Source organism: Pinus tabuliformis, chromosome 4_1, assembly GCF_031772625.1.
Source record: "Pinus tabuliformis cultivar Carrire ecotype Pingquan chromosome 4_1, CPIR1, whole genome shotgun sequence".
Classification (NCBI taxonomy): domain Eukaryota; kingdom Viridiplantae; phylum Streptophyta; class Pinopsida; order Pinales; family Pinaceae; genus Pinus; species Pinus tabuliformis.
In genome coordinates this window covers 793016887-793088975 of record NC_142303.1, presented here as the reverse complement: position 1 = coordinate 793088975, position 72089 = coordinate 793016887, and the positions used below count along the sequence as shown (strand labels likewise).

Sequence of the window (72089 nt, the reverse complement as noted above, 5' to 3'; positions counted from 1 at the left end):
AATGGTTCTCCAAAGTCTTTTTTGTATTACATCACAAGGTGACAGTTATGAAAACTGTTAACTATCACAAAATTCTAAAACTACCTTAGAAACTACTTTAAACTCTATTCGGTCCTGTTGAGGACTTAATTTTTTTTTGGAAATAACAACAAAATTATGAGTCAAAATTACAACATACAATGTCTTGAATATTTCATGAAATAAAAAAAGTGGCCAATTTTCATTGGATCACTTGTGAATGTAGGGAAATATTGTTTGTATAAGGTACGGGTTCTGTTGTTGTTCTTAGAGACATCCATTCCTTGCACTTTTTCTATACTGTCAAGTTTAAACTCGGGCATTTGAAAAACCTTGCATGAGCCATCCTAAAATTGGTTATCCGAATGTAAGTTGGTTGCTTGGTAAAGAGATTTTTAATTAACCATCATAGTTGCAAATATTTGTGAAGGTAATTCACAATAATATACCCCTTAAGAACTATTGTTTTCTCATGGGAAGAATCTATAGTACTCTTTGCTTCTACTAGAAAAGTATCATAGGCTTCCCATGGAAGAAAATTTCCTTGTTGATCCCAACATGAGGGCAATCCTACCTTGGTCCTTTTATCGAAATTTGTATTGAATCTTTGAACAGATTCCTTGATTTTCCCTAATTTTTCCTCTGTAGTTTTTCTATACAATTTTTTCCTCACCATTTTGTTTATTTTTAACACCATCTTTGTCATGTCTTCAACTTGCATATTTCTTCATTCCTGAGGTTATATGGAATTAAGAAAATTAATCATTTTATTTTCTAGTTGGGCACTTCATTGGCATTTCTCTTTGCGAGCATCAATGATGCTTTCTAGGTCTATGACAATGACCTTCTCTTCTGCTATGATCAATATATAATCCAAAATAGCCTTCACTTTCTGGATAATATCATTCCAAATTATTTCTCTGGCCTGTATAAGTGACATATTTCCCTTTACCTTCTCTCTCAAGTCTTTGTTTTCATTATAGGTTGTTTGATCATTTTTTTGGTATTTTGATGCTCTGTCTTTTTCCATAGTCAACTACCTCTCTTTAAATTTAAATAGTTCCTTGGTGTCATCCATGTTCTTCTGCATTTTCTTCATTTCATCCTTTGATATTTTCAATTCAGTCAAAACCCTGGTCATTTTATCAGCCAGATCTTCTGAATCTAGTTATACTATAATTGTACAGGCATGGGTATCCATCCTCTGCTATAAATTAGCATTAAGTACCTTCAAGGTAGCCACTTCATTGTTCCTCTCCAGTAATTCTTTGGTTAGAAGCTCCTTTTCTTTTTCAACCTGGGCTACCTCTGGGGCCATAACATGTTCAACTGCAGGCAAATTTAACTTCTTTCTCAACACTTGAACTTATGCCATTTCTCCCTACAAAATCTTTTGCATAGCAAATATATCCTTGAGATTTACACCAAGCTTAACAATAAAGTTCTTCAATTCTTCATTTTGGGTGTACAAGGATCTAGAGTTTTCCTTTTCTAGCTTCAACTGATTAATTACCTTCCCTAATAAGGCCTTTGTTTTTCTTGTTGCCAGTGATGTTTTGCTCAAATCACTATAGATTAATTCTCCAGTTTTCCTATGCAGATTGATATTGTTAGGAAATGGAATATCCCTTGCATCCATAGTTAAATTCACAGTTTTGAAACCTACTGTTGAGGAGACAGAAAAGGCAAAAGGATGGGAAAAGGACAATTTAAGTTGATTCCTTTCCAAATCCACGGTTAATAATAGTCTGATTTGGTACTCTGATTCAGATTGGGCTTCAAGCTGGGACACAACATTTTCCCTAATCTTCTTTTTCTTTTCTTCAATTTGACCATATAACTCCATCAAAATAGAAATAGAGCTATGTTGACTATCTTCAGGAACAGGGGAAGAAGGTGTGCATATCATCTCTCCCAGTTGTAATTGAAAACCAACTGCAGTAGAAGAAATTCCTACTAGAGGCTCAAACTCCTTTTATTTCTCATGTATCTTTAATTTCTTGGAATTGTGAGTAGTTTCATCATCCAAATCAATGATCTCTTCAATTCATATTTTTAATCCTTTTTCTGCGGGATGAGTAGTTTCAACCTCCATTCCCTTTTGTGTTACAGATTTACCACCATTAGCCAACTTTTCAATTTCTAGTCTTGGTTACATATATATAAGGAGCACAAGAATTCTCTACCCTTCTCCTCGAAATAATTTGATGAGGATCATATAGTCATTTATCTACTTGCTGAAGATGCATATCTTCAACCTATTTCATAACTTGTCTATTATTAACAATAAATGGCCCAATAGTTTTGGGCAATTTGAATAAATGCCCCTTCTTTTCTGGTACAAAATTAAGTTGATCCACATTCAAAATTTGTCTAATAAACTCTAAAGTAAACAATCTCATTGGTTCAAAAGAAGGAAGCATGTAAGGGGCAACCTATACTCCATATAATCTAATCTCAACATAATCTTCAAACTGGAATCAATCCCCCACTTTGACATATTTGTTGAGTTGTAAAAAGGATTGGGCTTTTGGCAGGAGGCATGGTGGGACAGAGTTGTTTATAACTGAGTAGGAAATTAACATAAAAGAGGCAGTGAAATATGAAAAACCCTCATGGTCAGGGTGACTTCTAACAACGTTTGTCCAGTTTATCATTGAATTTCTTTTTATGCAAATCCATTATGTTGAGACCTAAATGCATGTATTTCTCTACATTGACAGAGAGGAACAAGTAAATAAACAAAGATGGAAAGTTGAAATAACCAGTAAGATTCAAATTTAAAAGTTGGGAATTCACTAAACCCTCCCAAAAAGATGGTATGTTAAGAATCACTATAGACTACATGACCAAATTAAACAATCCTATAACTGCACAGTCAATAGTAGAAGTACTTTCTATCCCCAAAAAAACTGGTTGAGCCTCATGAACAAAAATATATAGGGGAAACATATTTTGTTCTAGAGATAAAAAATGTCCAACTAGCATGAGATGGAAATAAAATTTAGCATAATTTCCTCCAAACAAGTTTTGGAACTTGGAAACCAGGGTTTCTTTGGAAAATGAAATATAATGTTATGAGGGTGGAAAATCAAGGGCCTGTTGAATTAATAAAGCATAAACTTGGAAAATGTTATTCCCTAATGAATTCATGACAAAACATTTTTGAGGATATAAGGAGGAGACAAGGGCAAAGATGTCTCTTTTTGTTTCCATTAAGGGAATGTGGGTTGTAGAATCTACCATAGAAACTTTCTTTGACATTTTGAATAACTAAGTGGGGAAGACACAGTGGATAAATACCTAGAAGTTTTAGACAACGTCGGATTGCAAATTGATGAGCTGGCAGATGCAGGTATACTCGAGGATGCTCCACCACAAACAAAAATTAAGTGAATTTTAACATAAAAAGGGGTTTTATGGGTAAACAGGAATAAGCGGGGAAAAATTAAATTAAATGAAGAGGTAACGAGTGTACGAGGTGATGACGTGGATGATGTGGCAGTAATGACATGATGGAACGGGGTGAGGTTTTAGGTGAAATGGATATACCACGCTTGTTTTTCATAGGCCTCTAATGGCACCCCCTTACTACTCACAGGAGAACCCATGGTGGTAAGCGGTCCCATCAGAGGGTGATGCCCCAGAAGATCACAATCGTCAATAATGAAAAAGAGGTTTACTCGCTGATGTCTTTACGGATGCACTCCTGTTGACAACGTCCATGCTTGTTGTGATTTCGAGTTTCTCCTATGGGGAAGGCCCAACACCACAATCGATATCGTGTAATAAATTTTCCTGACATTTAACATTTAGAATTTTGACTCCTATCAAGCCCCACCTAAGCACATGCATTATATTGATCCTGCACTATCTCATTCGAAAATAAATTTCCCTTTAATTTAAAAACAAAGCGCCCTCCTATACAATCTTGATTTTATTCCATGAGATTTTTTATTTTTTTGGAATGTATAATTTTTCTTTTCACATTTTAGACATAGTGAAAACGAGCTACAACATCTAGCTCCACTTGGGGATAGTGTTTTTGAAAAAAACACTAAGAAATACATATTAGTGCCTTCACCTCGAGCATGGAGTCATATTATAGCTTAGAAAATTACAAGGAAAAGCTCACCGGGTACTTTTAGTGGTCAAATCAATATTTACAATGGAGGAAATAAAAAATGCTCATTGTTAAAAGTAGTGTTTCAAATACTGCCCATTGATAGACAACTACAGTTGTTCTCCATACAAATTTTCCATAATGAAAGTATTGTTGGCTTCATCTTCTTCTATTTTGAAAGGTCCAAACCACAGAGGATCAAATTTTTCATGCTTTCCTTTATCTTCCCTTCTTACATCCCATATCAAGATAAGGTCCCAATTTGAAAAATTATTTCTTTAGCTTTTCTGCCAAAAATGATTTTCATTTTTTATTGATATCTAATCAACTTGTCAATCACCTGCTCTCTATTCTCATTCAGGTCTACTAACTGGTTAATCTTTCAAGTCAATGCATTGGGTTCCTCCTCATCATCTTGACTGAGTGCAACTATTGGTTTACCTAGCTGACTAGGGAAAAGAGCTGCTACTCCATATGCTAATTCAAAAGGTGACTTACCAAATGATCCTTTGGTAGTCACTTTGTTTTCCCATAAGGCAAACTTTAGCTAAGAATCCCAATTCTTTTTATTTTCTACAATTGTTTTCTTGAGTATCCTTTTTTTTTTTTACGCTTCGGTAGGACCTTCTCATTTTCAAGTTTTTACATGTCTGTTATTCACCCCATTTCCGGGGAGGGTAGCACAAGAATCAAACCCAAGATCTCCGGTTCGGTGAGACTTCATTTCCATGGCCATTGCCACTTGAGCTACCCCATGCAGACATTTTCTTGAGTATCCTTACTAGAGTTTTATCAAAGGATTTTTCCAACCTATTTCCTTGAGGGTAAAAGGTGGTAGAATGAGAAAGAATGACATTGTAATTATGGTAGAAATTAATTAGTTTTGCAGATTTGAATACTTGGGCATTTTCTTTAACCAATTTCTTAGGGTAGCCAAACCTTGTAAAAATATTTTCTTCTGGGAACTTGATCACCACTGTATCAATTGCCTTCCTTGTTGGAATTGCTTCCACCAATTTTGTGAAGTAATTAGTGGCTATTAAAATCCACTTGTGTTGTCCACTGGAAGTTGGATTTATCTCCCCTATGAAATCTAAACCCCGCTGCCTGAAAGGATCTTCGACAAACACATGAATTAATGGTATTGGTGCTAACTTTTTATTTTCAGCAAAAAGTTGGCACTTTTCACAACATCTAACCAATTTGTAAACATCTGAGAATAAAATTGGCCAATAAAAACCAGCCTTTAATAGTTTATGTGTTGTTACTTTCCAATTATAATGTCCTCCACAAGTACATCCATGATATTCATTAAATATCTTGATTGTTTTCCCTTCTGTCAAACAAATTAGCAAAACACCAACATGATCTTTCTAATATAACTAACCGTTTGTTATCACATACTTTTGTGCTTTCAATCTTAGTGCTTTATATTTTGTTCTGTCTAGGGAAGTTGGGCAGCTAAGAAATGATAAGTAATGAACAATATTTTTATAGCAATAAGAGCAAATATATTTATATTGAATTATGTTATCTAGTTCCTTCTCTTTACTTTTTTCATCATTTGATTTTGATTCTGAAATTTCTACAAGCAAATTAATCGCCTGGTAATTTTCTTTTGTTAGAATCTTTGCTAATCCATGTCCCTTTATTAATTTTTTTGGCTTAATGTCCATGTCATACTCCTGAATCTTAGCTATCCACTTTCCCCTTCTTCCTTCACTGTCACTTTGTGTCAACACATCTTTAACAACTGAGTTTGGTACATATGCAATGATTTGAGACTGCAAAACATATGTTTTGAATTCCTTCAAGGCTTTAACAAAAGATTAGGCTTGTTTCTCCAAAATGTTATACTTCAAATCAACATCTCTTAATACTTTGCTGAAAAATGCTATTTACTCCTTATTGTCCTGATTTATCTGTAAAAGAACAACTGCAACATTAGAAGGTGAAACAAAAGAAAAATTTTGGAATGGTTTCTGGTAACCAAGACTTACCAAAACAGGGGCTTCACCAAAATCCTTTTTAATTCTAGGAAAAGGTTCCCTGGATGTTCAGGTCCATTTAACTATTGCATCCTTCTTTAGCATATCAGTGATTTCTTTAACAATGTCTGCATCATTAGGAATAAATCTCCCGAGAAAATTAATTCTCCCCAAGAAAACCTGAATTTCTTTTTTATTTCTAGGCAAAGATATATTATTGATTGCTTCTACTCCCTTTGGATCAATTATAACTCCCTCCTTTGACACAATATGCCCCAATAATTTACCTTCTCTTAAACCAAAGTGAGACTTCTTTGGATTTAATGGCAGTCCATATTTTCTGCACTTTTCAAATGTCTACTGAAGGTGTTTTAAATGATGTTCATCTGATATTGAAAACACTGTGATGTCATCTAATTATATGACCACAAATTTATTCTTTTCTCCCACAAAGGGTATATCCATATCCCTTTGAAAGGTTGCACCAACATTCATCAGTCCAAATGGATTTTTTGCATACATAAAGGTTCCCCGTGGAGTTGTGAAGGTTGTTTTCTTCTAATCATCTAGGTGCACCACAATTTGATTATAACTCGAGAACTTGTCAATCATGGATAGCCTTAAATACCCTGTGACTCTCTGCAAAATATGATCCATTTTTGGAAGAGGGTAATTATCCTTCAGTGAGGCTTTGTTCAAATTTTGAAAGTCTATACGTAATCTAATTTCTCCATTTTTCTTACTCGTTGGTACTAAATTAGCAACCCAGTATGAGTACCTCAAAGGAACAATTATTTTTGCCTGCAATAATTTCTTCACTTCCAATTCTATTGAAGCAAAAAGAAAAGGGTTGATTTATCTTAAATTTTGTTTATATGGTTTGACCCCTTGCTTCAAAGGAATCTTATGTTGTATGACATCTGTGTCATAAGTTTTGAGGTCTTCATAAGACCATGTAAAAACATCAATATATTTTGTGAACAGATCCACACACTTGCGATTATAATCTTTAGAAATACCCTTTGCCAGCTTCACAAGTTTGGGCTACTGTTTAGTTCCAAGGTTACAATCTTTAGCATCATCCTCCCAAATATGCTTATTGACAGTTACTTGAACATCATTTGTATCGAACAAATTTTCCAGGGGTACCAGACCTTTAGGAATCACATTATCCTTCAATTGAACAAATTTTGGACCAGCCATGGAATTCTTCTAATGTGGTTCATCATTAACTCCTTGCTCTGCATTATCTTCAGCTTCTGCTTCTTGATCAATTTCTGAATTAGAAAATTCACCTACCACTTCCAAGAACCTTTTGATTTGTTCATCATCTTCAAATACCTACCAATATTTAACATTTTCTGGTATTGAAGGTTTGTTTCAAACCTCAACTTAGGATTTTTTGGAGGTTTACAGGTGTTAATTTCCACTACAAGTGAATCATCCAATATGTTTCCTTCCGTTGGCAGAAATTGAATATTGAAAGTTGAAAAGAAAATATCCACTAGGTCCCAAACTTCATTTTGGTAGGCTCTAAACCTTGGTTGCTTTGTCTGGTACTTCTCTTTGATTTGTTTCACAACTAAATTAGAATCTCCAAAGACAAAATTACCTTCTATCTTAATATTCTTAGTATCTTTCAGACCAAAAATTAGAGCATCATACTCTGTTATATTATTGGTAGAATTAAATTCCTATTTGTAAGAAAGAAGAATGATATCACCTTTTGGGGAAAGCAGAAGAACACCTACACCATTCCATTCTTTTGAATATGCTCCATCAAAATATAACTTCCAAACTCCACTTACTACTGCTTCTTTGTTTTGGATTGTTGAAGAAACCTGCACCTTTGTATCTTCAACAATTTCTTCAGATACTTGCAACATAAAACAAGAAAAATCATCTTTCTCCTGGATATAAATAAGAGGATTAGTAGAACCTTCCTTTGTGATAGTATTTACAAACCTAGACTTCTTGTATAATCTTCATTCTTCTCTATCGAAGACTCGAATGATTGCATAAGTATATTCCAACTTCTATACTCCTCCCAGTTTAATTCCCCAAGATCTTGAAAGTAGCATTCCAAATCGAGCTGGAATATCTGCCACTACCATGTCCATCACAATACTCCTGGTTGGAATTTGAGCCAGAGATACCAAAAGGTATTTAATAAGCCCAACACACTTGAACTTTTTAGAATCAAAGGAATATAAATCTTTGTATGGTTTTGTGATCTAGAGGTTTAGCTACTTCATCACTGAGAGAGGCATTAAATTGTGAGAAGCCCCTGAATCCAACATACAATTATGAAGAATAAAAGTATGTATTAGAAGAGAAATATAAAAAGGAGGAGTTGAAGAATCATGTTCCTCCACATGAGGGCCAAACATCACCATTGGCCTCTCCTCCTGTAAATTGACTATATCTGCTACATCATTGGTTTGAGATAAATTGATAAAATCTGAAATTTACTTTTTGTAAGCAAACTATTTCACCAACTCAGTCAATGTAATAGGTATTTTGATTTTCTCTAATTCTTTTTTAAATACTAAAAGAGTGAACATCCTTTGTTTCTTTGGACTGCTCCTCCTCTACTAACTTCTCTTTTTGCACATTTTGCTGACTTATTACAAGTTGTTGGACTTGTTTTTCCTGTGGCACCTTAACTTGTTGGCTCCTAAAAGTTTATGCCCACTGACCAAGAATTTTTCTCAAAGGCTGCTTCCCCTTTTCATCCATGTTTGGCACATAATACAAAGATGGCTATTTTGATTGCTCTTATACATGATCCTAGGTCCTCTACCTCTTCCTTGATCTGATATCATACTTCTTATGCAATTTTGCCTGCATTAAATCTATAAACTTCCTACAATATTCGTCAATCTATTCATCATAATTATGGGAATTTTGAGGTCTAAAATGGGTCTCCTGAGGAAATTATAAAATAATAATGGAAATAATAAAATAAGATTAGATTACATCATCAAATTTTAGAGGAAAAAAAAAACTATTTTTTCAACTAATCTCCCTATGGGTTTACTCAAATTTTGAGTGGCAACACTTGTTGGATGCAGAATTTGATTCCTCATCCAAGAAGTCCCCATGTTGCATACTTTCAATGGACCCTACTACACAAAAAAATGAGAAATACATGAAAAAAGTGATTGCAATCATGTGTTTTCATGCATTTCTCATTTTTTGTGTAGCAGGTTCTATCAAAAGTATGAAACATGGGTACTCCTTGGACGAGGAATTAAATTTTGCATCCAACGAGTACTCCTGCTTGAAATTTGAGTAAAACCTTAGGGAGTTAAGTTGAAAATACGAGTTGAAAAAGTAGTTTTATTATTTTATTATCTTTTAATCCTTTTACCTTTTTACTCCAAAAATGGTGAATCATCCCCCATGGTTGACATCATCATCTTGAATCCTATTGGTTCTTATAAATTTTATTTTGGTTGTACATTTTTCTTAGGAGGCCCATTTTAGACCTCAAAATTCCCCTAATGCTAATGAAATTTGGGGCTCAATATTTGAATCCTCATCATATATTCCTTCTCCTTCCTCCTCTGACAAAGTAGAATATTGATTCTCCTATAATCTTAGAGTCTCTTCCACTGCTTCTTCTGGTTCATCTTCAATGTACAAAGGAGGCTAAACCTGATCCTAGTCTTTCTTCTCTGACTGCATAATTTGAAATGGTGCTCTTCCAAACTGAGGATTAAGATTTCTATTATGTCCTTTTTGAATTTGTCTAGGAGGATTCTTATTGCCTAGTTCGAGTTTGACCAACTTATTAGATAAATTTCTGATAACCCTCGTTATCTCATCCAACTTTTTCTCATGTGAATCTTTAGGCTAATTAGAAGATCATGCTTCTTCTTTTCCTTTATTTTTATCTATTGTTTCTGATTTTTGTTTTATTTTTCCTGCTGCTGAAAAATTCGCTTATGTCTCCAATGCACCAGTCTGAATTTGATCTAAGGTGGGAGACGGTCTTTCCCTTAAAGTAAAGCCAAAATCTGACTTGAATGCCCATGCAAAAACTACTTTAGCACTAGCAGGAGGTGGTTTTATCTCTAAAGGGAGACTATTATATAATTTGTTAAATCTTTTGATAAACTCAACTACTTCTTCATCTGGTTTCCTCTTTATTGCATTAAATTTAGTTAAGAAATATCCCTGATCTTTCTTTTCTCCCCACCTATGTATAAAAGAATTCTCCAATTCCTCCAAGGTATTGATTGATTTAGCTGGAAGGGTCTTGAACCATTTTCTTGCTTCCTCGTCCAATTATTGTACAAATAATATCATAACCACATCAAGATACTCCACGTTTAAGTTTTCTGCAAAAGCACAGAAGGTTGCTACATTTTTTTCTGTTGTTATGTCATCTTCTCCAATGAATCTTGGTAGCAACTTCAAATAATCCTAAGGCATAACATTCATGAGTTGGGGCAGTTTGAGAGGAGCATAATGGTTTAAAAGAAATCATGGAATCGTCATATTCTGATTTTGGAATGGAAGAGGAGAGTTTCTTGCTTGAAACACAAAATGAGGAGGTGGAACCACATATATAGGAACTGGTTGAGATATTGCATGGATAGTCTGGTATGATGCAGAAAAATCAACTATTTTTATTTCTTCAACTTCTGAAATAGTTGGAAAAGAAAAATAAACAAACTCGAAAGACCTTTCTTCAAGAGTAGGCTCGGGAAAAACAAATTGAGGAGAAATCGAACTGCCTTCAGAAAAATCTAATTTTTTTATTACTTCTTTCGAATGATGAACTCTGGGGTATTGAGGCAGAGAACTAGTGCCAGGGGATGACAAAGTGGGACTTCGAGTCTTTGGAGACTTTTCCCTCCAAACCCTTCGAGAACTTGATTTCTCAAGATCAGATAGGATTGGAGCCTTTTGTTGTGAGGTGTCTAACCTCGTGTGAGGCTTTCTTGGAGCCAAGACTGCCGCTTGGCAATAAAACTCAACCAACCCACTTTCTTTGCTCACCAAACAAAGAAATGCTTCCCAAAACAAACCCAGGGAAAAATAACTTCGTTCTCCATTCCTCAACAATGATGCCAAAAGATGTTGTAACCCTAGAGACAACCTCTGGTTGAGAAGAGGTCAGTGCCTAGGACATCCATATAAAAAGATAATAAATATTATTTGTTGTCCCATTATGATAGTTCAGAAGTATACTTCACAGGTAATGTTACAAGAATCTTCTTGGGATGAAAATACCTTTCAAGGTGGCCTCATTGACAATGAAAATGATTTAAAGTTGTAGTAGGGTGATAGAAAGAAATGATATAAGGTTTAGAATAGAAGGTTGTTACTTCAGAATATCTTGCCTTAAACCTTAGCAGAATATATGAAAGACAAAAAATGAACTGATAAAAAAGAGGAGTGCATTTTAAGGTTATTTAATTTAAAGATTATAGGTACTGTGAGTTCATTAAATCTACATTATATAAAACAACCAACAACTTTATTACTCTTTTCAAAAGAAGAAAGAACAGTACATGACTCACAATGAGAAGGAACACATATCAAATTCAAAGAATTGGTCAGAATCACCTTGAAAATTTTATTTCATCTCCAAGAAAAGGTAGAAAAATTACACATAAAATTTTCCCTTCTGAAGTCAAAATTTTGGAACCCCAAAAGGTTCTCCAAAGTCTTTTTTGTAGTACATTACAAAGGTGACAATTATAAAAACTATTCAATGTCACAAACTTCTAAAACTAACTTAGAAGCTGCTTTAAACTTTATTCGGTCCTTATGAGGACTTAATTTTTTTTGGAAATAACAACAAAATTATGAGTCAAAATTACAAAATACAATGTCTTGAATATTTCATGAAATAAAACAAGTGGCCAATTTTAATTGGATCTCTTGTGACTGTGGGGAAGGCTCGCTTGTAGAAGGTATGGGTTATGTTGTTATTGTTGGAGACATCCATTCCCTCCACTTTTTCCATACTATCAAGTTTAAACACGGGCATTTTAAAAACCTTGCATGAGCCATCCTAAAATTAGTTATCTGACTATAAGTTGGTTTCTCTGTTAAGAGATTTTTAATTAACCACAACAATTGGAAATCTCTGTGAAGGTAATTCACAATAGTAGACCCCTTAAGAACTTTTGTTTTCTCATGGGAAGAATCAATCTTACTCTTTGCTTCTACGAACAAAGCCTCATAGGTTTCCCATGGAAGTGAATTTCCTTGTTAATCCCAACATGAGGGCAATCCTGCCCTGATCCTTTTATCAAAAATTTTATTAAATCTTTGAATAGATTCCTTGATTTCCCCTAATTTTTCTTCTGTAGTTTTTTTTGTACAATTTTTTCTACACCATTTTGTTTATTTCTAACACCAACTCTGTCCTATCTTCAACTTGCATACTTCTTAATTCCTGAGGTGATTTGGAATTAAGAAGATCAATCATTTTCTTTGCTAGCTGGTTACTTCTTTGGGATTTCTTTTTGCTAGCATAAATGATGCTTTCTAGGTCTTTGGCAATGGCCTTCTCTTCTTCTATTATCAACATATAATCCCAAATAGCCTTCACTTGCCGGATAATTTCATTCCATGTTATCTCTGTGGCCCGTATAAGTGACATATTTCCCTTTACCTTCTCTCTCAATTCTTGATTTCATTACAGGTTGTTTGATAATATTTTTGGTATTGTGATGCACTATGTTTTTCCATAGTCAATTGCATCTCTTTAAATTTTAATAGTTCCTTGGTGTCATCCAGGTTCTTCTGCATTTTCTTCATTTCATGCTCTGAGATTTTCAATTCAGTCATAACCTTGGCCAATTTATCAGTTTGATCTTCTGAATCTAGTTATACCATAATTGTACAGACATGGGTATCCATACTCTGCTGTAGATTAGCATTGATTTCCTTCAAGGTAACCACTTCATTGTTCCTCTCCAATAATTCTTTGGTTAGAAGCTCTTTTTCTTTTTCAATTTGGGCTACCTCTGGGGCCATATCATGTTCAACTGCATGCAACTTTAACTTCATTCTCAACACTTGAATTTTTGTCTCTGCTCCCTACAAAAGCTTCTACACAACAAATCTATCCTTAGGATTTATACCAAGCTTAACATTAAATTTCTTGAATTCTTCATTTTGGGTGTACAACGCTCTGGAGTTTTCCTTTTCTAGCTTCAATTGATTAATTACCTTCCCCAATAAGGCCTCTGTTTTGCTTGCTTCTAGTGATGTTTTGATCAAATCACTATAAATTAGTTCTCCAGTTTGCCTGTGCAAATTGATCTTGTCAAGTAATGGAATATCCCTTTCATCCACAGTTAAATTATCAGTTTTGAAACCTATTGTTGTGGAGACAAACAAAGCAAAAAGATGAGAAAAGGACAATTTATGTTGATTCCTTTCCAAATCCATGATTGATAACAACTTGGTGTGGTACTCTAATTCAGATTGGTCTTCAAGCCGGTACGCAACATTTTCCCTAATCTTCTTATTCATTTTTTCAATTTGACCATATAACTCCCTCAAAACACAAACATAGCTTTTTTGCGTATTTTTAGGAACGAGGGAAGAAGGTGTGCATATCGTCTCTCCTAAATGTAATTTAAAACTAGTTGTAGTAGAGGAACTTCCTACTAGAGGCTCAGAATCCTTTTCTTTCTCATGTATCTTTAATTTCTTGGAACTGTGAGTAGTTTCATCATTCAGTTCAATGATCTCTTCAATTCCTTTTTTTAATCATTTTTCTGTAGGATGAGAAGTTTCAACCTCCATTCCCTTCTGTGCTACAAGTCTACCACCAATAGCCAACTTTTCAATTTCTAGTCTTGGTTCATATGTATAAGAAGCATAATAATTCCCTACCCTTCTCCTCGAAATAATTCTATGAGGATCATATAGCCACTTATCTCCTTATTGAAGATGCATATCTTGAAGCATATCTTCAACCTCTTTCATAACATGTCTATTATTAACAATAAATGCCCCAACATTTATGGGAAATTTGAATAAATGTCCCTTCTTTGCTAGTACAAAATGAACTTGATCCACCTTCAAACTTTGCCTAATAAAATCTAAAGCAAACAATCTCATTGGTACAAAAGAAGGAAGCATGTAAGGGGAAACCTCTGCTCCATATAATCTGATCTCAACATAATCTTCAAACTGGAACCAATCCCCCACTTTCACATCTTTGCTGAGTTGTAAAAGGGATTGGGATTTTGGTAGGAGGCATGGTGGGACAAATTTGTTTATAACTGAGTAGGAAAATGACATAAAAGACGCAGTAAAATATGAAAAACCCTCATGGTCAGGGTGACTTCTACCAATTTTTGTCCAGTTTATCACTGACTATTTATTTTTATGCAAATCCATTATGTTGAGGCCTAAATGCATGAATTTCTCTACATGGACATAGAGGAACAAGCAAACCAACAAATATGGAAATCTGAAACAACCAGTAAGATTCAAATTTTACAGGTGGGAATTCACTTACCTTTCCCATAAAGTTGGTATGTTAAGAGTCACTCCAGGTTGCATGACCAAATTAAACAATCCTATAACTGCACGGTCAATAGTAGAAGTATTTTCTCTCCCCAAAACCCTAGAAATTACTTAAACTTGTTGAGCCTCTTCAACAAAACTATCTAGGGGAAACACAGTGGGTTTTAGAGATAAAACATGTCCAACTGGCATGAGATGGAAAGACAATTTAACATAACTTTCTCCATACAAGTTTTGGTCTCCAAAACCAGGGTTTCTTTGGAAAAAAAATATAATGCTCTGAGGGTGGAAAATCAAGGGCCTACTAAATTAACAAGGAAGAAACTTGGAAAATGTTCTCCCCCAGTGAATTCATGAAAACACATTTCTAAGGATACAGGCAGGAGACCAACGAAGTGATAAATTCTAGGTAAACATATGTTTGAGGAATAATGGTAGAAAATAGCCTTGATTTTACAACGACAGAGTATACATGGGAGTCTAATTGACCAACCAATATACTTTGACGAAGCTCCATCAAGTTCAACAAGAAAACATGGTTAAATATGTCTATCTATGTGTCCATTAAGGGAATGTGGGTGGCAGAACCTGCCATAGAATATTTCTTTGACATTTTGAACAACTTAGTGGGGTAGACACGATGGATAAATACCTGGAAGTTTTAGACGACGTCAAATTCCAAATTGATGAGTTGGCAGACACAGGTGTACTCAGCGATGCTCTAGCACGAACAACAAATAAGTGAAATTTAGTGTAAAAATGGGGTTTTATGGGTAAACGGGAATAAGTGGGGAAAAACATAATTAAATGAAGAGGTGACGGGTGTACGGGATGATGATGTGGATGATGTGGCAGTGATGTGGATGACATGGTGATGATGACATGATGGAACAGGGTGAGGTGTCAGGTGACATGTATATACTACGCTTGCTTGTTGTAGGCTTCTAATGGCACCCCCTTACCGCTCACGGGAACACCCATGGTGGTAAGTGGGCCCATCAGAGGGTGATGTCGTAGGAGATCGCGACTGATGATCACAAAAAAGCAGTTTACCCACTGACGTCGTTACGGAGGGAGTCTTTTTGATAATGTTCGCGATTGTTGTGATGACGAGTTTCTCCTATGGGGAAGGCCCAACACCACTGTTGATATCGCGTAATGAATTTTCTCGACATTTAACCCTCAAAGATTTGACTCCCGCTGGGCCCCACCAAAGCGCATGCATTATATTGATCCTACATTATCTCAGTCGAAAATCAATTCCCCTTTAACTTAAAAACAAAAAGCCCTCTTATACAATATTGATTTTATTCCATGAGATTTTTTTTTTTTTTTTTGGAATATATAATTTTTCTTTTCACATTTTAGACATAGTGAAAACGAGCTACAACAAAGCCAATGAGTTGAAATTGGACTATAAGAATCTAAAAAGAGGTAAACATGTTTAGTATGAGAACTTCTTGAGCATTCCATATTATGGAAAGGTTGCTTGGTTTTCTCTGAGAATCAATAACAATCTCTATACAGTCTCTTCCCAATTTACTGGTTATTTTGGTAATTACATCACTTGAAGTTTTGGTTCCTTGAATCATCATAAATTTGGGGTTTTTAGATTACTTGTTTTCCTTGAGGAGCCTTTTTTTTCCTTTACAATTGAGGCCTATAATATTCCAAGAGATGATTTTCATGTCATGGGTGTGTGGGAAGTCAGGAAAACCTCTGAAATCACTTTGCTTCATCTTGAATTGATTAACATATGTCCTAATTCTTATAGGATCTACTAGATTCTTTTCTTGCCTTTTTTCTTTTCTTCGTTGTGGGGTTTAGCGAGCTCCTTCATTGGCTAAGATTTAACTCCTAATTATCTTGCGTTAGATTTCCATGATGTCAATTTTAAGGCAGAGTAGCGAGATTTGTGATATGCTCGGTTCAATGCCTTGACTTGATGTTTGGGGAGAGTGTTGGAGTCTTTGCCTTTCTAGGCTTTCTCGATTTTCGAAAGGTCAAGAACCTAAGTCCATATCCTCATTAAGGTCCAAGGATTGATTTGGGCCACTTTCGAGGGTAGCTTGATGTAGGGGTGGGGGAGGTGGGGCATGGAGGAGGAAGGAGGTGTCTGGGAAGAGGATAGTGGAGGCATATTAGAGTCTTGCATGGTGATTTTAGGGGATGTTGTGGTTAGGGGGGTCAAGAAATTCCACGGAGGAGAGTGGGTCAAAGCGATTGTCCCTAGAAGGTTGCTTCCCATAGAATTGGGTTACGAGGAGGTTTTTTTTTTGCCTTTAAGTTTACCTCTATATTTTGTGAAACCATCATCATCAGGGGAAGGGACAGGATCATGATTATCATTTACAACGAAAATAGGGTAATTTCTGTAAAGATGGTCGTATTTGTGGCACATTTGACAACGTGAGGGGATATGTTTGTAATCCAAAGTTGGCTTCCATATCTCATCATGGTAATAAATGTTTATGGACTCTCGGAGTGACTATGAGATATTCATGTAAACACAAATACATGCAGACGAAATATACCCAACTGGTTTCATTGCTTCTAAAGCTTTGACAAAATGGTCAAGGGCATTGCCAAAGCTAACTAGAGTTTCCTCATCCCAAAATTCTTGTGGCAATGAATAAATCCTGATCCAGACTAGAGTTGTTGTGAAGTCTTGTTATCAAGCACAAATCTTTCCATCTAGAAGCGAAGATATAACCCTACGAAGTTAATAAAGTACAGGCCATTTTCAAAGACCCAAGTTCTATCTTCAATATTGACGAATATTATGGTGAAAAATCCTTTGGCTCCCAATTCCAGTTTAATTTCTCCCTTAAGTTTCAATTTTAGCTAAATCCAATAGGAGGGTGCTTCTTTTTAAGGCCAAATACTAGAACATTTTCTAATTAAAACATGAACTCACATGTATTGAATATATTCCTCAATACAGCTGAATTAAACTTCAAATTTTAGATTTACTATTATTTTAGAAAAATAATCTCCAAACATTATTTTCCCTAAACTGTAAAATATTTTACTACCCTTTTTATAATAAATTTTAAATAAAAAATATTATTATTTTATTTTATTTTCACTCTCATTTATAATACCAATTTGAAATTAAAATATATATCATAATTGCACACTACCACTTTGAAATTAACCCTATATCATAATTGCACACAAAAATGATCTCTTTTAATCTCATTTATAATACCACTTTAAAATTAAAATATATATCATAATTGCTCACTACCACTTTGAAATTAACCCTATATCATAATTATATCATAATTGCACACAAAAATGATATCTTGTAATGTCATTTATAATACGACTCTGAAATTAAAATATATATCATAATTGCACACTACCTCTTTGAAATTAACCCCATATCATAATTGCACACAAAAATGATCTCTTTTAATCTCATTTATAATACCACTTTAAAATTAAAATATATATCATAATTGCTCACTACCACTTTGAAATTAACCATATATCATAATTGCACACAAAAATGATATCTTTTAATGTCATTTATAATACGACTCTGAAATTAAAATATATATCATAATTGCACACTACCACTTTGAAATTAACGCTATATCATAATTGCACACAAAAATGATCTCTTTTAATCTCATTTATAATACCACTTTAAAATTAAAATATATATCATAATTGCTCACTGCCACTTTGAAATTAACCCTATATCATAATTATATCATAATTGCACACAAAAATGATATCTTTTAATGTCATTTATAATACGACTCTGAAATTAAAATATATATCATAATTGCACACTACCACTTTGAAATTAACCCTATATCATAATTGCACACAAAAATGATCTCTTTTAATCTCATTTATAATACCACTTTAAAATTAAAATATATATCATAATTGCTCACTACTACTTTGAAATTAACCCTATATCATAATTATATCATAATTGCACACAAAAATGATATCTTTTAATGTCATTTATAATACGACTCTGAAATTAAAATATATATCATAATTGCACACTACCACTATGAAATTAACCCTATATCATAATTGCACACAAAAATAATCTCTTTTAATCTCATTTATAATACCACTTTAAAATTAAAATATATATCATAATTGCTAACTACCACTTTGAAATTAACCCTATATCATAATTGCACACAAAAATGATATCTTTTAATGTCATTTATAATACAACTTTGAAATTAAAATATGTATCATTATTGCTCACTACTACTTTGAAATTAATCCTATATCATAATTGCACAACAAAATGATCTCTTTTTCTTAAAAGGAAAAAATAATAATTTCCAAATAGAACTCTCACAAATCATAATTGCCCGCTAAGAAAGTCTTTATTTTCTAACCAGTGATAATTACGAACCAGAACTCTGTTTCTTAAAATAACTTTAGACCACCAGTCTTCCTTTCATAGGTGAAGAGGTGTTTCCATTTGTACATTTAAATTAATCGTACTTTTTTGATAAATTTGAATTTGTGGTTTTCTTTTAATTAAAACTTAAGAGAAATTTAGTTTTGTGATTCAAGATTGATTTAACAACCAGAGTTTAATATCTTATTGTGAGGATTGTTTTTAGGTAGGGTGATAATACATTTTCTTCGGATAGATTAATCGAAAGGTAATAAAGGTATTTTTTTTAAAATTGAATTATTATATATATATAAAATGAGTTTATTATGAGTTTGAAAATAATTGGAAGTCAATTGATTTTTATATTTGGAGTAAAAAAATGTTTTTTTTTAGATTCTCATCATTCTTGTTATCTTATATGGATGTGAAGTTTGGGGTGCAGTGTATTTAGGGAGTCGTGGAAAAAGATTGAGATGATCCAAAAGCAATTCATAACCTATAACCTTAAGGTCAAGGGAAATACTCCCTATCCTATCCTCTTGATCGAAGTTGGTTTGTCCCCCATTGAAAGTACAACTATGTTTAGATATCTAATGTATAAGAAGAAGCTTAAAAATATGGAATCCAAGATGCTACCAAAAATTGCTTCTAACTTTAGTCAAAACCCCCACCTGCGTCTCAAGTGTGGGTGGCATCAGGATGCTCAATCTTGGCTCAACCTTTGGGGGATGAAGGAGGAGATCATCATGGGAAGCAAGGACAATATCAAAGATACTATTACCTCCAGTTTTAGGGAAAAGATGTGAGATGCTAATGAGCTGGAGGGTAAAAGGAAGCTAAGGTACTATAAAGAGGTGATCAACCCCAGCCTCGATCACCAGAATTATCTCTCTATGTTGACTAGCACTAAGAAGAAAATGAACATCGCTAGGATTAGAACTAACTCTCATGAGCTTCGGAGTGAGACCAGACGGTGGTCTACTCCCAAGGCTCCCGGGACAATAAAATTTGTTAGATTTGTGATACTAAGAAGGTGGAAGATGAAAATCACTTCCTTTTAGATGGCCTAACTCTTGCCCACATCTGCTCTCAATTCCCTATCATTAGCCACACCTCCAATCTTCTTGACTTATTAAGCCAACCCAACTATAGCGATCTTGGAATGCTTCTTTCCCTGCTCTTTAATCACAGAAACGAGATTTTGAAGAATGACAATTAGATTCTCTTTTCTTAAGGTCTGATAGACCACATTGGTCTTAGTGGACGTTAATCATCATCATCATATTTTTTTTATATTAAATTTAGATAAAAATTTGATAATTATTTCTTACATTGATTTTTTCTTTTTTAATAATATATTTTAAAAATAAAAATATAACAGTTCACGGGGTTTTGGATAGATAGGGATTGGGTGGTCTGTTAAGGCACTCTTTGAGTAACATCACTAGTTCAATTCCCTACCCTCATTTGGGTGATATATTGAACATGATGAAGATATAGCCCCACCAAGCTTAATATATATATATTTCAGATTTTTTAAAATTAATTAACACTTTTAATTTAACATTTATAATACATTTTTTATTATTAAATTACTATTTTTAATTTCATTATTATAGTTTATTAATATTATATATTTTTAAAAATTTGGTAGGCCTACATCATCATCATGTCCAATATATCACCCTTATCCTAATCACTTTACATCAAAAAATACCTTAACAAAACACATAAACACCCTGTATCCAAAACGCTATAAACAATTTATTAATATTATATCATTTCACATATATTCGTATTAAATTATAAAATATATTTTTGTTTTCCCTCAAAACAATTAATTAATAAATAATCAACATCACATACCCTAAAACTCTATTGTAATAAAAGCTATAATTCTAATATTATTTATTATAATAAAAACTATAATTCTAACCTTATTTACTATATATAAAATTAATTAACCTCACATACCCTAGAACTCTAGTGTAATAAAAGCTATAACTCGAATATTATTTATTATAATAAAAATTATATCTCTAACCTTATTTACTATATATAAAAAAATTATAATCTAAAAGTTATAAGATTCGATTCTTTTAAAACTTATCAAATTATCCAAAAGGGATAAGGGATTTTGCACCTTTCACCTAAAATCTAATTAGAAATCTTTTAATTAATGAAATTGCAGATTTTACATATTATTATTACACAATTTAATAACTATAAAATTATTAAAATAAGTGCATGCATTCATTAATTAGAATATTGAATATAATAATTTTAATAAATTTTAATTAAATTTTAATAATAATAAATTAAAAAAAATTAATATTATAAATATATATATAATGAATTTTTAAAGTGTACTTTAAATGTGAAAGGAATTTTGGATCATAAAGGTACAAAAATAATTTTCCTTTCAAATAAAAAGCTAAAGTTACCTATATAAAAGTTAAAAGGAGGAATTAAATATGAACTCTGAAATGATGTTCATCCCCTTTTACAAAAAGCATATACCACTAAATCTATGGCCTTTACCCAACATTTTTAACCACATTGTTCCCCATGCATGTTGAGATTTGGAGCACCAACCTCATTGGCCACACTCCATTTATGCACCCTAGGGCTCCTCCTTTCTCTTAATGAGCAAGAGTGGGACCCAATTTTCCCTGTTACTTTTCAAAAGCTGCATATTCCTTTTTGTCTTTTACTCTACAAAATCCCATAAAAGCTATAAGATATCATGAGCCTATCCCTTGGTGGTGGGCAAAACCATAAATGCAAATTGCGTGTATCCTCCTACCATTTTAAAACCAATAGGATGGGAGACTCTCCACATCAAGTTCACCAAACAATAGTCCCACCACGGCCAAATTTATTTTAAATAATGCAAAGATTCCTTCATAGTCGTGTAAACTTTAACTCCAAACTTTCTAGATGATGCAATGCCAAATTTATTTTAAATGAAGCAAAGTTTTTCTTCAAAATCTAATGTATACATTTTGGTTATTTTAGATGACGCAATGCTAAATTTAATTTAAATGATATAAATACTATATTTTTAAATTAATCACATCATTAAAATTTAGTCAATATTTTAAATCTTTATTAAAAAATTAAATCAATGACAAAGTCATATAGTCATATTCAAAACATGAGACAACCCAACAATTCAAAACCTTCTAGACAACCCGAGAAATTGAATGCCACCCATACCTTTTTAGAAGTTGACCAAAGAGTTCCAACAAAAGATCTAAGTGCCAATGTTGGTCATGGATGTTACGGTCCATCCATTAACACGTTAATGGATTATTATTTTTCATATATACGTGTGGATGGTTTGACTGACCATTTCTTTTTCAGGTTGTGTACACGTTACTTTAATGGGCGAGGCTTGTTTAAAAAATGAAAGTTACTATTAAAGGAAAATAACATTTCATAATAATAATAATAGCTATAATTTTTTTAATAATATATTATTATTATTATTAAATTAATTTATAAAATTTAGTTTTTAAATTAATTGAATTATATTATTTATTTATTTTTAAATAAATGTGAGTTTGAAAATATAATTAATTATTATAATTTTTTTTTTATAAAAAGGTATTTGTAAATATTTTAATGTGAATTTAAGAGTGGTTTTTAATTATTTTTTTAAAGTAAATTAATAAGTAATTAAATTTCTGTATCTAGGTTTCTATCATTTATAATGAATTAAGTAAAGTAATTAAACTTAATTTTTGTGATGTGTTTATTTTTTTGGCCAAGTAAATTTTTGTTTTAATCATTGTTTTTTTATTTATATATTTATTTTAATTTCAATATTTTGATAATTTGATTTATTTTAAAATAAGTTAATAATTTGAAGAGGAATTTCTTGGGTCAAAGTTTCTATTAATTTTGTGGAATTATAATTTTTGACAAAATTCATATCAAGATCTGGGAAATCTTTTCACTGAAGTTTAGTTTATCCACTTATTATAAATAAAAATTCAAGTAAACAATTTTATTATAAAAATGGGCTTATTTCATACCTTTTATGTGAGGTATATATATGATATTAGGTGCCATCCAACCCATAATAGAAGAGATGTTAAACAAAATAAAACCAGCTTAGATCCATCTTAATTTCAGATCTACTTAGTGCCAAGAGAGATCAAATCTCTTTTTACTTTAAAAGAAGTTTGCACCTCAAGAGATTTGATCATTCTGTGTGCTTAATAGATCCAAAATTATCATGGATTTAGGTTCCTTTAATTATTAATAATTTTTATTTTTATTTTTATGTAACTCAAAATGTTCTAATTAATATACTTTTTTGTAAGTTTGGCAAGAATACATCTTCATCATGTCCCATATATCACCCCGATCAGGCGGGGAATTGAAGGTGACTTTACATCAAGGAGTGCCTTAACATAGCACCTGATCATGGTCTATCCAAGGCCCAGTGGACAAAATCTTTAAAAATTAATAATTATAATACTTATTTATTTATTTATGTTATTTGAGTGAGTCAAAATGTTTACATACCATAATGGAACATGCCACATCTCTTCTATATTGTGTTGGAGAACGTCTATAGGTACAATTAAAATTTGATCCCTCTTGAACCTTGGTAGATCTTAAGATAGATCTAGGTTGATTTAATTCCCCTTTTAAATGAAATTGAAGAATTGAAAGAAAACATAAATATGACTTAAAGAGATATGAAAATTTATAAGATGTTCCCAATAATAAATTACAAAATGTAATAAACCATTTTAGAATGATTTTCCAATAAATATAGAATTTCTAGGATTGTAAAGAGAAGTTTTAAATCTAAAAAAAGGAAGAAGAATAAACATTTTATGTTTTTGACATTTTTCTATTTCTCATTATAAGATTTTGGTTATATAATCTTTGCGAAATTTACAATAATGGAGTGATAAAATTATTTTTATGATAAAATATGTTATTTATGCAGTATTAGCATTAAGTAAATCTATTTCGTTGTGATTATGATTTTCTTCATATTGTTTAAAATAATGATTATAAAAAAAAAGAAAAAAGATGTTCTTTAAAAGTATATATACTAACATAGATCCATCTTAATTCCGGATCTATCAAGGGGAGAGTGATCAAATCTATTTCCACTCTAAAAGAGCTTTGCATATCAAGATATTTGATCTTTCTAGGCGCTTGGTAAATCCAAACTTAAAATGGATCTATGTTGGTTTAATTCCCCCTTTAAATATCCTACATTCCAGATGAATACCATGGCTCAATACCATGGACCATTTTTATTCTTACGGAGTTATTTTTATTTTATTTTGACTGAGTTAAAATGTTTACATTACGTTAATCTTTTTATTTTCCTTATCCTAGGAAAGTTGATTGAGTACCATTTTTCATTTTGAGGATGATACTTTTGAATAAACACTTCCTAAACTTCCTATAACAATATACTCATTAAAAACTCAACATATTACTTTTCAAATTAATCTTGGATGAAAAAGCACTTCCTTTAAATCTTTGAACTATACCTAATTAACTGTACACATATTAATATTAAAAATAAAAAATATAATAATAAAATAAATAAATAAATTCAAATTTTGTATGCAATTTTATTATTAAAATTTAATAAAAAAATGATTGAAAATAAAATTCTATTTAATTAAATAATAAATTTTTTTGTTTAAAAGTTTTAACACATTTTAAAACAATTAAATCATTTAAATTAAAAATAAATAAATAAATAAATGATTAAAAAACAAACGATAATAAATTTTTGCTTTAATGTTAAAATTATAAACTTATAACTAAAATTTAATCTTTATAAACTAAAAAATAATAGCCCTTAAAATTAGATTTACTTACTTATTAGCATAAATTAAAATAAATCTTTTAGATATTTAAATAAAAAAAATTATTAATTTAAAATTTAATTCTTTATTTTTATACTTTAATTATTTTTTTTCAAATTAATTTTGATAATTTTTTTGAATGAAGATATAATTAAATTTTTGTATATTTTTTATTTTTATTTTTTGATAATTAAATAATGTAATTTTTGATAAAATTATAATTTTTTTATTTAAATTATATTTATATAAATTCAACCTTTTGAAAAATTCCTCATACATTTCTATAATTACAATTCCAAAATCTCTATCAAACTTCAAACAAAATTACCTTTAAAAAAAAACCAAAAACAAAACAAAAGTAAATAAAAAAATCTATACTGAAATCTATACTATTTATTATTGATATTACATAACAACTCCACAAAATTAATAAAGTTAAAGATTGTCTAGATAAAAAAATTACATTATTTAATTATCAAACAATTACATTATTTAATTATCAAAAAAAAATATTTTTTTGTTATTTAAATTATATTTATATAAATTCAAGCTTTTGAAAAATTCCTCATACATTTCTATAATTACAATTCCAAAATCTCTATCAAACTCAAACAAAGTTACCTTTAAAAAACCTAAAATCAAAACAAAGGTAAATAAAAAAATCTATACTGAAATCTATACTATTTATTATTGATATTACATAACAACTCCACATAATTAATAAAGTTAAAGATTGTCTAGATAAAAAAATCTATATTATTTACCATTCCTATTACATGACAACTCCATATACTTGACAAATGGACTTTCAAGATCGTTGTTTGACCCTAACTGCAGGCACTGTAACAGCTAGCATGTTAGACTCGCTAACCGGACTTCAAAACCATTAGACGAATGGTAAGAATCCGGCAACAAGTACGAGATCTAAGTGGTGCCCACTTTCCGAGAACGTCGACTCCCGATCATCGAAAACGGTCCACGTGAGCCAAGGCGGCGATGATTGGGCCTGAACTGAGCCATAGACCCCCACATTCTGCAGGTTCTTGCGGTTTACTTCTCCTCCGGGCCGTGAAATTGAAAGGCTGGTGTACTTACTGACGTGGGTATATTAATAAAGTCCAAGAATGGGACCGAACCTACAACCTCTGCGCACATACCAGCTTTAAATGTAGCCCATCTGAATTGCAGGTGTTCGGTTATAAATTAATAGAATATGCACCCAATTATTAGCGTAGTGTCTAGTTCTACTGCGGCAGTAGCGGTATCAGTAGTAGCAGTCGCTGTTGCATGTGTGGTTAGGCTCAGCAGAAGAAGGGTCAGAGGCAGGGCCATGGAGGGCTTAGACGAGGAGAAGTACACCATTTCTCAGATGAATCTGGATCAGGCTCCTGCACGGAGGCGAGTCAGGGAAGCCTTCATCCAAATTCAGCAAAATTTGGACCACTGTCTCTTCAAGGTGAGATTTAGCAGTGTTCTTTTTTGTTTGGTACCATTCTCTTAGGTGGGAAATCCCCAATTGGTGAAGGCGGACCTCATAAGTCATGGTGAGAATCCTGGGTGCTTAATAAGGACGGAATTACCCCTAAATTGGATGTAGTTATTGTTTATATATTGGATTATTAGGATACAACTTTAAATTATATGCATCAAAGAGTGTATATCTCTTCCACATTTCTTGTGCTTTGAAAGTATGTGTGTTGTTTTGATGAGACCAAGTTGCTTACAGCATCTGGAAGATACCATTTGAAGGCTCAACTGGGAGTCTGCTTGCTCTGGTCACAATCAAACTATGAGCTTATTGTTGTTTCAGTGAACCCAAGTTGCTGACACTATCAGAAAGGTGCAATTTGAAGTCTTGGATTAGAGACTACCTCCTCAGGCCACTATTAAATGTCATCCTAATGGTTTTTGGATGGGCATAATTTTCTAATGGAAAGAGTAAATTGCAGCCAGAAAAACATTGCCCCCTCCATGCACTATTGGAAGATTATCTGATCCTAAAATATTGTAGAAGAGCCCACTCTGACTCTTTGTGGCTTTGTTGGGTCCCTTCTAGGAAGGATGGTGATTTGGAGAGTGCTCTGGGTTCTTAGGAGCAAAATGATAGGTAGATCATGATGATTGGACATAAGGGTGATTTGGAATTTGGAGAGAACCCTGGGTTGCTAGGACCATTGTGAGTGAAATCATAAGCATATGGGCCATGATGATTGAAACTTCACAGGTGGTCGGTGCGGACTTCCCAAGCCACTGTGAGAACATGGGTGCCTAAGAAGCACCGATTACGTTTAAGCGTTGGGCTTTGGTAGCTCAAAATAACATTTTTAATATAAAAGATGCCACTTGAAGTCCTAAATCGGATCCTACTTCCTTAGGCTACCATTGAAACACCAGCCTAGAGTTTTTGGAGAATGATCATGATTTTTTGATGGATTAGAGCAGTCTGCACCAAAAAAACATTATTACCTCTGCCATGGAACCAGAAGATAATATGACACTAAAACACCATAAGAAGACCACACTTACACAGCATACAGCCAGATTGGTGTCGAGTAAGGAGAGTAAATCCTTCTAGGATATCCAGTTAATAATCAATTGAACTCCAACTTTAGGGATTTCATAATGAAAACTTTATATCTTATAGCTCATTTGATGTGAAGGTTTCAAGTTTGAACAGACATTAAATGACAAGCTAACGGATGTTGATCAGGTTGACTTACTTTAATGAAAGACTAAAGTTTAGATCTTTGATGCTGCACACAGAGCATGTGGGGTTACTGAGTTATCTCATAATGAGACGAAGTTATCAGGGATGCTAAGATAGAATTGAAGCGAAATTTCATTATTACTGGGGCAAGGTTTGACTGGATGTGAACTCAGTTTAGGTCATCTTAAGATTTATGGAAAGTTATTCATTTAGAATAAGTTAACGAAAAAATTGGATCAATAGATCAAAATTTTAAATAATACTTCCTTAGGTTACCATTGAAACATCTGGCTAATGTTTTTGGAGAATGTTCATGATCTTCTGATGGGTGGGGCAGCCTGCATCAGAAAAACATCATGGTCTATGCATGGAATCAGAAGACGAACTGACATTAAAGCACCATAGCAATAATGCACTTACAAAGCATACATCCAGAATCATAAAAGAGGAAGAGTAAATCCGTCCAGGATATTCAGTTAATAGCCAATTGATCCCCAACCTCCTAGGGGATTTAATAATGGAAGCTCTAGATCACATATCTTCCTTCTCAGTAGAAATAGGTTCCAAATCAAATCACATATCTTCCTTCTCAGTAGAAATAGGTTCCAAATCAAATCTTACTCTGGCTATTGGTTGAAAATATACTTTGAGGGTTTTCTTCCTTGATGCAAATTAAGTGTTGATAAAGTAGCGTCTAAAAATAACTTATTTGATTACCCTAGCATTACATGGAGCTTTTAAGCGATAAATCAATTCAATTTATGGGTGATAACATGGTGGTCACGTGCAGCAGAAGTTTGAAGTTACTATGACCCAGATACTTATAGGTAACAAAGTGCCTTAGCAGTAAGAGCTTTTTCAATTGTGGTTCACAGTCACTAAGTGGCCGCTACATCCACGGGTAATAATCTGGGCAGATCCACCCAAAGGGATCTATCCGCCGGCTTATCTGGTCGGGCCCAACCCCAAGGGTGTCTTGGAGATTTGACCCCGTGACCTTCCAATTGGCAAGGTACTTAGCAATGGGAACTCGACCAATTGAGCTATCCCTTGGGGCTACCTTAGCAGTAAGAGTTATGCTTATGTCGATAAACAATATCTTTTGAGTCTTTGACTCGACAAAGTGTTTTTGGATAACCCTTGAGCATTATGATAACACTTTTGATGATTCCTGAATGCTACAAAAAATAAATATGTTAATCTGTTTGTATTCTTAGTGACTCTTCAATTTGAAGTATTTTGGAGCCTAGAACACATTTGCATTCTAACATTTTATAGAAAGTTTATAGCATTTGAATAAACAAATAAGTGCAATGTAACTTGAATGGCAAAGCACTTGGGATTAATCAAAACTAATCACAGATTCACAAGTTGAAAGTTTGAAACCCATGGAGATTTGTGCTGTGTTGGTGATAAAACCTGATCCCCTACAGTGGCAATCCCTGGTTGAAATCAGGACATGGAGATTCCTATGAGTATATGCTTAGGTTACCATTTTTCATGTCAAATGGTTGACTGCAGAAAGAAATTGTAACTCCACTTAGATCAAAGCACTAATAGTTACCATGATGTATAATATAGTAGTTAGAAGCACTGTTAAAGTTTTTACTTTTTCAGGCACTCTTAAATTCTGATTTTGTTATTGCTTTAGAATAAATCAATCTTTCGGAGTGGATTGCAATAATAGCGACACTCTGTTCACATTGCACCTTAAATTGTTGTTTAGATAGAAAATTAGGAACTTGGAAGCCTTGGAAATTTGTAATACTTAATTTTTCTAAATGAACGGATAAAATTACCTAGACACAAATAAATGGCAAATTTATCAAAGGAGATTTTGGATGAAGTCCTGTTGCTGAAAAACATGTTGTCAATGAGTCTGAGTGACACTGCAGTTTGCATTATCTGAATGAAAACTTTTTTTTTCTTTGCAGATGGCACCTTCTGGAGTAAAGACTGAAGAGGTATGCTAGTTTTAATCCTTTAATTTTTTTATTTGCATTTTTATGGTAACAACTCAGTAACAACCATTTGCTAGGTTTTCAAGAGAATTATTGCATTTTGTACTGTTGGTCTTGATATTCTGGTTTGTCTTAGGATATCATTTATTCCTTAGTAAAAAATTCTGGTCTGTTACTCAACTATGGTAGGAGAAAGATGAACTTATAACCATAATTAACAAGATGGTATACCCATGAAAATGTTTTAATCTAATTACATTTATTTTCTGTCACTCCGAATGCTGCTCTTAGATCTTATTTATATGCTACTCCGAATGGCAACAATCTCCCCGTAAACTGTAAATTTTTTGATGAAGTTATGGATGTTCCAAAGTTTTCCTCATGTGAAATTTTTTTAAAGCTGACAAATTGACTTCTGGGAAATGAACAGAGGTATGAAATAAATTCAAGAGGGTTAGAAATTTTTTCTAAAAGCTGGCTTCCAGAGTCTGGTACGGTCAAGGCGATTGTCTGTTTTTGTCATGGATATGGAGATACTTGCACCTTTTTCTTTGAAGGTGATATTCATATTCTTGGAAGTTATGCGGAAATTTGATTTTTCTTTTTAATGTGTTAGAGAAGTTGGTTATTATAGTAATTATTTAATCCAGGGAATTTATGGTGTTAATACTTGAGATATTGCAAAACTTGCAGGAATTGCTAAGAAAATTGCAGCCTCTGGATACGGTGTGTTTGCAATGGATTATCCAGGATTGGGCCTTTCAGAAGGCCTTCATTGCTATATTCCATGTTTTGATAGACTTGTTGATGATGTCATTGAACATTACTCCAAAATTAAAGGTGTGTAGTCTATGCTTTCGGATATTCCTGCAAACTTACACTTTTTTCATCCTCCTCTTCTTCGAACTACTTTCGTGGCATTATCAAAAGAGGCATGGTCCCTTTTCTATGTACCACACTTAAGCACATGAGGTTTACTTTTCAGTTTTCAGTTCGAGTTAAATTTTTATCTAAGAAACATAACCAAATTTACTTTAGAATAAGTATCTTTATCTCGTCCTCCTCATTTCGTCCACTATTTTCAACACAGTTTGATAATACACTGATTAGATTTTGACCTTGCAACCTGCATGTACCATGAGAAACATAAATCAATTGACACTTCATAGTGATTACAGAATATTTTCCAATTGTATCTTCTGATGTATGATAGGGTATGTGAGAATTACAGCATATTTTCCATAGGCAAGGTTATGCTGGCAACAAAAATCTTAGTTGGAGAAAACAAATACCAAAGAGTTAATGTACAAATGATCTTTATAAATTATCCTTTAATTAAAGACTTTAATCTTAAATAACTTTTTCTCATTAAATTATACGTGAAGCATACCAAGCAGGGCCATTTCCTGGTTCAAAACTCACTATAGAGAAAGTTCTGGTATATTTCTCTTAGCATCTTGCCCATCTTGAACTGTATAATAGCCATAAAATTTCTGCCAAAATCTTTAGCCCACAGTTCTAATCCTATGGGCCCATATTTCTCTAAAGTGCTTGCCAATCACTGGCACCATGTTCAATCCTGACATCCAAAACCATCAAAACTTAACAAAGATTGCATCCTTTGTTTCTTTATTAATAATCTTCTATCTTATGGTCCATGGAAATGTATTTATTGGCATTTGGATTCAAGTAAATTTTCAGATCTTCTCTAGATGTGTACTTTAAGACCTAATTTATTGGCTTCCCAAATCCCCTTTGTGAAAATATCAAAGGTGCAACTCTTCTTTTCATTCATTTCCATTCTTTTTGCAGAGTATTTTATATAAATGTAGATGCAACAATTGGTTGTTGCAAGATAAAGAAACAGTGTTCTGAGTGATAAATTTTAACAAACGGTAACTTCATCCTAGAAGTTGGTTCAATTGGTTTTGCTCTGTCCTCTGGCCCAGCTTTACTCCACTCTCTTGGCATCATGCTCTATCATCTTGTCATCAGTTACATTGCACGCCCCAGCTTTCATATATGTGATATTTCTCTTGCCCATCCTTGTTTTCTCATTCATCCCGTTATTGTCCCATCTGTTAAATTTCAGAGCATGGTAAGTGTTACAACTTATATATTATGAGGTTCCATCTTGTAATTTTCGTCACATTGATGGAGATTTGCTCCTAGTACTCTTGAAGTATTGGACTGACTTGAGGCATTCATCTTCATGGAGTCTGTTCTCTTCATTGCATTTGATCACTTGATGGGGATCTCTGGCTGGGGAATCTCACTTCTCTTGGGTTGGATGGTGATTTATGCTTGCTTCTTGGTGGTCTTTTCACATATGCTTGCCTTGTTGATCACCCCTTGGTTGCACTTCTGATGGATGTAATGCATACCATCTCATTATCATGGTTTGGTATATATGCTTATTTGGGATATGGATGATGTTTCTAGTCCCCCAATTGGTTAGATGATGATGGTTACGAGATATATATTTCATGATTGTTGGAATTTGTGGTATTATTTGATGTCACTTGGAGGAGGTGTTCTACATGGTCTTTATATGTTGGATGTGTGATGGGGGACACACTTGATGGTTGGATGGGTTAGCCTTTTTGTAGTGTTCCACAAGATCCTAGGGTTGGGGGCGTGCCCCCTTTCTTCCCATGCACCTAGGGAAATGTTTCCTCCTTCCCCCTTTTTGGGAAATGCAGAGAAATGCATGGAGAAATCTGTCCCCAGTGTGGGGAGCATGATTCCCAGAAAGGGGGGTATCCCTAGAGAGGGGAGGTGTTTGGACACCTCATCCTGAAAGGAGGACACTTGGGTGTCCCCCCTTTGGTTTTTTTGTCCATAAGGCCTAAAATAACAAATAAAGATAGATCTGAAGAGGATATAGAGGAGGATCTGAAGACGTATAGGGGAAGATCTGAAGATAGATTTAGAGGAGGATCTAAAGAGTTAGAAAGACAGAAAGACTTATTTAGATTCCCTGTTTCTCACATTTTTTCCACTTCTTGGCTTTCTTCTCTGATAATCTTTGTCTCTAGTTCTTCTTGTTTGTTTACTTTCTTTCTTCTTGCTCATATTTTAGCTTGACTGCACCACTATGTTTTTCTTATTTAATTGCAGCACAATAACAAGTATCTTTTGTGTTATTGAAAAAAATCTCTAAAGAGCCTAGTAAATTCCTAGCAGCAAAGCTCCTGCTAACATATTTTTCCCAACAATATATAATGGACAATGATGAATTTGAATGGGATGAATTGTTTACTGTTTACTATTTAATATATCATATTTAGACTCCAACATGATGACTTTACATGGGATGAATTGTTATTGTTGGAATTTTATCATTATTATTTTTATCTTCATAATTTTGGAGTGGGGACCACTATGCTAGTGACCCTGATGTCCCCTCATTCCCCATGAATTTCCCTAAATTTGGGGGGGTTTCCCACACATCCCCCATGTGCATTTATGCACTTCTGCATCCCAAAAAATTGGTGGAACATAGCTTTTTTGTTATGTTCTTTTATCTTATGGTTGATGTTGCCTTTTTGGATTTTCCTAGGTGATATAATTTTATAATGTCACTTTTGGTCAACATCATCTAGGGGCGAATGTGTTTCGTGATGTTTCATCATACAGGCATGTATGATGCATGATTGAAGGCATTTTGTCATGAGTGACTGGCTGTTCTATGAAATTTGTGTAGTGAGCATTTTGCTTGCTGGAAGAAAAATGGTTAGACAATTGCTTATCCACATGTACCATTTCAAAATCATTTTCAGCTAAGGAGCGAAGGTTTTTGCAACAGAAACCAACAATTTGTTGATTTTACGACTGCACACATTGTTAGTAAATTCTGGTGCTCGGTCTCTCAATAGCTTCTTGTTGACATATCAATGGGTAGATTAATACCTTGATCATTATTCCCAACATTGCCTTTAGCATGCCATATGATAATCCTTTTTAATTTAACAAATTCCTCGTCACCATTTTTTAACAACAAAAGAGTTTCTATTGACTCGCATACAACATTTCAACTTCCAAAACAACATTTTTTAATTGAAATACTTCTGTTATAATTGTTCTTAACTGTTGGTAGTAGTTCCACATGGTAATTCTAGTGCTAACAATTAATAACAGATTTTGATATGAAATTCTGTGGTTAAATGCAGCTGCAATGTTGCTGTTATGTTCCAAAAGGGACTGACGGATACTAATACTTTATAACAACATGAACTTAGCAGGTAAACTTATTGTAATAACAGAGTTAGTTATGGCAGGTATTTAGTGATATAAATGAATGTAGGTACACAATAATTTCAGCAATTTATTGTAGTTCAGCATCAGATCTGGTTTTAGCAATTTGTTCTACTCTAGCATGGTGAAACTTAGTAGCTCATGTAAATTATGCAGTAGGAAAAAAATGCTTGAAAACTAAAACAGAAAATCTATTGACACTCAATAACACTTGATAGTAATAAGACAAGATAATACTGTACAGGCACCAATTTAGAACTAGTATGGGCACTGCACTTGGCCATGTTGCCATCTCTCACAAACTATCCATGCAAAACATTCATCCAAACATATCCTACTCCAAGGCCTAAAAGCCTAATTATAGCTAATATTCCCACTTGTGCTTATTTATCTTTTAAAAGTGGAAAAGTGGTTTGACATCATAAATGCATTCAAGTAAATTTTATTCTAATATCTTCAAGTTCTATTTCAAAATTATTTATATACAACCTTTAATGCTTCTTTTTGTCGTACAAAGTGTCTATGCACCGCGATAACGCTCAGAGTAAGGGTTGTCACTCTTAATCCTTACTCTGTTTAGACTCTCTTAGAATGTCTAGGCACCACGACAACGGCTCAGATTGGGGGCTGTGACCCTAATCCCCTATCTCTCCATTTAAGTTGTCCCCCTACAGCAAGCAAAGGGGGGTGGACCCTACGGGAACAGAATGAAGGAAGACTAGTTGGGAACCAACCAGTCCGGGAGACACAGTTGAGTGACCAAATACTTGTTTAGATCTAGCAAGACTTAAATGATTCGATTTATACAACTGATACCTGCTATTACATTCAAAATTTAAATTATCACTTAAAAAGTTAAACCCCAGCGACTGAGCAAGATAACTGTACTCAAATTACTCTTCAGAGGCTATTATCAATGGCTAAAAAAATTTACACATGAAAAATGACACATCTTACAGTTTTTCCACGAAGAGTAACACTAGCGAAGATTAACCCCAAAGTCTTTCTTTATTATCCAAATAAAAATTACACGAGAGCTTGTCACTTAGCACACGACTCAAAGGTCGGATGAATTCACTGACAAATGACTTCCTATTTAAAGATAAATCCTCCAATGGCTAGTTCGAGTGATCATTGTCAAAGCAATATCGACTGTTGATGAGGATCAACATTTCTTTTAATCTCATCCGTCGAAATTTTAAATTATTGAGGAAATTCGAATTTTTCAATAAAATGCATTTTAATTAATTCAAAAATTAAAATTTTGAATTAATTTCCTCAAAATATTGACTTTGACTTAACCCTAGGGACCAAAGGCTTAAAATTTTGCAAAATAATTAATTTACCTTAGTCCCGGGACCTTCAAAAATTTGATTTTTTAGGACCGACGAGTTTTGCTTTTGGAAAATTTAAATTTACCTAGGATTAATTAAATTTCTGGCTTAGGATTTTAATTAATTTTTTAGCCAGAAATTTTAAAATTAACCTATGAGGGGATAAATTATGTTTTCCAACCCTCAAGACACTTTACATCATAATTTTCATATTTTTACATCATAAGGGGGAAAACCCATCTGTAATAGACACTCACAAACTACCCATTTTTGCGACACAAATATAATCCAGCAGACCAAGCAATTTGTAATAAAATAACCTAACCAAATAGTTATGATTATTCCCAAATCGCTTTTACATAGACTCGATCTAAAACACTAGGACTCGCCTAAGATCCCAGTGACAAAATCCATTCCGGCTTTGGGGTAATGCTAAAGGAAAACTCTGCCGACCATCCGAGAATGAATTGCTGAGACAAAAAACCTCCCGGAATGTAGATTGTTACCAGAAAAGTAGGTTTACCTAGGTAATTACGTACACGACATGGATCTGTTGAGACTATTTATATCATATACACTAAGACTCGCCTAAGATCCTAGTGACAAAATCCATTCCGACTTTGGGGTAAGGCTGAAGGAAAACTCTGCCAACCATCCGAGAATGGATCGGTGAGACAAAAAAACCTCTCAGAATGTAGATTGTTACTAGAAAAGTAGGTTTACCTAGGTAATTACGTACACGACATGGATTTGCTGAGACTATTTATATCATATACATGCAGAATAGGTTTACAATATAACATGATGATCAGGCTGATGATGATAGTTGAACGGCACAGACACGTCGATAAGGACACGTCGGTCAGGTGCTATTCCTTTTGCGAAAAAAGGGGGTGTACTGCTATGGGTTGTTGACACGTAGTGGTCAACACTTCTAAATCCCTGTGCTAACCGACTAATACAAAATTGGGTTTCCCTACTCCTTTTTAATTCATTGTTGGGCATTTCTTGTCAACCCTAGATAATACATAGTCTTTAGTCTTTGTGATCGTAGAAAAGACTTGCAAATTTTCACACAGAGAATCACTACATGTTTGGTTGAGGACTCTAACTGCAAACTTTTGCAATTGAGAACATTAGCTGCCAAATGGCTCCTACCAATGTGCTGCAAAGACAAAGACTAAAGTTACTTCGCTATTCAACAATATAGATTGAGTTTGGCTAAAAGGGTAACAGGGGGGATATCTACATCATACCACCTTTTGGCAATGTATTCAAAAGTAGGTTCATTGCATTGCTTCTTCCAATGGGCATCTAATGTGGGTTGAGTTAGACTTGGTTGAGAGGAATTAACGGAGGCAAAGCTAGGGGGAAGATGGGAAGTAGCTCTTAATGTTCTTCTTCTTTTTAGGTTGACTGTGAGACTCGGGAGGGGGAGTAACATAATGAAAGGGGTCATGTAGATTGGTGGAAGGGACGGGGGAAGAGTTTTCAAGTTCAAAATGATCACTAGCACTTGTTCTCATAAGTAAGAGTTGCCACTTCCCTGCAAATTCTTATTTTATTGTCTTCTCCCTAGCCTTATCCTCTTCAAAATTTTCAAACTGTCTAAGCATTTCTGCTCTAATATGCCCTTTTACTTCCTTTGGTGCACCACATGGGTTATTTGGTCTCTTACACTAGCCAAGTGTTGTTTCAACCCATGAATACCCCCCGATTGAGTGTTGGCAATATTTGCAAACGATTTGGTTATTAATAAAATCACAGCGTCTTTGATTCTTGGGGCCATGGATAATGGAATTTAAATGGAAAGAAATTTGCAAATTGAAGAAAAACATACAAACAGTTATAATGCAAACCCTATCTTAAATTTAAGAAGAAAGCTGGGCATATTTAGGAAAAAAGAGGGGCTGATTTTAATCTGGAAAAAGAAAATAGAGACAACATTCCTATCTGCAATTTCAGAAGAGGGAAAGCATACTTGAGATTGAAAAGATGGGCTTCAGCCTCCTCCCAAAGATGCCAACTCCGCTAGACAGCTCCAAATTATCTCCAAGATGTGGAACGAACTCCAAGCTTGCTGCTGCTAGACTACTGTTGAAAAACCATCATTGTTGTAGAACTTAGGAAGCTCACATATGATCACAAAAGGTTACAATGAGAGGTGTGAGGCAAATAAGAGGGGGAGGGTTCTCTTTATAGCAAAGTGATAGAGTCAACAGAAGGATTTTACCAATGTTGCAAACGTTGGCATTGGGATAAAATCGGCAAGCGTCTAGAAAACAAAAAATTCATAAAAATCGGGAAAATATCGGTAAAAATTGGCAAACATCGGCAAAATCAAGATACCATCAAAATATTAGTAAAAATCGACAAACATCGGCTAGGCCAAAAAATCGTGATTTCGAGATAAAATCGGTATGTTATCGAGATGTTCGCAACACTGGATTTTACTGTTATTTATAAAAAACAGCCTAAAAATCCTCTCAAATCTGCACGTGTGGGGTTGGTGACCTGCTCAGCTGGTTCATGACGGGACTGATTGGTTTGTACCAGTTTGTTACGGGTACCAAACTGGTACAAACCAGTCCACCGATCTGGGTTGATCCCAAGCCCTATTGAATTGGCCTCTTTGATAGGTTCCGGTTTGGATTGGGCCAGTTTTTTGGGTGAAATAGAATAGATCCCTAGACCTTGGACTCATATGTGGGTTGGTGATTGCATTGAAGTGATGTAATTTGGTAGAAATATCCTGAAATGAATCTGGAAGTACAGTTGCTCATGCATACAAAAGGATCCATAACTTTTTTTGAACTTAGGTGATAAGGCCTGTTGGAAACAAAACCTTGTATCCGTGAATTATACTCCCAAGTATGTATAAGAGGTGGTCACTTCAATCTCACTACCTATCAAGAAGTGGTAGTATGCTAAGGAGATCCTAGAAACATTAAAGACCATAAACTTAACTTTTTCTAAGTTTCACTATGAAGTGTACAAGGTCACAAAAACTAGCTAGGGCATCAATTTGTCTCTCTAGTCCCTTGGGTGGGAGGCCAAAAGGATCACACCATCAACAAAAAGGAGAATGATTATTAAGACATGGTGTAGAAGACACTGTTCTTCACCCCTGTATCTGCTCTTATGGGGAAGGAATCAAGCTTATCAATATAGATTCCAAACAAGGTTGGGGAAAGGGAACACCCCTGCTTGACTCCAATGGTGCAGTGAATGCAGTCAGAGAGAAATAGATATAAGGAGAATTTATTTTTCTAATGAAGTCATCAAATACATCCACATAGATTTTTTTTATAGACCATGTAATAAATCATTTAACTACTTCTATACCTAACCTACAGTTAACGTGGTTCATTAACTTCAGTTATCACCCTTTCCTACACCAGGATTCCTAACATCACTTTATTCATGGTTACCAATGTGCATGATATTGTCACGAACAGTTTTGGACCTGAACTTGGTTCCCTTAAAATCAAAGTTATTTAAATTTGGTTAATAATGATTGAAGCTAATTTTTTTTTTAATTTTTGCTTGTTATTGTTAATGGCCTGTAGGCACAGGATAGAATTGGATGAAGAAATTATATAGGATTTCATCAAGATCTATGGGTTTATCATCAACTATACTTTTCCGCATTTTACCAGATGATCTTCCACGGTTGGTCTCTGGATCACGTTATTCTCCAAGGCCGTTTTTCTGATCTGCTAGTGATCATAACTCATGAAGCTTTTCTTTTGTTGCCAAACTGATATGCAGTTACTTTTATAGAATTCCTTGACAATGGTGTCTGCATGTGCCTCTCAATAATTTCTGCTACTTTATGTAACGTATCAAAAGAGCAATGTTGTAAGTGAATCTTGAAAACTGATTTTCGTAGCAGTTCTGCTTCCTAGTTTAGTGATTGAAAAAACAGAAGGGACCGGCCTGCTCTATCTAAACTATAGAATAACTCTGATGGAACTTTTATTAGTTTTACAAATATGCTTGCAAATTTCTTTCTTTTAACTCTCTAAAATTGCAGGTCAGCCAGAGTACAAGGATCTTCCCTGTTTTCTTTTTGGACAGTCCTTGGGAGGAGCAGTGGCTCTGAAGATTCATTTAAAGCAGCCCAATGTATGGGATGGAGCTGTTCTCGTTGCTCCAATGTGTAAAGTAAATTTTCCAACTTAATACTCCTAAAATCAAACTTCTTGAGCACTATGAGCAAATATGCTCTGAGTTAATAAATGTTTTCTAACATTTTAGAATTTTTCTTCTCAAAAGTATCAGTTTGGGTTCTATCTTGTGACTTCTAAAATACATGTAACTGTTAGATTGCAGATGATGTCACTCCATCTTGGCCTCTGAAGCAGATTTTAATAGGCATAGCCCACATCTTTCCAAAACAGAAATTGGTTCCTCAGAAAGACTTAGCCGAGTTAGCATTTAGAGATATCAAGAAGAGAAAGATGGTTAGTTCTTCATATTTCTTGTAACCTTCTATAATTAATGTGCTTTCTGTATCTGACTCTAATTAAGTAACATTCGTACATTCTTTTGCAATTATGATTTATTGTCTTTTCTTATGGAAAATGTGACGCTTGTGGGAAAGAGGACCAAATGAATCTATGGTGTTAGATACTTTTATTTATTTTCCTTGTCTGTCTTAGGCTGCTTATAACGTAATTGCCTACAAAGATTGGCCACGCCTCAGGACTGCACTAGAGATGCTAAGAACTACGTCGGAGATAGAACAACGATTGCAAGAGGTGAGCCTTAAATTCATACGAATTCTTTCTTATATACAATTCTGTGGAAATTATGGACACTTGAATTCTTGACGCAGGTTTCTTTACCATTATTAATTCTGCACGGGGCTGCTGATAAGATGACTGATCCCTCTGTGAGCAAGGTTCTATATGAGAAGTCAAAAAGTGTTGACAAACAACTGAAAATATATGAAGATGCCTATCATGCTATTCTGGAAGGCGAGCCAGATGAAACAATTTTTCAAGTCCTTGACAATATTATTTCCTGGCTTGATGCACACTGTAATTCAAAACAATAGAATTTCTGTGCCTTTATATGGTGAACATGTGATCTCTATCAATTAAATATTCTTTTATGGCAGTGTTCAAATATTAGAATCCATATAGATTTTAGCCTGTTTGAACTAATGCTTTATTATCATTCAACCGAAATAAGTAATATGACTGTCGGTTATCTACAAAAGAAATTAAGGAAATCAATAAATCATAAGATGAGGCATGCAACCATTCCTACAAAAAATACAAAGCAAAACTGATTGCCAGAAAAGGTTTCATTGTCGACAATGTAAATGTGCATGAAACCTTTGAAATCCATTCGAACTTTGACTAAAATGCCAAGCATTTTGTGCACCATGGGATCAAGTTACACATCATAACATGCGTTTTTTCAACATTTTGTGGCTTTTATATATTTCCGTGAATAAATCAATCTGCTTCCATTAAATTTATCGAACTGCTGGGAAACAGAACAATTAGTACAACCTGCATGCATCATACACAAGTTCCAACTCTGACCAACTGTCTCAAAAAAAGCACATGTATAACTATGACAAGGACCATTATTTTTTGGACAATTTAATGTTATATAGATTGTAGATTTTGTTATTTTTTGGCTTGGAAAATGGGAACTTAATTATTAATACAGGACTCTGAAACATTGCTTACCATGTTTAAGGCTTCCAGGCCACTTTAGGATCACAATCTAGACATCATGGTGGAAACAGATTGACACAACAAACTTCAAGGGAAGCTTATAGCTTCCACTGTGTATAGCAGCAGAGTTGGAATTTTAGGGTCAAATTGTACTTTTTTGTCCAATTTAAATGTTTTTAAAGGTTGATTTTAGAGAGGAGATAATCAACAATGACGTTAGAAAATTTCCAAACTTGTAGATTTTATGGGTTGGAGAACAACCTATGTATTTAACTTATAGGCCCACTCCTGTGATCTTTCTTTTATATATATATAAATAAAGTACATATATATTATTTTATATAGATATATATATTTCCCTTATTACGAGGATGGTACGTAGGGTAAACCAGATTTCACAAAAGCACAAGGCTTTGTCGATACAAGGCTCAAGGCCTTTACAAGAATATACTTATTAAGAGCTCAACATGTCACTTGTTGGGATAGAACGTGGGTGAGGAAGATAACAATCATTCTTCCCAACAACCCGAGATAGACCCAATTGACAATATTATAGATATATATATTCATTATCTTTAATATTAATCATAAGACTTTAATTCCTTTGAGCACGAAAGAATTCATAGCACCATCCTTGTGTAATATTTGTGTATATGATATACAAAATGAAGTGTGTTGTGAGCTTTGAGTCTGAAGTCAGTTTGTAATGTCATTTTATCTTAACATGTATTTTCATCGAAGTGTTTGTCTTCAATACAAGTTATGATTATAGAGCCTTCTTATGCTGTTCTACATTTACTAGTATAATATTGGCTGTCATTTGTAAGTATATTTTCTTGTTTATTAAGCATATCCCAAGATCCATTTTAGATTGGTATAAGAGCCGTCAGTCATTAGAGTTATCTGTAATTAGATTTAACTCATTTGTATGTATCAAATTTCTGTGTCAACAGAAGACACAAAAGAACATTTGAGGAACTCTTTGAATTCTGAAACAAACATTTGATTGGAAGAGCATGACAGATAATAGTCAACGAGTTGCAAGGGGTGCACATCAAGGAGTCTACTATAGGAAAAGTTGTGATCATCTGCATCACCATCACTGGGGAATCTACTCAACTGGACCCTTTGTTTATAGGTTCTTTATTGCATTCCTCATTCAATGATATAATGGTTTTGCTTCTGAAGTTGCATCTGTTCCAATAGATGATCTTATTCCTCTTATTTCAGTGGCCTCTAAAGTAAGTACTATATCATTGTCTGTTGAAGAATTAGAACCGTTAAGTACTATATCATTGTCTGTTGAAGAATTAGAACCGTTACTCGTTACCCTAGTCATGTTTACCTCGTATGCTATGAAACCGGAATCGTCGCCTAGGCCCTACGTGTCCCGAATCCGACGAATCAGACACGATTCGGGCGGATTCGTGTCTGAAAATTAGGACACGTCGTGTCCGATTAGGACACTTCGTATCCGGAACGTGTCCAGATTTTCGAACACGAATTCGAAAATCAAGAACCTGCACGGTGTTATAAAGGTGTATTTCCCCATTCTATTTGTACATTCACTTGTTTAGTTTGATGTGGGTGTTTGGGAGCAAGGAGCAAAGGGTGTGGGAGCATTTTCAAGGAGATTTAAGCAACATGTGAGTGCTAGATCCTGTCAGATTTGATGATGGTGATACTATAGAGGGGTATTCCTCCACACTAGTAGATGCAGAGATGACTTTGGATACATAGGAGGAGGATGCAACAGAGGAGAGCAATGGTGACCATGATGATGAGGACAGTGACGCTGATTTTGATGATGACTATGAGGATTGATGACTCATGAGTCATGAGCTACCTACTGCCTTGAGGATCATATACTTGTAGACTTGTAGTTGTAGTTGTTTTGTATTTGCTATTTCTATTTGCCATTGGCATTGCACTACCTATGTAAACAGTAACACATTTTGATTTTGATGACTTAATGAGAAAACTACAATATCTTTATCTTACTATCTTGTCTTTCTCCTATTGGATCATTGATGAATTGAATATGTATTATAAATTTGTAATTTATCATTTATCATTTATGTCACAATTGTATTTGTAATTTTGTATGCATAATGTTACTTTGTAAAACTTACATCTAGAAGAAGATCTATGTTTGAATCAATGAATTTGTATCATGAACGAGAATTTATGTAAGAAATATCCAATTATATATATATATATATATAAAACATATCGTCGTATCTGAATGTGTCTTGTTCTGGGGGTTCAACATGTCTGTATCCGACACTCGAATCCCTGTATCTGTCGAATCCGAATCCCCGTGTCAGGTGACTTAGCTCGTATGAAGTCTCTTGATCTATTTAAGTTAAATCCTTTCTTCTTCAAAGTTCTAGCGTACTCATATATTCAAGAATGTGATTAATGCTTAAAGCAGAGTTTAGGTAATCACTTCTTATCTTTCATCAAAAGACTAATCTTCAAAAGTATAGGAATATTGATTACAAGTTTTTAGATTTGGTTTGTGTCCTGATAGGAATTATTTCATTATATTTGCATGGCCTTAATGCTTCAGTTCTTGCTTCATGGATTCCAAAAGTCCTTAATTTTTTGATTCCTTACTTGGAACCATGCAAGCACCATTACATGGTGACCCCATATATTTATCTCCAAATATCCAAGTTTACCTTTCCTATTCTAATATTATATATGTTTTAAACTACCACCTCTAAACCTATGGTCTTATAGATGTTTTAAACTGCCACCTCTAAACCTTTGGTCTTTCCATGGATTCTAATATTTTATATTTTAAACTTCCATATCCAAACTGTTGCTCTTTCCATGGATTCTAATATTTTATGTTTTAAACTTCCACCTCCAAACCTTTGGTCTTTCCACCAAGCATAATAGTGGAAGTCATGCCTTGGACTATAGAGTTGTCTAACGCATTACAAGTACCTTCAATCCTGTCATTTGCATGATCATTTGAAAGGAGAAAGTGTGGTGTTCTTCTACTTGATTTGATGTATTTGTAGTTAACTTCTTCTTATCTTGATTATTATAATGTTCTTTAATCATCAAACAACTGCAAAATAATGAAGATTAATGGGACAAGAGGACACAAAATGTAGGTTTCTAGCCAGGGTTAAAACCTTTCATCCCAAGAGGAAAACCCACAAGACTTATTCTCTTCTTATAGAATCTTCAAATGATGAATTCCAAGACCTAAGACCCAAGACCAAGACTCCTCCACGACCAAGTCAGCCTCTCCTTTGATGAGCTTATCCTTCACTAAGTCAACCCAAGTCAAACTTGTTTCACAAACAATTGCAACTTCTTTGACCACAGTTTCGGCCTTGCAATTATGACTGTAATTTTCGGCCTCCCTTACCTGCAACTTTCGGCTTGCACTGCGGAAACCCTAGATTGGCACGTGTGAGAGAATGATAGTGAATTCAGCCTCCTTTCTTCTTTGCTGAGAGTAGTTCTTCTTCCTTGACAGTTCGACTTGCATACTAGATTTTTATGACACCAAAATTTGACTTGATGAGAGGTCTAAAATTTCAGATTTGCGACTGCAATATATGCCCTAGATGTGAAAATTCCCAAAACTAGAATCTTATTGCAACGACTGATATTATTTTTTCTAAGTGATAAATTAATTCTTTAGTTTATTGCTACACCAACATCGACATAAACACACTGCAACCTTTACAAATAAAAACTACGGAAATAAATAGCATTGGAAACTGAGAGAATACTAGCACACATAAAAATAACACCAATGTTTTTGGACAAAAGTCCTCAGAAAAACCCAATGCGGGAAAACTAGTGTAGCAGATGAGGGTTTATTTTATTATGCATCTGTGAAAATTTGAGTACATTTGGATGCATGAAACTGGCAATCCACAATAAGAAAATCTAGGCAAAATTATTGAAGGGAATTACCCTTCCTCCACAAGCAATCCTGACACAATTTGCCTTTAGAAAACTTGGCCTCCTGGACCCTCCGCGTCAGCCTCTGTGCAGTCTCTATGACGTCAAGACTCCAACCAGTCTTTGATGAAGTCGTTATCCCTGCCTTTGCTGAGGAAATCGTCTCTCCCACACTTTGGAACTTCTGCCTGACCTTTGGAACTTAGAACAAATTTTTCCTTAGCTAAATCGAACTGTCAATCTAAAGCAACTATGCAGTCCTCTACACTACCTCACTGGGAATAACTCGACCCTCTTGCTGCTGCCTCTCCGGATTTGGAAAACTTCCTCCAGACTCACTATCCCTGCCCCTCACTCACTACTTCAATCTTTGGCTCTCTAGCAATTGACTACTGCTACTCTGGAAATCAGTCTGCCAAAGAAATCGAATTTATGGTGTTCTCAAGTTTGTTCTCCAAGTGCCCATCGACTTCCTCGTATAATCCACTATTGGAGCACCAACGACCAAGATTATAACTTAATCAATGGCTAGGATCATCTTGGAATCGATCTGTGTGAGTTTCTAGATGATTCTCACCTTGACTTAATTAACACTGATTAATTAACAGTTTCCCTAAGTTTAGACTTAGGAAACACTAAAAAATTGATTCATAATCTAATTAAGTCACTGCTAGGTGGAATTTCCATAAACGATTTCTAGGTCTTGGAGATCTCATGTAATCTAGCTTTTCCACCAAATATTGCGGCTAGAACACATCTGATGCTACAAAAATTAACAATTAGTGAGGAATGTGTTCTAGTGATACACACCATGCCACAACACTTTGTATTTGTATCATCTCCTATCAGGCTACTCATGTCTGGTTGCTGCTGCCCACCAACTATTGTGCAACTCTTATGCTGCATATGTGTTGCTGCTGACACTTCCATACTGCGGCCAACACTACATCTGCAATATCTACAACTGAAAAGCATCCAAAATACTGAATCGATTGTGTTCAATATGATGCATTTGTCTCTTGAGTCTCTGATTGCTATTAGCATCTGCACTGCTGTCAACTCTGCACTAGACAACTTGCTTTGTTGTCAACACTGCATTGTGCTCCTCAGCTTCTGACTGCTACTAGTCTACAACTATCACTCTGGTACTCACTGCATCAACTACCACTGATCCATCCTGCTACTGAATACTGTGAGCCATTGTAGTAAGGCATTGATCCATGAGGTGGACTCCTCAAGGACCCTGCCCAAACTCTATAGTTCTATGGGACTACAGTACCAAATCTCCCCACCTTACTCCTAGAGGTATATCTGCCAACATCGCGAAGTATTCCTCCAATCTGGAGGACAACCTGTCGATCTATGCAGATGCTGCTTGATGGTCCTGCTTCTCAGACTTGTCTTTCTTCCTGAGAGGACACTGCATTCTGTAGTGACCAAGCTCACCACACTTGAAGCATTTGACCTTTGACAGGTCCTTCTTCTTCTTTCTTAGCGCCCCCTGCCCCTAACTAGGATCCTTTGATGCGAGGGCCACATTTTCTTCCTCCTTCACCACCTTTGGTCGGCTACTACTGTTGCCTCGTCTCAACTCCTCCTGCTACAAGTCTGACCACATCCTGTCCCATTTTGGTAGCTTGTCTCCACCGAATATGCTTTGGACAAATACTTGCCACTCTTTAGAGACACTATTCAGTGCCAACCTCACTAACTTTGTTGGTTGAGACGTTGCCCCAACAACTACAAGCTAGTCCCGGACTTCCTGAATCTCGGTGAGGAAGATATCTATGCCTTCCTGAATCTTGGTGAGGAAGATATCAATGCCTTCCCCTTTCTGCATCCTGATGCATCTTAGCTTCTCCTCTAGGAACATCTTCCGCTGCTCGGAAGTACCTTGATATAACGTGGCGAGAGCATCCCACATCTCTTTGGCAGTGTCCTTGCCAACGATGTGTGAGACTATATGGTCTTGGACTCCATACAGGATCAACTACGTCACTTTTTACATTTCCTTCCTATATTCCTTTAGCTGATCCGCATCTCGGGGAACAGCCACAACGTTGTCTATGTAGAGCTTCAGGCCATATTCATTCAACATGAAGGACATCTTGGCCTTCCAGATGTCATAATTGGAGAAGCCATCCAACCTATCATGATCTCTCAGCGCAACTATGACCATCTCTGATCAAGTTGAAAACTCCCTCTTTCCCTGTGCTCGGCTGCTACTCTGCTACTCACACTCCCTTCTAGAATGTGTGATCCTACAAGCTATTGTTGCCAATATGCAACTGGAAATTCGAACTTCCGAAACTCGAAGATCCCTGAGGAAAATTTTCCCTCGTCTCTGTGTGCTTTTCTCTTCTATCCGACATTGGTTTTGCTTTAGCGAAATACTGCAAAACCCTCTGCGTCCAACCATAAATCTTCCCAACGAAAAATCTGAGTTTCTCCATGTGCTTGCTGGAATCACTCAATCTAGAAAGTCAAATTTTTCTGTCTGCTCTAAAAAATTAAACTTCCTCAAGCAACTCAACCTGCCTAGCAATGGATTGCGCTACCCCTGGGAATTTCGATCTATTGGTCTTACTGAACAATGAAATTCCCTTCTCCGCTTAGGAGCTTCCCGATTGATCACTCATGCTTTGATACCATGTGAAAATTCCAAAAACCTTGTTGACACATAATCATAGGGATTGGGTGAACAACTGTAATTAGTGTAAATAAATAATAGAGAAGATGGAGAGTCATCGGGAGATGAACTGAACAGTCACTCCCTCTTGTATATAATAATGAACAACCTGAATGAATAATATGATTTGATTTGAGGAGTTACCTCTTGGCCTGACATGGTATCAGAGCTAGCTCCATTTTTGGCATTGCAGTCTGCCATTGTAACTCCCTTCTGCCATTGTTTTCAGAAATTTGTCTTGCATTTCTTGTAGTCTGCCATATTCTTGAGTTCTATGCCCTCTACGTGATAATCTGGGGTAACGCCTGGTGTAACGCTTGATATATTGGAGGAATCCAAGTGAATCATTATTGCACACTCAAGGCATTTTCTGGGCCTTTCAGCGCTGTTTTTGTTTCCTATCTTCACTGTATTGCATCTCAGAACCCAACGTTCCGTTGCGTCCCTTAAATGACTGATATGTATTTTTAAATGCTGCGAGGGTTCCGGTTGGTCATTCAAGCTAACGTTGCGATACAAAGAAGATTACCCTAACGCCTCGGCAACAGCGCAAGAGCCAGTCGAAAGGAGACGAAGAGGGACTGCTCACAAAACAATGCGATGCGAAGTGGTATGAGAGCATAAGATTGTCCTTCCATGGAGCTGTGCTAACAACTACAGGAGGATCATCATTCATCAGTTTTTTCCAACAAACAGTGGATATTCCGCCTCATTGGATACCAACTGCCTATAAAGGCTTGCAACTCCATACCTGTCCACACTGCGCTGCTCCTCCATGCTGTTATAAAACTTCGTTGCTCCCATACGAGCCCTCCTCTCCTTCGACTAAATATGTATTGCACAAGCGAACAATCTCATGTTTTATGTTCCCCAAAAGAGATGAACCATCTCTGCGGAAACATGGTATAGGTGAAGACCATCCAACCCTATTTCGCCATGCCAATTCCTTGAGTTATCGTCCATAGTTCTTCCATATATTCTTATTGAGTATTGCTTTACTATTGTGAAATTTTATTGGGTGGATTCTTGCGGGAGATCTAAGATCACATCCCCATATACTCCCTCTCCTAGTAATACCTCTGTCTATACGTATTACATTGTATTGTTTTACACATATTACCAATAGAGGAGCAATTTGTAATGGTCTATTGGCAGGATAAGTATATTTATTTACAGTACACAGATTTTAAAATGCATTCATTAATATCTATTGTGGGAGTAGTTCTCACTCGCAAGGAGAACTATCCAGAATGGTCGTGGAAAATCAAACACACTCTCATTTTTAATGAGCTGTGGAAAAGAGTGTGTTTTGGAGACGGAGACAAGAGCCAGAACAACATACCTCAGACAAAGAATTCGTCATTTGGGAAAATAAGAACAACAAGGCTTATGCATTGATTGCAACATCAGTAAATGAAGAGGTGAGTCACCATATTTCGCCATTTTCAAATGCTTTCGAAGCCTTACAAAAACTGAAGGAACTCTATGACTCACACTCTGCACTTGAAGTTGTTCAACTCATGATTAAACTCTTCACCCTTGAATTACAAAATAATGATCCTTTTGCTCTTGCATCATAAGTAAAATATATAATGCATGATATCAAAGTCACTAATGTTGAACTGGATATTCCTCTGATAGCTTTTCTCAAGGCACTTTATCCCACTTACTCAAATTATCTTGAGTCATTGCAAGCAAATGGAAACCTCAAAGATATTACCTTTGACTCCCTTGTGAAAAAATTTGCTGAAAGAGAGAGCTTTTGGGAAGAAGACAACTCCTGAGTCTTCTGAAGAGGCTGTGTGCCTTACTCATAAAGAAAAGAATCTTGCTCAAGATTCTTCCAGAGGAAGAGGTGGTCGAAGAGGAAGAGGAAGAAATTTCAGAGGTAGGGGGGGCAAACACTCTCAAGGAGAAAAGTCAGATTTGCACTGCATACGCTGCAAAAGAGATGGATCACATGATGCATCCACATGCAAGTTTCCTTGGGACAAAATTGAGCAGGAAAGAAACCAACCCAAAGGTAAAACTAATGACAAAGAGAAAGGTGAAGCACCTGAATCTGCTCACTATGTTGTGGCACACTGTAATATTGGAGTAAATGAAGGCTTATTTAATGCTTCACTTGTTTCTTGGAAAAAATAATTGGTTGCTTGATTCAGGAGCAACTTGCCACATGACTTTTAGAAGATATTTTTTTGAAGAATTTACTGACAATGTTGATGGAGCAGTTTACTTTGCAGACAAATCAAAACTCAAGCCATCAGGGCTTGGCACAATCAGGCTTAAATTGTCGGGTCTTCCATACTTTCTTCTGCATCATGTTCTATATCTCCCATAGCTGAGAAGAAACTTGTTGTCCTTGGTCCACATCCGCCAACAAGGACACTCCATTCATATGTTTGATGGCAAGCTTGAAGTGAGAAAAGCATCATACCACTCACTTGTCATGACGGGGATAGAAGAAGAAAGGCTTCTCAAGCTGCAGGGTACCTCTGCTGCACAAAATCTCTCATACAATTCTCATTATGAAGAAGGTACATTTCCATCAAGTTTATTATGGCATGCTAGATTTGGACACTTGAACTATGACAGCCTCTGCTTGTTGAAGAAAAATGGTGTCATTGATTTGCCTACAATTCCTAGGAAACTTAAGCAATGTGATGCTTGCATTCTAGGGAAGCATAGCAAACAACCTTTTCATGATTTACATTCAAGAGCACATAGAAAACTTGAACTCATTCATTCAGATTTATGTGGTCCAATCCCTGTTCCTTTTGCAAATGGAAATAAATATATGATGACATTTACTGATGACTAGACCAGAATGTGTTGGGTTTATTTATTGAAGAACAAATCTGATGCTTTTCAAACATTCAAGAACTTTTATACATGGATTGAAAATGATGCACAATGTCATATTGGCTCTACTCGCACTAATAATGGAAAAGAATACACTTCAAATGAATTTGAAAACTATCTTCGCCAACATGGGATCAAATATCAAACAACTGTCCCTTATAATCCTCAACAGAATGGAGTCACTGAAAGAATGAATAGGACAATCTTAAATATGGTACGCTCCATGATGTTTTTCAAAAATGTAAAATTGATGTTTTGGGCTGATGCAGTTCTATATGCTGTATATGTAAAGGATAGATGTCCACCTAATGCTATTAGAAACAAGACTCCTTATGATATGTGGTATGGGCACATTTCTTCGGTAAAGCATCTCAGGGTCTTTGGTTCTACATTTTATGCCTTGATACCAAAGGTACATAGAAACAAACTTGGTGCAAGAAGTCATAAGTGTATATTCCTAGGGTATTCAAACACCTCCAAAGCATACCGTCTCTATGATGAAGTCAATAAAAAGTTTGTTGTATCTAGAGATGTAATCTTTCTTGAATCATCCAAAACTGACAATGTTGTTGAGCGACAACTTGATCACTTGGATAGATTTGAAAATGCAAAATCATTTCAAGAATTTGATAATCAGAGCCCACATCTTGAAGGGGGGATTCCTATACTAGATCAACCTATGGAATCTTCTTCTGAAGCACTCTCTCCCCCACATGAAACTCCAACAACGGATGATACTTTGAGTGATGTGATTGACATAAATGGGAGACTCAATCTTGATTCAGTCCCAACTCAATCAACGGAGCAGCTTGGACCATCTGAGAAACGTTCCCCAAAGTGGCTGACAAAGACACTTGAAAGTGTTCATCCTGATGAGGTTGGAAAGACAGGAACTAGAAATTCAAACCGGAAAAATGGAGGTGATGTAGATGACTCTGATTCACCTGTTGATATGGATGTTTCTTATGATTGTGAATTGAATTTGTCTACAAATTTTGAACCAACTTCCTTCAAAGAAGTTGCTTCTCATGATGAATGGAAAGAAGCAATGCAAAAGGAGTATGAGGCCTTAATAAAGAATGGCACTAGGAAGCTGGTTGATCCTCCATTGGGAACCAAACCAATTGGTTGCAAGTGGGTCTACAAGAACAAGTATAAAGCTGATGGCTTACTTGACAAGCACAAAGCTAGGCTTGTGGCAAAAGGTTTTGCATAGAAGGAAGGGGTCGATTATGAGGAGACTTTTGCCCCCATAGCAGAATGGGCTACCATCCGGACACTCTTTGCCCTAGCAGCTCATAACGGTTGTAAAGTCCATCAAATGGATGTAAAAATTGCTTTCTTGAATGGAAATCTAAAAGAGAATGTTTTTATGTCCCAGCCTGAAGGATTTGCTATGAAAGGATATGAACATAAAGTATGCAAACTTGTGAAATCCTTGTATGGCCTCAAACAAGCACCACGAGCCTAGTATGAAAAACTAACTGAGCATCTTTTGAAACTCAATTTCAAATATTATGATCTTGATGATGCAACTTTGTTTGTCAAGAAGGTTGGACAAACAATTGTATATCTTGTGGTATATGTAGATGATATTTTGATGACAGGGAACAATGAAAGTTACATTATATCCATAAAGAAGGAATTGAGGAAATGTTTTGAAATGACTGATTTGGGCTATGTTCATTATTATCTTGGCATTGAAGTAACTCAACATCCGAAGTCCATATTCCTTTCTCAAAAGAAGTACATTGGAGATATGTTGAACAACTTTGGCGTGACTGAATGCAATCCTCTGACTACTCCAATGGAACAAAACTTAAAGCTCACATCCATTGAAGGAAAAGAATTTGAGGATGCAACAAAGTATAGACAGCTTGTAGGAAGTCTCAACTACCTAACTACTACTATACCAAACATTTCATTTGATGTTGGAATCCTCTCCAGGTTTATGCAAAAGCCTTGTGAGGGACATTGGTTTGCTGCAAAAAGAGTTCTAAAGTACTTGAAGGGAACTCAAGACTTTTGAATCAAGTATACACAGGTGGGCGGCTTCAGCTTGATTGGATACTCTGATTTAGACTTCGATGGAGACAAAGAAACTGGGGTATCTACTTCAGGTTATGCTATGAGTCTTGGATCGAGAGCTGTCTCCTGGAGATCACACAAACAATCAGTTCCAACAGATTCCACAACAAAGGCAGAATATGTGGCAGCAGCTGAGCAACAAAAGAAATTGTGTGGCTCAAGAAAATTCTTGAATATTTGCAGGTAAAACAAGTATAATCAACTCCACTCATGATGACAATACCTCGACAATAAAGTTGGCTAAGAACCCAAAGTTCCATGATTGAACGAGGCACATCAATACTAAATATCATTTGATTCGACATCATGTTAAGGCCAAAACAATCCATCTCCGCCATTGTTCCATTAATGAGAAAATTGCAGACATCTTCACCAAAGCACTTGGAAGAGAAAAGCTTGAAAGATTCAGAACGATGCTTGGATTCACCAACTTCCCTTCATATTAAGGGGGGAATGTTGACACCTAATCATAGGGATTGGGTGAACAACTATAATTACACAAATAATAGAGAAGATGGAGAGTCATCGGGAGATGAACTGAACAGTGACTCCCTCTTGTATATAATAATGAACAACCTGAATGAATAATATGATTTGATTTGAGGAGTTACCTCCTAGCCTGACAAACCTGAATTCTATTGCAAAAACTAGTATTATTTCTTCTAACTGATAAATTAATTATTCAGTTTATTGCTACAAAAACCTCGAAATAAACACACCACAACCTTCACAAAAAAAACTGCGGAAATAAATAGCACTAGAAACTGAGAAAATATTAGCACACACAAAAAATAACACCGTTGTTTTTGGACAAAAGTCCCTAGAAAAAACCCAATGCAGGAAAATTGGTGCAATAGATGAGGGTTTTATTTTATTATGCAAAAGTGAAAATTTGAGTACATCTGGATGCCTGAAATTGGAAATCCACATCAAGAAAAACTGGGCAAAATTATTGAAGGGAATTACCCTTCCTCCAAAAGCAATCCTGACACATCTTTCCTTAAGAAAACTCGGCCTCCTGGACTCTCTGCGTCAACCTCTACATAATATCTATGACATCAAGCCTCCAACCAGTCTCTGATGAAGTCGTTTTTCCTGCCTCTGCTGAGGAAATCGTCTCTCCGGCACTCTGAAACCTTTTCCCGGCCTCTGGCACTGAGAACAAATTTTTCCTGAGCTAAGTCGAACTGCTAATATGAAGCAACTGCATAGTCCTCTACGCTGCCTCACCGAGAATAACTCATCCCTCTTGTTGTTGCCTCTCCGGATCTAGAAAGCTTCCTTCAAACTCATTGTCCCTACCCCTCACTCACTGCTTCAATCTTTGGCTCCGCGACAACTGACTACTGCTACTCTGGAAATCGATCTACCAAGGAAATCAAATTTATGGTGTTCTCAAGTGTGTTCTCCAAGTGCCCAATCAACATCCTCTTATAATCCATTGTTGGAGCACCAACGAACAAGATTAAAACTTAATCGATGGTTAGGATCATCTTGGAATCGATCAATGCGAGTTTCTAGATAATTCTCACATTGACTTAATTAACACTGATTAATTATCCAGTTTTCCTAAGTTTAGACTTAGGAAACATAAAAAAAATTGGTTAATAATCTAATTAAGTCACTTATACGTGGAATTTCCAGAAATGAATGTCTTGGAGATATCATGTATTCTAGCCTCTCCACCAAATTTCGTGGTTATAACACATCTAATGCTACGAAAAATAACACTAGAATCTTTGCACGTATGGAATATGTAGCCCAAAAGCAAGCTTCCAAAAACTTTGACTTTCTCTTTCTTGTCGCGGCTCTCTTCTTCTTCGTTCCTTCTAGGTCTTCTTTTCTTGTCCTTTATCGAACTTCATGATGTCTCTCAAATGAGGTCGACTGCCTCTTATATATATGCTTTCCTTGGAGCCGTTTTGTCATCATGAGGCCGACTTGTCCTTCCTCGCAGGCCGACGTGTTGATGGCTAGGTTATCTTGTCTTGGAGGGAGTTTTGCGACATTTTTTGAATTACAATAATTTTATTGACATGATACAATATGCCCAATGGGGTCTTTCATATATGAAAATGACTCAATTGACTTCTTGACTCAATGAAAAAACTTAGAAGCACTTAATGGGTGTTTGACCTACAAATAAATTGACCTTGAGCATGAAACCCATGTTACAAAAGTAATAATAATAATTTTTATTTCTTTTTAAAATATACAAGAATCAATAGTACATTTCATATTTATGAAGACTGAACCTAGTTACATACTTCAAAACTCCTTCTTAAGTAGGGAGGTATTCATAACACATACAAGGTACTTTGACATTCTCATACTGAATAATTCTCATAAGAAGAGTCGGATTGATAATCCATCTCATAAGCTATCTTATCAACTTATATCAATGCATCTCTTCATATCAATCAACATTGTTACATAGCAAGGCCTTGACTAACAACTCTATCTCTCCACAAGATTAGAGCACAATCATGGGGAGACAAATGATTTATAGACACCTTCATCATTGTCTCTCAAGGCACATATCCAATCCGAATATTTACAAGGTATGTCCTTCTAGGACTATTCCCATCTTGGATTTACACATCCTCATGGAATTTCCTCTTCAACTAATCTTGCCTATTAGATTCCCTACCTCATCCTCAAAGAGTATTGAAATTTAGATGCTTACCCAATCCTCTCTTATTTATTCATAAATAAGACATGAATGATGTGTTTATCTATCCCTCTCAACTAGAGAGGTTCAACTCATTCCTATAAAAGGAACATACCCAAGCTCCCTCTTACCTAGGGACTTGTTATCATCAATGATGATCTACTCTTAGATGGATATCATGGTACTATCTGCTGCTTGTAGAGCTCCTCGTTTTAGCATCATGTCATGAACTTCAACTTCTTAACCATGGAGCCATATTCTTCTATAACTTCTTCATAGGGCATCAACCATCTTATCCATCACTTCCCTTCAACGAAAAATTGTGTTGAACCAATAGTCATGCCATACTTTTTCTTCATCGGAAAGTGACCTTCTAGTCCACATCTAACTATCCTTCATACAACTACCTCTTCCAAGTCATGTTTCTTTCAATATCTTCCATCCAATTTCATGAGTACTAGTTGTAGGTGACTTCTACAACCCTCTCTCGGTAGCCATGTTACAATGCAACCAGATGCTTTCAAAAATCAACATGAACATTAAATCAAAGTTACCTCTTTATGATGGCCTTTTATCATGACATCAACTTCTTGCAATCTCAACATCCTGCACATGTGTGAATTCATATCCAAGACATTTATTACCAAGGTTCTTATTTTTCCTTATCAAAGTCTTCATACCTTCTCCATGGAGATGTCATACCTAATCCTTCTAGTCATCAGATGTTGATATTTTATCTATATATACATCTTTCACGAACTCTTCTTCCACATATTTCTTCCACAAGATCTTCTCTGCATAGTTCCTTTATCATAGGAACCATAGTTTCCAGCCAACTCATATTCTTCATGAGGTCATATTATGTTGATTTCATCTTGTCAATATGTAGAAGAGTTCAAGGTACATTGCATTCATACCTTTATGTATCATTCATAAGGAAGAGTCCCTTATTTTTCAATCATGCTGATGAGATAGAGCATTCAACCATTATATCTGCAACCATATGATGACATGACTTTACCAAAAATATACATACCTCTTCCTTCTCGTGGTCATCTAGACTTTGTTCTACCAACGTCCTTTCCTTCCTTTGAAGGTGAAATTACTTCAACCAACGTGATATGTTGCACATCTTTGTCATCGTACCATCATCCTTCTAAACTATGGATCCTACACTATGTGGAATGTAGACTATCTGTGTGATACTTGCTTCTTTAAAGAATGTTGAACCCTTCTAACAAGGATTCAAATGAAGGATCTTGATGATTCATATACTGCAAATTATTATTTCTAATGATTATGATGTATTATGATCTATTTATATTCTATCTTGCTAGATGCCTTTATCCAACCATATAGACTGCTACTTCAGTTGTCCTTCTATGATTCTAATGATGATATCATGAGCTACTTCCTTTCTATTATGATGACAATTTCAACCATATGAACTTTTACTTTGACTATCCTTTCATGCTTTTATGATGATTTCATCTCTATTTCTTCTATAATGCATCCTATCATACTTGTGATGCTTTTCATCATAAATGTAAATTCTATATGCTTGAAAGTAGATTAAGTGTGTGAGATACCTTCTAATAGTGGAGGTCTATCACTTCTTCCTTCTTTGACTTCTTATTTTATGGTTCTTCCACTTCTTCGGTGATATGAGTTTCATTTCTTTCCTTTCTCTTCTTGTTGTCCTTCTTGAGTTTAAGACAATTCTTTTTGAAATGCCCATATTCATTACATTCATAGCATTGGATCTTTGACATGTCAATATTCTTTTGATATCATTTTCGAGGCTTTCCTTTCTTCTTTGCCATAGCTACAAATGCTTGAGTTTGTTCACTTGATCCAACATTGTTCTTCACCTTTAATCTAGTTTCTTCAATCTTGCATAATGACCACAAATCACTGAATGGACTGGTTTCCTTCTTCCCATAGATACTAGACACAAAGTTTCCTCATTCATCAGGAAGTGCATTGAGCACAATGGTGGTCATTTCACGACCAGATATTAGTTCTCTCAACTCTTGTAGTTGATCTCGTATTTGAGATACCCTCATAAGGTATGAGGCTACCCCTTCTTCCTTTGATACCTTCATCTTGTATATTTCAGTCCTTAATGATATAATTTCTCTTGTAGTGCTTACAGAGAAAAATTCTACCAACTTTTTACAAATCTCTTTCGATGTCTTCAACTTTGCTACATAAGGGATGAGCGAATCCTTGAATGACTCTATGGGGATCCTTTGAGCCCTTATTTCTCCTTTCATGTACTTTGATAGAGTTTTAGATTGCTCTTGTGATGATTTGGAGATTGATCCCGTGACATATTCACAAACTTCATTTTCTATGAGGATCAAATCTATTCACTTCTTCCATGCAAGGTAATTCAATGACCCAACCAATTTGTTGTTATCCTTGCAAAAAGAAGCCATTTTAGTTTGAGACGTAAAATATAAAATGCTTACTTGTCAAGTGAAGATGATCCTTTGATGATGATATCTTCAACTTGATTCCTTCTTAATGATGTTGATTTCTACTCCTTTGCTATTAACAATTGAAGATGCCTCCTTGATGATGATTTATTGATGATCTTGTTTATTTAAAAGACAATGTTTCTTCTTTAATACGGGGAGAGAAAATCTTCTTCAAGGAAGTGATTCTTTATTCAATGTGAGGGAGATCACTTTGATGATGAATTGCTCTTTATTGCTACCAATGGTTGATGATTGTAGAATTTGTAAGCTTCCTAAGAATTCTTCAAGTTTAGAGTCCTTCTTTGAATGGAGGTAGGGTGTTTGAGGTCTTCTTCTTCTTCCAAGAGTTGTGATGATGTGATTTTTGATGTGATGGATGGCCCTCCTCGATGCTTGATGTTTTTCTTATGTTCGACCCTTATATATCATTCTTCAATGGAGTGATCTTAAAGTTTCCTTTCCTTGTTGATTTCACCTTAGCTTTGATACCATGTAGAGAAATAAAGGGAAACTAGATTAGGGTGATTTCTCTTACTTGGATAACTGCTTGTGATGTTATTTTACTTGACTTGATGTACTTATATTTAACTTCTTGTTATATTTATTATTATAGTGTCTTTAATCATCAAACAACTACCAAACAACTACCAAACAATGGAGATTAATGAGACAAGAGGACACAAAATGTATGCTGCTAGCCAGGGCCAAAACCTCTCCTCTTGAGAGGAAAACCCACAAGAATTCTTCTCTTCTTATAGAATCTTCAAATGATGAATGCCAAGACCTAAGACCAAAGACCAAGGCTCCTCCAAGACCAAGTCAACCTCTCCTTTGATGATCTTGTTCTTCACTAAGTCAACACAAGTCACACTTGTTTCATAAACAACTGCAACTTCTTCTTCTTTGATCACAGTTTCAACCCTGCAATTGTGACTGTAATTTTCAGCCTCCCTTACCTGCAACTTTTGGATTGCATTGCAAAAACCCTATATTGGCACGTGTGAGAGAATGATGGTGAATTCATCCTCCTTTATTCTTTGTTGGGATTAGTTCTTCTTTGACAATTCAACTTGCATACTAGATCTTTCTGACACCAAATTCCACTTGATGAGAGGTTTGAAATTTCATATTTGTGGCTGCAATATATGCCCTAGAATCTTCGCACATGTGGAACGTGTAGCCCAAAAGCAAGCTTCCAAAAACTTCAACTTTCTCTTTCTTGTACTCTCTTATTCTTCGCTACTCCTAGGTCTTCTTTTCTTATCCTTTATTGAACTTGATGATGTCTCTCAAATGAGGTCGAGTACCTCTTATATATATGCTTTCCTTGGAGCTGATTTTTCATCATGAGGCCAACTTGGCCTTCCTTGTAGGCTGACTTGTTGATGGCTAGGTTGAATTTTCTTGGAGGGAGTCTCATGAAACTTTTTGACATATAATATTTTTCTTGACATGATACAATATGCCTAATGGGGTCTTTCATATATGACAATGACTCAATTGACTTCTTGACTCAATGACAAAACCTAGAAGCATTCAATGGGTGCTTGACCTACAAATAATTTGACCTTGAGCATGAAATCCATGCTACAAAAATAATAATAATAATTTTTCTTTCTTTTTACAATATACAAGAATCAAGAGTACATTTCATATTTATGAAGACCGAACCTAGTTACATACTTCAACAACTACCACAACGAATCCATTACCCATTAGTGCTTCTATAATTTTATCAAAAGAATTATAAGTTGAAAAAGATGCACTATAAATACTACTCTAGTTCAAACTTAACTGAAGAGTTCTACCCCTCCAATTATAAGAGTACATAAATTAGATAGATTCACATCATACCTTTTCTTCAGGGATAACATTCATGTTAGTTTTTCTAAGCCCAACCAAATGATTAATGTGCTAGTAAATTTTTATACCCAAAAAATTATTTTTACTCATAACCCACAAAAAATTTAGATCTGAAATCTACGCACAATTAACATAGCTAAGCTTCTAACAAATTATACACAATAGAAACAAGAAATCCAAGCACATAAAATTTTACAAACCTTTTACCCTGGAAAACCCCAGTGTGGGGAAAATCAATAAATAGGGATTTTATTACGCTTCTGAGATTAAATTAGGAAATATTGCAACATTTCTAGAGTATTTATAGTTAAGAACAATCCTAGAAGACGTCCCCTTTCCTCTGCACAATATGGCCCAACAAACGACCTCTCCCTCTACAACATACGACTTGTTTCTTCTCAACGAACTCAACCTAGAACATGGCCTCTCCTCCAACAAAGAACTTAGCCCTAAAGACTCAGCCTCTCTCTCTTGCGAACTTGGCTTAGGCATGACCCCTCTTTTTAGTAGATGTCAGCCTAAACACGACCCAACTTGAACACAACCCCTCCCCCTCTGTGAACTCAATCTCTTCTCTCAGTTGCTCAACCTTCTTCTCACCCAAATCAACCCTCTTCTCTCTCACTTAATGCAATCCCCAAATTGTGTCCTTCACCCACTCATTCCGACAACTTATAATTTCTCTTATAACCCTATTTCCTCCTTGATATCTTCAAAGAAAATATCAAAGGCCAAAATTTTATCTTATCACTTTCTTTATCAGGTCAAAAAATATATATTAGTTTCTAAATTTATAAACTTTAGAAATTTGAGACACAAAGCCAATAATTAAATTAATTATCATGCTTTTCTTAAATTTAAACTTACAAAAAAAACTGTTGAAATTAGTAATTATTAAGGTATCTTTTGCATGCCTGGACACAAGGCCTATTCATAGACCCTTGTCCAAGCTACAATTTTAACAATTCCTTCCACTTTTAGCAAAACAAATTAGATTGCCTACATGAAGTCTTGATTGAGAATGATAGTACTAAATGTAAAAGTTGTAGAGAAATAGTGCACAAACCTAGCAAGCATATAGTCATGATGGTTGGTGTAGAGAGCAATGCCGCTCATAAACTGCCAAGGAAAAATGAATAACATAGACATTGTACCCTTGAGAGTAAAAAAAATTACACATAAGGAAGATTTCCTATTTTAGGAGATTTTGTCAAGTAATTTGAAGATGGCGGAGTGAAAGCCCTTGCAAGGTATGGAGTCTCTTGTAAGAAAGAAGATGATATTTCCCCCTCAATTCAATTACATAATTGACAAAGTATATCCTTGAAATGTCTTTCTAGTTATCTATGTCACATATTTGTTTTCCTTCTGAAGATACTTCTATTTTTATGAATGATCTTATTCTTCTTAGTTTAATAGTCCCTAAAGTAAATAAAGTATTATTGTCTATTGAAGAAATAGAACCATTACCCTAGCGACATTTACCTTATATAAGGTCTCATAATGTGTGTAAGTTAAACCATTTCCTCCTCAAAGATTTAACAAGTTGTGATATAATCATGATGATTGGTGTAGAGAGGAGCAATGCTTAAAAATTACCAAGATAAAATGAAGGACACAAAGATCCTACTCCTTAGGGTGGAACAAATTATAAAGACAAATGATTTCCCAGTTTAGGATATTTTGTCAAGTAGTCTAAAGATGGAAAAGTGAAAAGTTAGGCAAAGTATAGAGTTATATATTTTGACAAAGCCACATAAAAGGTGATAAATAAGGTTAATGTAGATAGTTGTACATATGATTAATTTGATTCTATTCTTGGTTGTCTCTAGCTGAAATGAACCAAAGACATGAAGAAAATAAAGCTAGAATATGTGTAAGGTTGACAATAGAGTTTTTGATAATAGTAGTGTCAAAATGATTGCAAAAATTCTTTCCGAAGTAATGGTTGATGAAGAAATACATAGGAACTTCTAGCAAACTTGAAATCTGCAAAATATATGTTACACTGTGGATAATAGGTTAGAGAGTGAAATTTTAGAAGTGATCCCTGGTATGGTATGGTGGGTATATATCCAAATAAATCCTTGGGGAGAGATATACTTGAAGTCACTATTTTACTAACATTCAATTTCATTGGTATTTTGTGGTGGCATTCTATTTCGAGAGAATAAAGTCCAAATTCTCAATGGTGTCCCTACTTATCTTGTTACTTCTATGGCTGATAAACTAAAGGTATATCTTTTGACAAAGCCACATAAAAGGTGATAAATAAGGTTAATGTAGATAGTTGTACATATGATTAATTTGATTCTATTCTTGATTGTCTCTAGCTGAAATGAACCAAAGACATGAAGAAAATAAAGCTAGAATATGTGTAAGGTTGACAATAGAGTTTTTGATAATAGTAGTGTCAAAATGATTGCAAGAATTCTTTCCAAAGTAATGGTTGATGAAGAAATACATAGGAACTTCTAGCGAACTTGAAATCTGCAAAATATATGTTACACCGTGGATAATAGGTTAGAGAGTGAAATTTTAGAAGTGATTCCTAGTATGGTATGGTGGGTAAATATCCAAATAAATCCTTAGGGAAAGATATACCTGAAGTCACTATTTTAATAACATTCAATTTCATTGGTATTTTGTGGTGGCATTCTATTTCGAGAGAATAAAGTCAAAATTCTCAATGGTGTCCCTACTTATCTTGTTACTTCTATGGCTGATAAACTAAAGGAAAAGAAAGCATTATCCTTATCTCAACATATTTTTTATTTATCTTCGAGATATGAATATATTCATTACATGCAAAATTTAATATATATTCCTGGTGACAATAATGATCTTACAATAAGACTAACTATGTTTGTCGTTATCCTCGAGCAATAGCAAAAGGTGTTATGATAAGCTAGTTGTTCATCCAGTAAATATGAATTCAATGACTCTTACAACTATTCACTAGGTGATTGAATATGTTGGCACTATAGCTTGCAATAATAAGAAGCTAGAGAAGACTATTAATGGTCTACAAGAGTTGCCAATTTCTAAAGGATGTTTTTAGCAAGGAAGAAGGGACTTTGGTTGCAAAGTCCAAACCAAAACAAGAAAGCATCTCAAGAAATGCCAAGGCACATGTCCTCACAAGAAAAGGATTTTTTTTGGAGAAAGGAAATTATGGTTTTAGAACTAAAAAGAGTTATCTTAAATACCAACCAAAGAAGAATCAAGATAAAATGATTTATTAGAAGAAAGTTTATTGTTTCAATTGCAAGAATTTGGGCATTGTGCAAATGATAGTCTAGATAGGAACAAGGATTTTGGGAAAGATAAGGCTTTAGTAGTTAATTCATACTTTGTTGCTTTTGATTATGTGTAATATGAAAAATGATGAATATCCCTTTCATGATGATGGTGTTATCTATGTTTCTAAGAATGATAAATAATTTGATAAGTTAGATATATAATCTTGTTTTGATTCAAATGATGTAGTATTCTTTGCTATACACAAAAGTTTTTATGGTTAGACATTCTCATCCAATGGACAAATAGTTGTAGAAAAATATATTTGAATTGCATGAATCCAACACGCATATTCCTCCATGGAAAGTTCAACATACTCTTTTAGTTTCTAAATAAATTCAATATTTCCATTGTGGCGGGCTTCACTCCGAAGAACGCTTTTGCTACAAAACCATTGTGAGAAACTTCATACTACCTCTAATTCTACTCCAATTTATTTTTTTATATTCTTGAATCACTTGTGTCACTTGAAACTTTTGTTATCGGTTGTACTACCTGTTTGGTCAATTTAGTGTCCTAAATTTCTCTACATAAATTATCAATCCGGGTGTCGTAAACTGATGAAGTGTAGTGCACTGTTTGTGCTAGCTAACCCTTCTTACTTCGTTGTTTCTGTGTTTTATGTTGTTTTGGGGGTTTTTTTTGGTCTTTTAATTCCTAATGATTTACAATGTAATTATCAGAACTTAAATCTAACTTTCGTAAAGATTGCTCAAAATCTAAAAATGAAAACAAAGTTTCTATTCCTAATTTACCATTATTTCCAAATCATGAATTAAAATTGAAAGTGAAATTTGCAACTGGTGTCTAACTAATTACAAAAATAAAACTAAATGAAATACTTGGTTACTTTGCCTCTCAATGTTGGGAGAAAGTCTCATTGGGATGACATTTGAGTAATTCTGTACTTCATTAATCTAAGAGAAAGCAAATACAAAGATGCAGAAATAACTCATTGCATAGATGAAATGTTCACCCACTTAGTTAAGGATGAATTATCAACTTGAAGGGTTTTCCATAAACATTCACTAACACCATGAGTCAATAAACTAAAAATGAAATGGCAAAGACAGTGAATGACATTGATCAGTTTAATTGAGAATTTAAACTAGAAAAACAGTGAATGAAGTAAACTATCCAATAGTGTATCCTTATCATTCTTTAATCCTACTCTCGTCCTGAAACAAGGTTAGTTTTTAATTGAAGAAACAAGATTACACCATTGAGTTCTATCTTCTAAACTACTGATAAAAACTAAAAAGAGATTAAGGTAATGGAAACCGCTCTAAATTATAAACATTGTTAACAAGAAAATGATGGAAATTGCATTATAAACATTGTTAGTAAGAAAATGATTATAAACACTATGAAAGAAATTGATGAATTCACAGTTAACAAGAAGAATAAAAATAAAATGAAATGAAACCTTCTTTAGTGCAAGGGCCCTATGCAACTGATTAGGCTACGCTTGCTCTGTCAACTCCAAGAAAACTCTTTCATATTTTCATAAAAACATGTGGTCTTCTCATATTAAAACAGGGACACAAAATGCCCAGAAATTACAGAGTCTAGAACTTCGATTTTATAATAAAACTATTACTATTACTACTAACTTCTTCAGTCATTTACACAGGTATTTATAAGAAAAATCATATAACTGTTTGTGGAGAAAATCATGCTATAGCCAAACACGTAGAAGACAGATATGCGAAATTTCTTCCTCGGCTGCTGGAGACACAAATCCAAGACATGGTGGCTGTTGGATTCGTTTGTACAGGTGGCTGTTGGAGTATGTAGGTACAGGTAGTTGCTTCGGATAATGATTCTAATCACTGTGAAACATATTAATTAACCATGAAACAGAGTCCTGTTACCTTCGGTCTCTTTGTGTTTGACTTATCCATTGACCGTAGTCTTATGCCATCTTCTTTGTCGACCTAGGCTGAATGAATAGGACAGGGTCCATGTCATGATGATTTCCAAGCTACCCATGTGGCTAGTTTCTCCTTCTAACACCTGGAACCTGTTAGAGCATGAAGGTAGCTGCAGAATAAGCTGCGTTTCGTAGCTAATATACAAAAATTTATTCAAACAACAAAACATAAAATCATAACATGTAAATCACTAAATGTCCTCCTCAAAACAATATATACCAGTCATTGGTGATGAGAATGCATCTTTCTTATGGAAAAACAAAGAAAAGGAATGAGAAGAGTTTTTAGGGAAAGAGTAATTTTGAGGCTCAACATACCTCCACTGCAAAATCATTGCATGTCCCCATGAAATTTTAAAAAATGTGAACTTCTTTCTCCTATTGCATCTGTTCTGACACTTCTGCCAGCACATCCAACTTCCTTTTCTTACTTCTCCTTGCACTGACTGCCATACTGGGCTTCTTCATAAGAAGTCTGTATTTGAGGTTGATAAGTTTTCTGCTCAACTTCCTATTTTTCTTGTACCATAATCCTAGGTGCAGCATTGTGTTGTCATGAATGGCTCTATCCAACTTGTTCTGTTCCCTCAAGGTTTCATTTTCTTTTTGAATGTGCCTGTTCAAAATCTCTAACTCAAAGATTTCTTGTTTGAGAGAGCTAGTTAGAGGTTCTTGTGGATTGAAAGGCTACTTTATATTGGTTAAGGATCTTGGATCCATTGAGGTATTCTTTTTCTCTAATGACTCTATGTAGTCATAGATTTGCTGTTATAATGGATCTATGCCAGGAGAAGCTCTGCTTGGGCTGCCTTCAAAATTCTGTGGAGGAGAGTTTTGTGGACTGTGTTCAGGTGGAATACTATCAGGAGATTGAACTGGAGTTTCTTCCTCTAAGTTTATGAAATGGGCTTCTTTTGATGTTACCTTCCTCACCTTACCTCGGAGTCTAGAGCTCCTTCTCAGGTTTTGGAAGCTTATGGTTTCTTCTGTTGTGTCCTTCTTCCTCTTTCCTATCTCCTTATTTTTCTTGATTTGATCCTTAATCTTGGTCAGTCTTTCAGAGAGTAACTATTCATCTTCTTGTGGTGATGAAGGTTCAAGAATGTCTTCATTGATTTCTTCAGCTCTCTCTTTCATTTTTCCTTTCTGTTTATTCTGCTTCCTAACCTCTGGTTTAGAAGCTGTCTTTGCATCATTGTTTTGTGAGGAGGTTTGAATATTAATGCTAATCTTTCTCCTCCTACTTTTATTAACATGACTCTCCTCAGGTGACTCTGGAGCATCCTGGAAAAAATTTCTTACCAAGAAATCTTCCCATGTGTCCCCTACACTTTTCAAATGGAATTCAACTAGTATTTTCACTAATCCATGATGATACATAGTTGTTTCTATGGATTCAATTTTCTTTTGGACATTTGTAGCCATCCTTCTCAAACTGTTTAGAAGGAATAAGGGAAGGTTGATGGTTCCATTTTCTAAAATAATTCATTAATAAGCATATATGGTAAACATACATAAACACAAATCTTCCTTCACATGTAATGAATTTTTGCAATATTAACAACATATTACTCCATTTTTTCTTAAGGGCCGAAATAGGAATTCCCTTCCTAAACACTGTAACATCCATAACTAGGTTTCTAAGGATCACTTTCCAAGATTCACCATGAAATTCCTTGTTTTTAAACCATATTTCTCCTTGTCTCAGCAGCTCTGTTGCTTCTGCTATGAAGGATTCTATGACTGCAAATTTGATATCTCCTATCTCCACTTTTGTGCCATCAAATGACCTTGCAAAATACTTGGTAATTTCCTTGTGGTAGTCGTTAAATTTCTCAATAAAATTTAACCATCTGGCCTTTTGTAGCATCCCTTTAAGTTGTGGATACCCCTTTATATAATTTACCCCTATGGGCTCTGTCTTGACAATAAGCCCCATATCCCCTATTTTCGGTTAACCTTCAAAATTACTCTCGCTGTCTATAAAAACGAGTGCGTTAATTTTTGGTATGTTCTATGCTAGAGAAGTTTATTCAAATTTTCACAGTTAGCAATCCCATCAGCATTAAGATAAACTGCAGATAGAACACAAATATAAATCGCAGAAGACAAGCCAAGACAAGAGGACATAAGATGTGGTGCTAGCCAGGGACAAACCCCACAATGTGTGGGGAAACCCTTTGATCAAATCTTCTTTTATCTTCAAAGTTCAGCAGAGAAAGAGAGAGAGAGAGAGAGATAATACATTTACAACAGAATTCAACACTTTGAATTATCTAGATTTGAGCATAGATCATTTCCTATAATGATGAGATCAGTTGAAGACATTTTGCTTCAACTGAATCTCCTAGGTGACGACTTCACCTATCCATTTCATTCATCTGCTACACCTTATCGTGTAGCACCATCAAGCTACATCATGCATCTTCATGCTTCATGCTGCCCATGATGCCCACGATCTCATCATGCTTCATGCTGCCTTTGCATCATCATGTTGCCACACTATAACACTGTTATCAACCTTAGCTGCTTGCTATGGCTTGCATCCTAGCAAAGCAGCTAGGCTATAGTTCCAAAATATTACACAATCATGATGTCATCTACAGTAGTCATTGCTGCATGTCACCAAGTTCCATATACCAGATCTCTAATCCTCTTTTCCATTGCTGCTGAGATCCTCCTTATTTCAGCAGTAAGACAGTCATTACATTATGTCAATGAGCTCTTCATTGAAGTCATCATTATGTGGACCGTGGCAATATACCTTTGTCATCACTGTATATTTGTTGAGACAGTGATTCTCATTACTGCTTTATTATGTAACCTTTATGCTGCTGAGACTACATCATTCCTTTATCATTTCTACCAAACAATATGATAAATCTTGTAGAGCGGATCTGCTCCAATACTCACACGAAGGAATGTGAGATAACTCCTTCAGATCATAGGTATGCTGAGACTCTTCTTCACTGTGATGACATTTTTCATTGCTCCTGGCATCGAGGTTTTGACTGCACCGAAACCCTAGGTGTAGTCAACCCCTACTGCGGCTCCTCTCTATGAGACAACGACTTGCAACATATTCCATATCTGTGTATGACCTGCGTTTGCTGCGTATGACAGTGTATACAAGCATATAAAATTGATGCATATATATGTTTCCACGTATAACCAACCTGTCAGATCCACTGCGTGCCTGTGTATGTCTTTTGGACAACGTATATCATGACTGCGTATATATATTTCCATGTATAACCACGCTACCAGATTCACTGTGTGCCTGGGTATGTCTTTTGGACAACGTATATATGGCTGCGTATATATATTTCCATGTATAACCACGCTACCAGATTCACTGCGTGCCTGGGTATGTCTTCTAGACAACGTATATATGTTTCCACGTATCCATATAAGTGGTGTGTGTAACCGTCTCCATTACTTGTGTATATATATGTTTCCAGGAGCAGCTTATATGTGAACAACGCATGACCAGAGTGTACACAAGTCTTTATATATGCATTGAATATCATCTATGATTTGTGTAAAGGTATCATCAATGACCAGCATATCTTGAATAGTGTATAGAGTTGACCATGAACAACGTATGAGAAGACTTGTGAATAGCGTACAAGAAGTCTTCAAGAACAAAGTGTAAGATAGCTTCAATTACTGTGTTGAGATGCCTTTATGACTACAGCTGGGTCTCCATAATTGCGTTCCATTCCAGCGTATGTGATATCTCCATTTGACTCTGTTTGCTGCATAGATCAACCTGCAGCTAGGGCTAAGGCCGGTGTATTGCTCTTGGTGTCTCACTCCTTCTCCAAAAACCAAAGACGTGGAGAGGAGGAGATCACTCAAGAATGCGTGTTCAAATGACATCAAATCCTCATCTATTTATACCAAAAACGTATAGGTTGAATAGACATGACGTTTGCGCTTCTTGAACCTACGTAAGAGCTGGTCGGCTAGATAATAAAACCATAATCTAAATAAATTCATATCTCCATAAATACATATCGAAATCGGATGATATTTGGATTAATCCTACACCTCTCGATGAGAGGGATCCAATAAAAATATCAACTGTCATAAATAAGCTAACCCACATGGAGTTTGGCCCTAGTTTCCAATTTAACACTCCCTCTCAACTAGGGATAACTCCATCCGGTAATCCATAATTCCGACTGTACTATCTCTGCCATTAGTGCCTTGCACTGCTCTGCCAACTCGACTCAACTCTACTGGCTCTGTTATGCTCTGATCAGCTCTGTTGGCTCAGCTCTGCTGGCTCAGCTCTGCTCTGCTAAGCTCTGCTAAGCTCAGCTCTGCTGGCTCTGCTAGCTCTGCTCTGCTCTGCTAAGCTCAGCTCAACTTTGCTGGCTTTGCTAGCTCTGCTCAACTTATCTCTGCTGGCTCTGCTCTGCTCAACTTAGCTTTGTTGAACCATGAAGAAGAAGAATTGATTGAGAATGTCTCATAACATTCTCCACTAACCTGAAGTTAGTCTCAAAGTGTGTACCACTAGTCCCAGACCAGTCTTAACCGACCCAAAGTCAGCGTCATAGTGGGTACCACTCCTACCACTGGTCCCAGACCAGTCTCAACCGACTCGAAGTTAGCGTCATAATATGTACCACTCTCACTAATCCCAGACCAGTCCTGCACTAACACAAAGTCAGTCTCAGAGTATGTACCACTGGTCCCAGACCAGTCTCAACCGACCCAAAGTCAGCGTCATAGTATGGTACAACTCCTACCACTAGTCCTAGACCAATATCATTGATCCCAGATCAATGGAGGTCATCCTAGCGTAGGGAGTACAGGAGATACAACAATGCATCCATCGGTACTACTATGGTCCCTAACTTCATTTCCCTGCTTATTGATCAGATGAGAGGTACTTCCCATGAGTCCCAGACTGCATGGGTAGGATGCCTCGATAGGAGAACTAATCAATCCTGTCCTCACAGGAGAACACATCAATCCTGCTACAATCGCCATGGAGAACACATCAATCTAGGCTGCCATGGAGAACACATCAATCCAGGCCTCACAAGAGAACACATCAATCCAGGCCTCACAAGAGAACACATCAATCTACTACAGTCGCCATGGAGAACACATCAATCCAGGCCTCAACGGAGAACACATCAATCCTGCTACAGTCGTCATGGAGAACACATCAATCCAGGCCTCACAGGAGAACTAATCATCCTGCTACACAATCGTCATGGAGAACACATCATCCAGACCTCACAGGACAATTAATCATCTTGCTACACAGGAGAGTGAATCATCCTGTCCACAGGAGAGCGAATCATCCTATCCATAGGAGAGCGAATCATCCTGTCCCACAAGAGAGCGAATCATCTTGTCCACAAGAGAGTGAATCATCTTGTTCACAGTGTGCACCACCAGAGGAGGGTAAGTCACCCTGTGGTCGTATGTTGCTCCAGTAAGAACCACAAGCCCCCCAGAGCTCCCAGAGCTCAATGTATGCAACATGCAGGACCCTTTTACAAAGGTCTCTCGACGACTCCAAGTCATTCGGGAAAATCACAAATTTGATCTTTCCCCCGGGGCTTTAGCGACCTGTGCATCATCTCAGTGCGATGGAGCCTCCTTGCTCATTGACTTTCCATATCCCAGATAAGGCAGTATCTGATGTCTTTCTACTGGAGCAATTGTCGAATACGGGATCGAATCCCACCTCTGGTTGTCACAGAGAAAAATAGCTCACTTAAGAGATTCCGCAACCATGCAGCTTCATACAAGATCATACTCGTAGCCATGTATTCGGTCTTGGCGGTGCTTATAGCGACCGACTTCTGCTTCCTGCATTGAAGCAAAAACCAAAGAGAACCAACACTTGAATAGTTCTCTAGTGATCCTCCACACTGCCTGCCCATTCAACATTCGAATAATAATGCAATTTCATCTTTCCGGCAGTGTATCTCAATCCATGAGAGATTGTGCCCTGAAGATATCTCAGAAGATTCTTGGCACCAATCCAGTGAGGCTCAACCAAATATGAGCTCACCATGCTAACTGCAAAACATATGTCCGGACGGAGGTTCACCAAGAACATCAATGCGAATGAGTTTATGAAACTCAGAGGCATTCCCAAATCAAGTCCGACATCACTACCATATAACCTCTGAAAGTTAAGATCTTCGAGGTAGTCACAGGCTAGCAGTTTATCTTTCCACATTCGGAATCCAACTCCCTCTGTCTTCTACAAATGAGAGGGTCTGCACCTATCAGACATAGGTGTCGGTATGAGAGGTCTATCATCCACAACCTTCGGATGGTTTGGATCCGTTTCACTCCTAGTGAATCTCATCTTTAGTTGACAGCTATCGATCCTCTCATACTATGCCCGGGGTGTTTTGCTTCAAGCCATAGGGGGCTTTCTTCCACCTGTATACATGAGATTCTTGTTCATGAATCTCAAACTCCACGGGTTGTTTCAAACATGTGGACTTGCTACTTGAGGGGAATGGTCCCGTTGTAAGATTTTCCTTTTGTACATCTCAAACATGTAGTTTCATGCTCTTTTTGAATTCAGGCATCTTTGTCACCATTTGACTCACAGACCTTCGGTGCTATGTCAATGGACATGGTCACCAGTGGACTTCTTGCAACTCAAAAACATCTTCGAAAATTCAATTTTCAAACACGTACCTTTCCATTGACGAATGCCACCATAAAACCTTTGACTTCCATTCCATTTTCAGGATAGGTGGCATTGGCTCCAAGTGTAATCCCATGATTGTTTCTATTTCTACCAAATTAGAGAGTGCACCCTTCTATCCGAAGAAGTGCCTTGAAGCACTACAATCAATATGCCAGATTCCCAAAGAATCTGAAGGAGAGGGCCAATACAAGATAACATTTATCTATATTATCAGAAACAATATTTGATTCTTCTTACCTGGGGTTCCTAGCTTCCTTGAAGAGTCGGCTGTGTCTTTGATGGCTTGCATCTCTGTCATTCGAACACTCATTCACATAAGGGCTGAACTCATAACCAAGACATCTACCTTTCCATCCACCCTTAGATCCGAACTTCCCAATGAAGTGATCTTTAGGTATGCCATCAGAAGTTTTGCTGCGCCATTCTGATAATATGCTTTGCTTCTACTTCACCCTAAGTGAATCGTGAGGAACCCATTGATCCTTTTGTCTTGTCCCAACTGTCTTTGGTGATTGCTCTTTCACTCTTGCTTGGGCATTGTCTTCACCTCAGCTCTGATACAATGTTAATTTTTGGTATGTTCTATGCTAGAGCAATTTATTTAAATTTTCACAGTTAGCAATCACATCAGCATTAAGATAAACTGCAAATAGAACACAAATATAAATCGTAGAAGACAAGCCAAGCCAAGAGGACACAAGATGTGGCGCTAGACAGGGACAAACCCCACAATGTGTGG

The 72089-nt window shown here is 35.4% G+C and overlaps 1 protein-coding gene across 1 annotated transcript; it reads left to right on the top strand.

Moving 5' to 3' along the window:
- The first annotated feature begins 25977 nt into the window (after positions 1 to 25977).
- LOC149178577 (alpha/beta-Hydrolases superfamily protein) lies at positions 25978 to 40265 on the top strand. The gene is made up of 8 exons (XM_089420390.1): positions 25978 to 26329; positions 29515 to 29544; positions 29972 to 30098; positions 30235 to 30381; positions 39169 to 39299; positions 39461 to 39598; positions 39797 to 39895; positions 39973 to 40265. The coding sequence occupies exons 1-8, from the start codon at positions 26087 to 26089 to the stop codon at positions 40192 to 40194; spliced, it is 1137 nt and encodes a 378-aa protein (XP_089276516.1). The 5' UTR covers positions 25978 to 26086; the 3' UTR covers positions 40195 to 40265.
- The last annotated feature ends 31824 nt before the right edge of the window (positions 40266 to 72089 follow it).

Bases quoted from the DNA above. Each gene is read 5' to 3' on its own strand.
- LOC149178577 (XM_089420390.1), top strand. From the start codon at position 26,087: ATGCACCCAATTATTAGCGTAGTGTCTAGTTCTACTGCGGCAGTAGCG. The intron at 29,545-29,971 runs GTATGCTAGTTT...GGAAATGAACAG, and splicing joins CTGGAGTAAAGACTGAAGAG to AGGTATGAAATAAATTCAAG. The intron at 39,300-39,460 runs GTAAATTTTCCA...TGTAACTGTTAG, and splicing joins TCGTTGCTCCAATGTGTAAA to ATTGCAGATGATGTCACTCC.